The sequence below is a fragment of the Dysidea avara genome, chromosome 5 (assembly GCF_963678975.1).
Source record: "Dysidea avara chromosome 5, odDysAvar1.4, whole genome shotgun sequence".
NCBI classification, from domain to species: Eukaryota; Metazoa; Porifera; class Demospongiae; order Dictyoceratida; family Dysideidae; genus Dysidea; species Dysidea avara.
Window position 1 is genome coordinate 31,674,766 of NC_089276.1, and position 72,089 is coordinate 31,746,854.

The 72,089-nt window shown below is 37.1% G+C and overlaps 1 protein-coding gene and 3 long non-coding RNA genes across 5 annotated transcripts; all 4 read left to right on the forward strand.

The window, feature by feature from the left end:
• The first annotated feature begins 13,092 nt into the window (after window positions 1–13,092).
• LOC136255842 (uncharacterized) lies at window positions 13,093–15,304 on the forward strand. Its single transcript, XR_010701138.1, has 3 exons — window positions 13,093–13,895; window positions 14,609–14,876; window positions 14,947–15,304. It is a non-coding gene; the product is annotated as an uncharacterized lncRNA (long non-coding RNA).
• A 5,129-nt stretch (window positions 15,305–20,433) lies between these two features.
• LOC136255841 (uncharacterized) lies at window positions 20,434–21,296 on the forward strand. The gene is made up of 3 exons (XR_010701137.1): window positions 20,434–20,622; window positions 20,751–20,835; window positions 21,020–21,296. It is a non-coding gene; the product is annotated as an uncharacterized lncRNA (long non-coding RNA).
• A 445-nt stretch (window positions 21,297–21,741) lies between these two features.
• Window positions 21,742–26,153, forward strand: LOC136255843 (uncharacterized). 2 transcript variants are annotated; one of them, XM_066048729.1, is made up of 3 exons: window positions 21,742–21,836; window positions 24,229–24,750; window positions 24,804–26,153. In XM_066048729.1, exons 2-3 carry the CDS (start codon window positions 24,256–24,258, stop codon window positions 25,953–25,955), a joined length of 1,647 nt encoding a protein of 548 aa, XP_065904801.1. In that variant the 5' UTR covers window positions 21,742–21,836; window positions 24,229–24,255; the 3' UTR covers window positions 25,956–26,153. The 2 variants fall into 2 exon arrangements, with proteins under 2 accessions (XP_065904801.1, XP_065904802.1); XM_066048730.1 differs by lacking the exon at window positions 21,742–21,836 and adding an exon at window positions 22,272–22,347 and having other exon boundaries at window positions 22,403–24,750.
• A 2,479-nt stretch (window positions 26,154–28,632) lies between these two features.
• Window positions 28,633–35,499, forward strand: LOC136255844 (uncharacterized). Its single transcript, XR_010701139.1, has 4 exons — window positions 28,633–29,063; window positions 30,403–34,406; window positions 35,173–35,302; window positions 35,354–35,499. It is a non-coding gene; the product is annotated as an uncharacterized lncRNA (long non-coding RNA).
• Window positions 35,500–72,089: the final 36,590 nt, after the last annotated feature.

Below are 72,089 nucleotides of genomic sequence, written 5' to 3' on the forward strand. Positions count from 1 at the left end.
AATAAATAAAAATAATAATAAACATTGATGATTTTGGATAGTTGCATATGATGCATGTGTTAGGTATTGTACCAAATACTTTGAGGGGAAAATCAGTAGTTTTTGCGGTTTTGCATGGGGGTAGTTATCAGCGAGAAGTTTATTCTAGACCTCCATATAATCTAGCTAATACATTTTGGGAGTGTTTGCAAATCCGTGAAAAAAGTTTTTAGCAACAATGCTCAACCTCGAAAAATTTGCCCCTCGAAATAATTATTTTTGACTAGATCAGCTGGTGTCTGCCTACGACCTTGTTCAACTCCATACTGCAGCTGGTCACTGATGATTCCATGATTCACTGAAGCAGCCATGACTTAGCTAGCTAACATTATTATTAATAATAAAAGCTAATAGATCTATATACGCGCCCGAGGACATAATTTAAGCGCTGTCTTAATTATATCCTAGGAAAATAAGCGCTGTCTTATTATCGGCGATAATAAGTTAGAGTCCTTATCATCGGCGACAATAAGCTGTAGTCTTATCATCGGCGATAATAAAGCTGTGGTCTTATCATCGGCGATAATAAGGTGAGGTCTTATTATCGGCGATAATAAGGCGAGGTCTTATTATCGGCGATAATAAGGATGGTGTTTTATTATCGGCGATAATAAGGTAGCTGGAGTCAGGTATATTTTTGTTACAAACGGCGTTCCATACGGGCCAACCGGGTTCTGACCGGGACAAAATGTGATCATCCTGGATGGGATCACGTGCGAAGCAAATTGTTTAGTTGGATTGTACGGAATAGTCAGTCTGGCGCCGCCCGCCCCTTACTTTTTGAGAAGGGGCGGGCGGCGACAGACTAGGTACGGATATAAACGCGTCATAGTCAAGTTCTGATGTAGCTCAGCTTCTTTCGTGAGTCACGCCCACTTATCCGGACGACCATAGATATACTAACCCCAATTACCTGGGGTTTGTATATCTATGGGACGACTGCCTGCAACCATACGTGCAATCACGCCCATTTATCGGTGATATTAAAGTCTACAGGTATGCACTAAACCATGCTCATAGCTGCCTGCTGGCTTATGTGGAGTCATGCTCACTAATCGATTACTATTGCACGAGATAAGTCTGGATGGACTGCCCTTGCCTACCACCCCCAGCACAAAGAAAGCATGTGCTGGACAACTGAATAAAAAGGACCAGAAAGCGTATCTTGTTTTTGCAAACTTACATGGAATCGTGCCCACTGACTACCATCGTTAAGTATAGACACCCTCGTGCTTAACGCTAGTCGGCGCAAAACGTAGCAGTTGGCGCACGCCTCACTTTAAATTAATCCGGTCAGGGGTCATCCAGGTCAACAGTAGTGACCCGGTTTCAACGCTGATAGGTGAGAACTTGTCTAGACTAGTCTGGCGGTGCGAAACAGCTGGCTTTAGCTGGCTGGACCATGTGATCGAATCATCTATTTAAGGTGCAGAGCAGCTGTTCCAAAGTGGCATTAGCTATGAACAAATTGAAATAAAGCTCATCAGATTGATTAGACGAGAGAATGGATTACGTCTCAACTTGCGTTCCTGATGTGGCACAGTTTTCACGGATTCATAAGCCAAATAAACGCCAACAATCATTTCATGGCTATGATCCATCATCTACTGCGACCAACAACGAGAAGTTACAACACCAGTGTAGCCATAGGGTCTTCATCTTGCACTTTAATGGTATTGCGGATGTTCGAGGTAGAGCGATTATGAAACTGGCTGTGAAGCTGAGAGAAATGTGTGTTGATGTCACTATTGATCTGTTTGAATATGACACCCCTCCTAAGAATTGGACAGCTTGGTATGAGCAAAAGCTAAGGGAGTCAGATGTTGTCCTCTGTATGATTGATGAAATGTTCTACAACAACCTGACAAGTGGTAGTCGAGTGGTGGGGTACACTGTATACAACTTGATGAATGACCCAAACACGGATGTCACCTTCAGAGCAGTGTTCCTTGACATGCCAAAGAACATGGAGTATGTACCACCAGCAATGCAAGGAGGAACATCATATTGCTTATCATCAAGTTGTTTTGGTGTTGAGAGTGAGGAATTTGCTAGTCTCTATGCATATTTAACTGGTCAAAATCGAATACAGAAACCCAAGCTAGGCCAAATGGTTAAACTTGCTCCAAAAACAGGAAGGTTTGGTCAAAACAAAGTTAATCAACATGAGCAACAGATGCAGAGACGTCATGATCATCAATTTAGCTATACACAGTTGACAAATACCGCTTCTTTGCAAGATCCACGAAGTAGTCAAGCTAACCTCATATTTAATCTTCTAGGAGATGATACTACACAAGTCGGTGTACTTCCTTCCCATCAGAGAATGCTCATGTCACTGGCAGCAAACATGGTAGCAGAGTGGGAGGCTTTGGGCAGAATGCTATATGTCAGTGAAGCAGATTTGTATGCTATCAAAAGAGATTACATGTTTTCAGTGCAAGAACAAGCTGTACAGGTGCTTCGCAAGTGGCTGGACAAGAATGGCTTGAAGGCAACTCTAGGGGTTCTTATTACAGCAATTTATAGTTTAGGACCATCATATTGGAATTTACTGGACATTGTAAGTAAGTATGCACAAATAAGATAAACATTGCTCTTGTATATTGATTGTAATATTTGTACACATCGTACAGCATTGATGATGATGTAAATTAATTTTCTTGTTTCTCAATGCAAAATAAATTACAAATGCATATATGCATGGTTGCGTGGATTATGACTCGATAAGCTCCTGTAATAATAGTTCAGCAATAATTTATATCAAGATGCACTATCATGTGTCTTGATATAAATTATTGCTGAACCATTATATCAATCCACACAACCATGTATATGCATTTGGATAGTGTGTCATACAACCAAAAAAGTTGGTGTATCACACTAGTGTGTTATTAACTGCATGGGAGAATAAAAATGCGATTTTCATACATACGTAGATCTATGGTGTCTATGAAGCAAGACACTTTTGCTATGCGAGTGCCCTAGTCTACATACCCAAATATGAACATAATCAGGGCCGGAGGAGGGAAAATTGAGTTGGTCAGGCCATTGACTATAATGTTGAAATTGCTACTATATACATGCCAATGAGAGAGGAGCTGTTGCACAGTGTGCGAAGCACGAGCATTCTAGGGGGGTCTGGGGGCATGCCCCCAGAGGAAAATTTTGAAAATTAGACACTCAGATATGCAATTTTAGTGATATTTCACTGCTAGCTAGCTATATAAATATGCTCAAGCCTATATCTGTTGTTCTGCAGACTTTCTGTACTATCTATAATTGTAGACCTGACATACAGGGGACACAGCATGAAACTTGCTGTATGGTTCATTTACTTAAAGTTCAAGGGAGGTCTGGGGTGCAACCCCCAGGAGCTGCAGAATTTTTACAATTTAAAATGTCTTAAATTTTAAAATTGATGCTAAATTTTAAAGTAAACTAGCTAGCAACTTGCAACTTTCCCCCCACATTTCACAGGGAACCCATGCAGCATGGCCCCCTTTAGCTAGGATACAAGTACTATACAGTGAATTCACACAGCTACAATAAAAAGCTACACAGCTACAAAAATACAGTATACTACTATACTGGTTTGTATTAAGTGAACGGATCATCACGTAAATATACTGGTGGACAGTCACGAGACCAATCAGTATTCGAAAATGGCACTATGTGGGTGAGACAGAGTTTGCTCAGTATCTCGACAGGACGAGTGGGTAGTTGAAGAGGAGTGATTTCTACTCAACATCTCATCCAGATGGCCACCATGTAATGTATGGTACCGGTGTACAGCTTCTTGCCGCAGAATGAGTCATCTGGTTTGTCACTGCCAGCCCTTCCGCGCCCAGTAAAAGAAGCCAAGAGAGACAAGCCAAGGAATGCTAATGATTATTTTATGAAGATTGAATTGTGATATAAGTGTGCTGGTTTAGAATCAAAGAAGGCACCTGCCTTACACGTGATAAATGCCAACTGTCAGCACACGTGATACTGTACGTAGAACCCACAATCATTTCTGTACAAAACGATACGAATGCAATGCTGTACTGTAAGGTAATTGGAGTTACTATACGTGTAGTTCTGTGCTTTAGTTAGGCTGAGAAACTAGGTAACTACTATTATTATTATTATTATTATTATTATTAATTAGCAAAGCCCACCAGGGGCAACACGCTAATGTTCATTACAATTACACACAATACCAATCAGATTGTTCTTAAAAGTGTCAATGTCAGTCTTGTCAATATCAGAGATAGGTAGTTGGTTCCATTGAATAATTGTTCGTGGTAAGAAAGAGTATTTGTAAACATCGATTCTTGTTGGTAAGTGAAATAGCTTGAGGGAGTGGTTGGAACGAGTATATGATACTGGAACTGATAGTGGTATACAACGATCAGGTATGACTATTAACCTTCTCAAAATTTTAAATAGCAAAATAAGTCGAGTCATTGTCCTTCTGTCTTGGAGACTAGGCCATTCAAGGTATGTCAGCATATCTGTTATACTGTCGTGTTGTTGCTCACTAGATCTGAACCATGGTTTGTTTAGAACAAAACGAGCAGCCCGATGCTGGATCATTTCAAGTTTGTATATACTTGTATTGTGGTAGGGATCCCAGATGGCTGAACAATACTCAATGGATGGTAGTAATAGTTGTTTGTATAGGTGGTCTTTAATTTCTATTGGTGCAGTGTGCAAGGTCCTTTTTAGGAAGCCAAGAAGTACTCGTGTCATGCATTTTCAATAACATCTGTAAAACGTACGTAGCCACATGTAGATGTGATCGTCCAAAGATTGCATGAGAGTAATATAGCTCGAGCTGGTCAACTAGTTGGTTCAACTCCAGATTATTGGTCCGGCTCAGGCCTGACCAACCGGACCGTTTCCTCCGGCATTGATAATTGCTTACAAAAATGAAGGGGTCAGTTATAAAATGTTATGAGTTTCCTGCAGAGAGTTCTGCTACATACAATTCATGATGTAGAGAATTCAGCTACAAACAAATCACCTTGTACAAAATTTAGCTACAAACAAGTAACTGCAGTAAATTCAGCTACTAACATTGCAATTCCTACAGATAACATTTCACCCTATAGAAAATTTGGCTTTGTTCCAAGTTACCCTGTAAAGAGCTCAGCTACATACATAACAGGTCACCCTGTAGAGAGTCCAGCTACAAAACAAATCACCATGTGGAGAGTTCAGCTACATTACAAGTCTCCCTTGAGCTACACCCTGTAGAGAGGTCAACTACAAACAAGTCTCCCTAAAACATTACCCAGTAAATATTCAACTGCAAGCAATTCATCTTGTAGACAATTCAACTAGTCACCCTGTGGAGAAGAGAAGGGCCAGGGGTGCAAAACCTCACTTGGCCTCCCTTCAGATCTGCCTATGTTCACAGGGGCGGATCTAGGATTTATAAAGGGGGGGTGGGGGGGGGCTAACTCAAGGTACTAATCTTTTGGGTAGAGGTGTGCAAAGCACACTTCCCAGCATGCGAAGCATGCTGGAACTAGGGGGGTCTGGGGGCATGCCCCCCCAGGAAATTTTTGAAAAATAGATGCTAAAATACTGCAATTTGGAAACATTTCCACATAAAATTCATAATATTTTCTGCCTGTAGATATTTCATATACTGCCTTTAGATTATAGGTATGGCTTTCTAAAGCATTTTGCTAATCAAAATGTTTGGGTAGGTACAGACAACCAAGTACACGATGCACCCCTCTCACAATTGCACAACACCAAATATGTGCATGTTAGAATAATAATTATAATGTTGAACGTGGAAAATTTTGAAATTTGAACAATACAAGATTGAATCTGAGAGCATTTTCAATGAAAATTCTGTACCTGAATTAAGTATTGCCATATATATTAACTACACAAGTGGATGAATGAAACCCTTTAAACAAACCAATGCACTTCATTGTATATATGTATAGGTGCAGGCAGATTTGGAAAAATTCCATAACAGAACTAACTACATGTTTCCAGTGAATGTTCTATTAGAGTATCTCGATCTTGTACACCTCCAATGCTGATCCGGGTCCTTGTTACATAAACTTTAGCATAAATCCACTGATAATACCTTGGAAAGATGTTTATAAGGTGATTTTATGAGTATTTGTATTATTAGTGATCATATAATTATGCTAAGACAAAATTTCATTATAATACTCAGCATATTGATCAAGTAAAGCCTAAATATGAAGGGGGGGCTTCAGCCCCCAAAGCCCCCCCCTGGATCCGTCCCTGGTTCAGTAGCACACATGCAATGCCAATTAGAAAAAATATTTTTAAGGCCCATGTAGCAACACCAGTTTTATTCTTACATCTGACCTCCCTCCCTAGCCTAATGTTCATTAAAAACTTTAATTTGCTATACTCTGAAAAATATTATTTCTATACAAATATAATTATAGTCTGACAACTTATGTGCTAATTGGCCAGCAATTGTTTGGTGTCCAACCATTACTTGTGCCCAAGATGCTCTATATCAGCATTGGAAGATATCCAATGAAATGCCTGGAAGAATTTTGATGACTCCCTGTTTGGTTACAGAACAAAGCACTTTTAGCAGTTGGCATGAGATTTTCAAGGGCTTCCTAATGGTGCAAATGTGAAATTCATAGCTTATTGCATTAGCAAGTTACTATTAATTTATATGAATGCATAGCTACTGAATCAGCATGTCAATAATAATAATAATCTACTATATATGTGTAGTCTTCAGAAAATGCAATAATTGGCCACCTTGAATGGTATCAATCAGTTAAATTTGGATGGTCAGCTTACAGACTTATGGTCTGAGTGTAACAACATAATTATTAATTTTTATAAAATTAATAGTTAATTTATTGTTATCACAATTATACACATGCAATGAAGTAAAATCGGCATAGTACCTTTCTTTGTACATAATTATAGGTTTAAGTACAGCACATGAATGTGAAACTAGGTAGATATGCTTTACTAAATTGCACAACAATCACAAGATAGCTTTCTTTCAAAAACATACTATTTTAATAAATATCAGGTGCTGCAAAATTTCTGCATTATTGTTACAAAATTTAGAACTAGATACAATAGATCTAAAAACCATAAATGTACAAATAGTTGAATAATTGTGGTTGTTACCATGGTAACAAGTGTACAAAGATGTGATAATCCTTGAGAGTAATCATGTGCAAAAAAAACAGAATTAAAGTATGCTGGTGGTGTAGATCAAAAGTTACAATCAAAAATATGAAATTTAAAATTTCTTGGAATTGATATCTTGTTGCACCATAAACAGGGGCCGTACAGTGGGAAAGCTACTAATTCAGCATTGCTATCATGCTAATATACAATCTATAAACACGTATCTTTCAGGAAATGTATGATAGGATTGGCCACCTTGAATGGTACTGCTCGGTCAAATTTGGGTGGTTGGCTCACAGACTATTATTGTTAGCTATGTTGTAAGGAATCATTTAAAGTCTCCAATTCTTGTTAGGTTAGGCAATCCAAAGGCTGCAGCACATGTTGTCAGACCTTCAGTGTTGGTCACTGTAAAATGCTAATTATACAACCAAGTACTAAGAATAATACGAAACGCGGTTAAAATTACGTCATAAATAAATAAATAAATAAATAATTAAATAATTAATAATTAATGTTTGAGAAAACTACGAGGCCTAGAGACATGAACTAACCGGGGATAGATTCGCCTGTGAATGAAGGCACAAACGTATAATCATCGCTCCTGTTTGTACTGATGACTTGACCATACGTGTAATTCTATATAACGCCCAGTACCACACCCTTGCTTAATTACTTACATATTGCGCGAAGAAGATTAGTGATGCCCGTGCAGGAGAGCCAGAAGCCACTTGTGTAAACAAGAAGATTACAAGTAAGTTTTTATGTTAGTAACATCTCAAGTCTCCATGCCAGCTGCCAGTGGATTCATTCACGTAAATAAACAATACAAGAAAACATTAAACTGACATATGCCACGCTCTTTACAATAAGCTTACAGTTATGGGGTGCCATTTGTGCCAAAATAGTACAAAAACACCTTATTTATAAACTATAACCATACTTTATAAATCAATACACTACTTTATAAAGTATAGACATATACTTTATAAATCATACACATACTTTATAAATCATAGACATATACTTTATAAATCATACTTATACTTTACAAATCATGCATATACTTTACAAATCATGCATATACTTTATAAACCATACACGTAATTTGTAAACTATTAACATACTATATAAACATGATTTATTAGGCATTTAGTATTTCCACAAACACATGATATTATCGTTTGGTAATGATTGTCAATAATCGATACCTTTCTGCACGTGTAGAATAAATCCTCGCACGTGCAACCGAAAGCAGGATGGCGGATGTCGTACCGGGTTATCACAAGCTTTGGAACAAGCGTTTTTAACATTTGCTGGGGCAATAACACAGAACCAAGTACAAAACGTATGGATCTAGCATACAACAGTGTGGCTTCCTCCGTAAGCATCCATGTGATGCCACCAGTTGTCGCAAGACTTGGACATCTCAACAAGGTATCTATTGCCTGTGGTGTAGTATTGATGTTTAATTTCAATTCAAATAAACAAAGCATTGGCTGACTTTCAAGGTGGTTGGAACTCTGACACTCTGCGGTCAACTGAGGGTGACATGACTCCCATGCAATTGTACCTAGAAGTCTTCGTAGATGATTTACAGGCCACTGAGTGCAGTATCATGCCTCAAAAAGTAATCTGGATTAACAAGCAGACTACAAGATTTAATGCTAGAGGAGACGGACCTTGTAGAGATTGTTGGCATGGTTTTGTTGTATGTCCTTTTAGCCACCAATACAACTGTACTGTAAGAAAAATGCAAACAGGTTGTTAATGAGCTTATTACCCTGGAACAGGTTGTACAGATTTTGAAAACAATTTTATGAGCAATGTAAATACTAGGACAACACTAATTTTACAAATCAACAGTAACACATGTCACCTATAATTGATATTGTATTATATGTCATAACAATGTGTACAATTTTATATACTTAACACCTAATTTCTATTAAGAAATGTAACTTGTCTTAGAGCTTTTCTGTTAAACTTCTCCATACCCCTGTGAGTTGAAGATGTTGAAAGCATTTTTCCAACAGTATAGTAAGTGTCATTAGCAACAGCCATGACATCATGAAATAGGATTCCCAGATCAACTGCTTCTTGTCTTATGAAGCATGCTTTCAATAATTTCTCTACATCAAACGCCTTCTTTGAAAAATGTCACAGGGCATCAGAATACACTTGTGATCTTCTGATATTGATCCTTTGAACATCCTCATTGTTTGAAAATTTTATTGCACGTAACTGATGTTGCTGAATCACATGCTTTATAACAGCACTATCAATAGGCCCTTCTCTGGTTCCCTGATAAGCATATCATTGTATCGGTAGCTATAGAGGTGGCAGCAGTGGTACTGGTGAAAAAGGTGCAAATGGTAACATAGAGGTTGCATTGGTGTTGGAGATTGTGGTATTTGTGATGGGGATTGTGGTGTTGATGCAGAGTAAGTTTCCACAGGACTGTTCACTTCAATATCCCCTTGATCACCCTACATGAAGAATTAATTATGTAATTAGTCTGCAAATTAAATTATATGTGTACACCTCTACCCCTCTTCAGTGGAGTAGTGAAGGTCAGCTTGTGCCCGTATATAAATAATATTGTGCCCAACTGGCTAGAGAAGCGAGCCACCTGCTGTGGAGTCCATTAAAAGATGAGCTTTGCGATGGTATAGTCAATGATTTTGCACCAACACCTGTCACTTGCAGGTACAGAAATGAAAAATTGGAATCATTTTGCATTGTTCCTTGAAAAATTGACCAAATTTCACATTCAACATCATTGTCCATCATCTCTGATGTGAGGTGTAGCTTATACCAATTAGACCATTGTTTGCCAAAATAAAAGCATAAAGAGGTAAAAGCATATTAATAATGTATTCAAGTTTGGCTCTGGCTAGTTGTAGACAGTACGTGCATACTCCAAACTACTAATAATGTATGTTACTACTTAGGGCCATTGCAGAAAGACTTGAAAAGTAGTCAAATGTTTGTGTACAAGAACTCCACAATCAGCCATGCCAAAATGGTCCATATCTTCTATTGCGAACTGCGATGGCCCTTGCCCAAAGCTCATCGAAAATTATCTATTTCCTACTACATCTTTCATAAGAGAACAGCCATTGATTTTTAAAAATATTTTCAATTCCGAGTCAATATGTTAGCCACAAGGTCACATTCTTTGACTTTGAACCTAGTGCCATTAACTATTAACGCATTTAGGCCACACTCTCCTTTTTGGTGGTTGCACCAATGTTATGGAACTCTACACCATTGGCAGTTTTGTCTCAACTAACTGCAGGAAATTTTACGTATAGGCTTAAGTATTTAGTTTGTAATTGTGTGGTCTTTTGTGTGATTGTTAAATATAGCTAGTTAGCTTAAGTAGTTTAATTTTGTTTTGTATTTGTGTCTAATAATAATTATATAATTGTACCTAATACTGTAGTTTCCTTTTTTCTTGGGCACATCATCTGTGCTGATTGCCCAGTAACAGGGATGTACTGAGGGGGTTTCAGGAAACCCCTTTGGATTTTACACAGTACTTGAAAAATAAAAGAAATTGAAACTTCAGGTTTCCGGAATGTGGAAACTATCATGGAACAGGACTTTACATAGTTAAATAATAGTTTCTAACATGATGGCAACACCTGCAGCATTGTTCTGAATTATGATTTTGGTGAAAAGATTGAGATACTCTAATAAAGCAGTCAGATAATATAAACTACTCTAATGTAACAGTCACTTAGCTGTAGGGGAAACCCTTTTCAAAATTACTGCGTACGCCCCTGCAGTAATCATAAACAGATAAACTGTAGGTGCGTATGTATGTTCTGTGTTGGGGACCACCTTGTACAGGCTAGCCTTTTATGTTAGCTACCCTTCTTCAGAGAAATAGAGCACGCTTCTTTTACCCCTACTACTGGGGAATGGGAAAAGAAGCCATAGTTTTCTATAGATGTTTGGCTGACCTACTGTTTCATTGAGATTCAACTGCATACAGCTGTACTCTGGCCTGCACACTGTCCTTTTCTCTGTTGCCCTCAACAACAGTGTGTATCAGTGGTAGTAGGTCCACCTTGCTACGATCTGCTAACATCTCTCCAGAGATGGGCCACTGTGATGAAAACAGGGACTACTGAGTCCAACCTTCTGTCTCTTAGTTGTCCAGCACATGCCAACTAGTGCTGGGGATGGTGGCAAGGGCAGTCCATCTAGCCCGGAAATAACAATAAAAAACAATAATACTATAAGTAACACTTTATATTCCATTCACCCCAATTCGGGTTAGTTAATTAACTTGCCTCAAGCAGGCAACTCCGAAAGTAGCTAACACATGTAACAACTTGGTTAAATACCTTGTTGAAGAAGCAATAAGAGCCGGAGAGAAAGTGGTTGTGGAAGCGTCGGAAGCAACTCAGCATGGCCGAGTGAGGTGGCTGATCTCAGAGCCGAGATTGGCTGTTGGACCATGGGTCCAGTCAGTCTGTGGTACACATTGCTGTGACGTAGTTAGTTCTGCGCTATATAGCCCCAGCGAATGGTAAAAACACTTGTTCCAAAACTTGTGTGACCAGGTAAGACCCGAGGTAAGACCTGCTTTAAAAGCTGCACGTGCGAAGATTTATTCTACACGTGCGCGAAATTACTTTATCGATTACTGACAATCGTTACCAAACGATAATATCATGTGTTCGTGTTTGCTTATTGAAATGCTAAATGCATAATAAATCATGTTTATGAAGTATGTTAATAATTTACAAATTACGTGTATGGTTTATAAAGTATATGTATGATTTATAAAGTATAAGCATGATTTGTAAAGTATAAGTATGATTTATAAAGTATATGTCTATGATTTATAAAGTATGTGTATGATTTATAAAGTATATGTCTATACTTTATAAAGTAGTGTATTGATTTATAAAGTATGGTTATAGTTTATAAATAAGGTGTTTTTGTACTATTTTGGCACAAATGGCACCCCATATACAGTTACATATAAAATACAAGTAAACAATTTTGTCTTGTGCAGCTGGCATGGCGAACTTTCTTTGTGTTGGTGTCAGGCAATTCAATACGTGCTTAATCTTTTTTGCCTTCACCTGGCGTAGCTACTAGGCTCTAGTGGCTTGGCTATCTTCCTTTATCTGGTTCATCTGGCTTGCATACGCCTACAGCATTGTGTAGCTATCTCCTGCAAGTTGTGTATGCATAACTATAGTGTGTCACCCATCACTGTGCCATTGCTACATCACTGATGAACCTTACTTAGCTGTAGTTGATGTTGATATGCATTGCTGTATATATTGGCTAATAATTTTTATCTGCATGGTGATGTTGCCTATAATGTATTGCTGCATACAATACTGCAATAATGTATAGTTCTCTCCTGTATGTTTTGTATACATATACTTTGTACACATCACTGTGCCATTACCACACCAATGATGTACTGGCACTTAGCTACTGGTGGCCTTTAGTTACGATGCCACTATTGTGTTATATCTGTCACTACTGTGACATATTGACAGTGTTGGGAGTAACGCGTTACTTATGTAACGCGTTACGTAATATTATTACTTTTGTGGTAACAAAGTAATATGTGACTGGATTTTGGAAAAACGATCCAAATCGCACATTGGAAGTTCCGAGATAAACGGTTTTAAAGAATTGAAGCCAGCACAACTCTCCAAGGATAGCAAGCACGCGTATGAAATTTACACAAAAGATGCATCAATCTGTTACCTTTCAAGCCACTTCCAGTACTTGTAGCTGCTTGTACAGTTTCCCGCCAAATAAGATAGAAAATCTGAGCAGTTGTACGAGCGAAGTAGTATCACGAGTGCTCACAAAGGGGTGGAGGCTGGGGGGTGGTGGGGAGGGCAAAATTTAGACCTCAAAATGGAGGCAGACCACGATTGGAGTCCAGACACGAGATTACAGGGCTGTGCTGGCTCCTTAGTGGCTGATATGTAGCAAAATCAACAGAGAACACGTCTGGCCAACATTATAAGGCTGTCCACCAGTAAACCACTGACTCTTGCCAAGCCAGGTCCTTCACAAGGCCTGAAACCGCCATTTGAGCACTCCACACCACCCAGAAAAGACGTGTGTAAAAACCAGCCTCGTGTAGTTTGAGTAGTGCTGAGGGTCAGAACTTGTAGTACGATGGTGTAGCTATCCACTGGTGGTGTTAGTTTGATTTTGCCTGATGTGCGATTTGGATCGGTTCTGTAAAATCTGGTCACATATAAATTATTTCTGGAGCATCACGTGAGATCACGTGACCTGGCAAGAATCCTGGTGCAGTGGAAAGAAGTCTGGTCAGTGTGTGGTGGCTGGCACTGGTCATGGAGTGATTCCAAAGTATGTTTTTGTGTGTTTGGCTCCTTTACAGCCAGATGAGTATTATAATAATTATAAATTATTTCTGGAGCATCACGTGAGATCACGTGACCTGGCAAGAATCCTGGAGCAGTGGAAAGAAGTCTGGTCAGTGTGTGGTGGCTGGCACTGGTCATGGAGTGATTCCAAAGTATGTTTTTGTGTGTTTGGCTCCTTTACAGCCAGATGAGTATTATAATAATTATAAATTATTTCTGGAGCATCACGTGAGATCACGTGACCTGGCAAGAATCCTGGAGCAGTGGAAAGAAGTCTGGTCAGTGTGTGGTGGCTGGCACTGGTCATGGAGTGATTCCAAAGTATGTTTTTGTGTGTTTGGCTCCTTTACAGCCAGATGAGTATTATATGTGACTGGATTTTGGAAAAACGATCCAAATCGCACATTGGAAGTTCCGAGATAAACGGTTTTAAAGAATTGAAGCCAGCACAACTCTCCAAGGATAGCAAGCACGCGTATGAAATTTACACAAAAGATGCATCAATCTGTTACCTTTCAAGCCACTTCCAGTACTTGTAGCTGCTTGTACAGTTTCCCGCCAAATAAGATAGAAAATCTGAGCAGTTGTACGAGCGAAGTAGTATCACGAGTGCTCACAAAGGGGTGGAGGCTGGGGGGTGGTGGGGAGTGCAAAAGTTAGACCTCAAAATGGAGGCAGACCACGATTGGAGTCCAGACACGAGATTACAGGGCTGTGCTGGCTCCTTAGTGGCTGATATGTAGCAAAATCAACAGAGAACACGTCTGGCCAACATTATAAGGCTGTCCACCAGTAAACCACTGACTCTTGCCAAGCCAGGTCCTTCACAAGGCCTGAAACCGCCATTTGAGCACTCCACACCACCCAGAAAAGACGTGTGTAAAAACCAGCCTCGTGTAGTTTGAGTAGTGCTGAGGGTCAGAACTTGTAGTACGATGGTGTAGCTATCCACTGGTGGTGTTAGTTTGATTTTGCCTGATGTGCGATTTGGATCGGTTCTGTAAAATCTGGTCACATATAAATTATTTCTGGAGCATCACGTGAGATCACGTGACCTGGCAAGAATCCTGGTGCAGTGGAAAGAAGTCTGGTCAGTGTGTGGTGGCTGGCACTGGTCATGGAGTGATTCCAAAGTATGTTTTTGTGTGTTTGGCTCCTTTACAGCCAGATGAGTATTATAATAATTATAAATTATTTCTGGAGCATCACGTGAGATCACGTGACCTGGCAAGAATCCTGGAGCAGTGGAAAGAAGTCTGGTCAGTGTGTGGTGGCTGGCACTGGTCATGGAGTGATTCCAAAGTATGTTTTTGTGTGTTTGGCTCCTTTACAGCCAGATGAGTATTATAATAATTATAAATTATTTCTGGAGCATCACGTGAGATCACGTGACCTGGCAAGAATCCTGGAGCAGTGGAAAGAAGTCTGGTCAGTGTGTGGTGGCTGGCACTGGTCATGGAGTGATTCCAAAGTATGTTTTTGTGTGTTTGGCTCCTTTACAGCCAGATGAGTATTATATGTGACTGGATTTTGGAAAAACGATCCAAATCGCACATTGGAAGTTCCGAGATAAACGGTTTTAAAGAATTGAAGCCAGCACAACTCTCCAAGGATAGCAAGCACGCGTATGAAATTTACACAAAAGATGCATCAATCTGTTACCTTTCAAGCCACTTCCAGTACTTGTAGCTGCTTGTACAGTTTCCCGCCAAATAAGATAGAAAATCTGAGCAGTTGTACGAGCGAAGTAGTATCACGAGTGCTCACAAAGGGGTGGAGGCTGGGGGGTGGTGGGGAGTGCAAAAGTTAGACCTCAAAATGGAGGCAGACCACGATTGGAGTCCAGACACGAGATTACAGGGCTGTGCTGGCTCCTTAGTGGCTGATATGTAGCAAAATCAACAGAGAACACGTCTGGCCAACATTATAAGGCTGTCCACCAGTAAACCACTGACTCTTGCCAAGCCAGGTCCTTCACAAGGCCTGAAACCGCCATTTGAGCACTCCACACCACCCAGAAAAGACGTGTGTAAAAACCAGCCTCGTGTAGTTTGAGTAGTGCTGAGGGTCAGAACTTGTAGTACGATGGTGTAGCTATCCACTGGTGGTGTTAGTTTGATTTTGCCTGATGTGCGATTTGGATCGGTTCTGTAAAATCTGGTCACATATAACGAAATACGCTATGAAAACAGGTAATATAACGCAAGATACTTTACTTACAAACGTAACGCGTTACCTAAGTAATATAATTACTGTAACGAGTCTAACATGACGTAATATTATTACTAAAAGTAACGAAGTTACTGATCTCGTTAGCAATCCTCTGAGTAACGCCTAACCACAACGAAGTAACGAGGCCTACTGAATGAAGCTTATTCACTAGCTTCTTACTTATAACCAAGATTTGCACATTGTCTAACAATGCAATCATGTCACGTGATAAGGTGATAGTTTCACACGTGACAGCTTACGGCTGTGGACACAAAGTAATATAATATGTAATATTATTACAGTTACTTTATTTTATGGGTAATATGTAACTGTAACTAAATAGTTCTGTTGCAAGTAATATGTAATATGTAACTAGTTACTTTTACAAAGTAACTTGCCCAACACTGCATATTGAGTTGATTTGGAGATAATGCATTCACCACCTAATAGCCTCACCGGGGGGCTGTCACGTTGGTGTATGTACTTGGTTGTATGTGACGCGGTCCTAGTAATAATAATAATAATAATAATAATAATAATAACAGTACACTAACTATTGAGTACTTTTATGGCTTCTACAATACATTTTCTATTTGTTTTATTTGTCTATTGGTAATTCAATGGCACCATATCTAATTTGAAACACAAACAAATATTGTACCAAGTTTGGTGCTTTTGTCAAAAATTTCCACTTAGCCCCTCTTCCATTGATAGTGTTCCTCTGTTATCATGTATCCATCTGGGCCAGTGCCTCCACCTCCATCTAACTTATTTTGTAATAATATGATCTGTAATGGTGACAGGATATATAATCACTATAGTTTATTGCATCAATAAGTCTGGAACGTAAACTCCTGTGTACAATATAGCCACTTGGTGCACTTCCATAATTAAAGCATTTAGTTCAAAATCTAAAATTGACCTTAAGAGCTTCTTGGTCAAATCGGATGCCTCAATGATTAGACCAGGAAAGTACCCTAGGAGTTTCCAGGGATTTTAGGAAACCGTTTGGCTTATATTCATTACAAGAAATTGAGACTCTAGGTTTCCAAAATCAGGCATCCAACTTGGAAAAGGGCACATTATAGGTAGAGTAATGGATCCATACATGATAGCAACATCAATTTAGTAGTTACTTTGAACTGCAATTTGTGTGAAAAAATTGAGATACTCTAATAAAGTTGTCTGGTAATGTTATTTTACTACTACTACTCCCGGCTAATAAAACAGTCACTTAGCTGCAGTAGAGACTACTTTTCATAATTCCTCTATACACCTCTGAACTCATATTGGCTGGTCACAAAGTGTCCTTAAAATGCAGGCTCCATTGTATACTTGCTAACATGCATTATTCTATGCATTGAGTATCAAAACTTATGCAATAGCAATTTAGTTACTGAAGAGGAATCATCCATACAAAATTGCAAATCTTACACTATAATTGGCTAGGGTATCTGCTGAAGCATTGATGACCATGCATGGTCTGTAGCTATATAAGGCCACTCCAAATAAATTCTCTGTTTCCCGTCTACCGCCCGCATCTAGTTACTGTCAGTTCAAAATATTCCATTATTCCGTATTCTTCCATTATTTTCCGGTTATTCTTACATACTGACAGGCTCAGTAAAAGCCATCTCGAAACAGGGTCAGCTCACGTGTCAGCAGTGCTATCAAGTCGGCACAAACTTCACGTTTGTGTTATTTTTGCAACTTAAAAGGGAAGGAACAAGCTTAAGCATGCTTTTATCGGCAGCTTTTTATGGTTATGCCAGCCATTGCCAGGCAAATAATGGCTTGAAAAGCTGCCAATCTTATAATGAAATATTGGAAATGGACCGCCCGCCCGCCCGCATGCAAATATGCTTGAATCCAGGACGGGAAGCAGAGAATTTATTTGGAGTGGCCTAATGCAAGTGATGTACAGTGAGTTCAGTGTCATAAGGTCTTTGAGTGCAATACTTGGCACTGTGTCACCATCTTCACTCCACGTTTTTTATCTACGCTTTAAATTCCAGACTTTTTCAAATTACAAAGTATCTGATTGGCTGTTTTTCACGTGATATCACCAGCGAAAGAAACTGACAAAAAAGTGGTAAAGTGCATGTTTTGGTTGTACTTTTCATTGCCATATTAGTACTGTGCATTTTGCACGTATAGTTGTTCTATACCATATGCGTATTTTGTACCATACGCGTATGGTACATACCATATGCGTATACGCGTACGGTACAACCATACGCGTATGGTACGGAAAATCGTACCATCTGAGTATAGCTAACCTGGTATGCGTATAATATCAAGCAGAAGGTTTTTGCACTGCCGTACCTATTGACTACTCCTGATGGCACTCTGCTGTTCGGGGAAGAGGGAGGGGGGAGGAGCTAGTCTTTCTGTTCAGTGAAGATCGAGATACTCTAATAGAGCAATCATATATTTTATTATTATTATATGATTGCAAGACCTCACACAGCGAGTATAAATGCAATATTCAAATCAAAATATATAGCTACAGCTAACTAATTACAATTTTACAGTTCATTTATAAGAAGGTTGTTAAACACGGTGATAGATGAAGCTTCAAAAGTCTCTGGTTGCAAGTTGTTCCATATAGCAGTGGAAGGAAAGAAGCTGAATTTATATGTGTCAATTCTAGTGAATGGCAGGGTAAGTTGATCTGATTACTGCAATTAAGATACAATTTACTTTACCGCATAATGCAAACCTATTTAAAATAAAGCATTCCTTAAAATAAAAGAATAACATGATATCCCTGCATGACTATATATAAGTGATGAAACTGACATGACATCTTGATTTAGGACAATATATGATAAAACCAATCATGAATTCATCACAGTGTTGACAGATCCAGTCTTGAATTGTGTTAAGTCCTGCTGATCTGGTAGGATCTGATGAAATTCTACATTGTCAAAACTAATAAAGGTCAATCATCTGGGTTGGAAGCTTTACGAAAAACATGATAACACCTAGCTGCATACAGTATAAGTCTGAAAAGTATAATCAAAGGAAGGGGATTAAATATAATATGTCTTGATTTATACGTAGTCATTGGTGTATATCTATAGCTATAACAATGTATCTCGTTGTCTGTTTAACATTTCATTTCATCAAAGCATCTGACAGTTCCACAAAATACATGCAATAGAGCCATCACCCATATAATTATGATGGTTTATGTATAAGCACCTGTGGATTATTTTCTTGATGTCTTCTGACTTTTGTACATATTGATTTATTGCCTCGTCCTGCTGTCTACTGCCTTATTTGTCATGGATTTCCATCTTGCATTTTTATAATAAATGACTTCATTTATCCACAGTGTAATTGATTTGAAAGTACACAAGCTGGCATACTGTATATGTTGTTGAGTTAAAATGACCAGGTTTGTGAAAAGGTACCTTTTCCACACATTTTACATACCAGCAAACAAAATGGCGTAACACTTGACTCCTTACACTGATAAACTTGCTCTTAGTATCAAAATGCAGATAGATACTAGTAGCTACTGTACACTCATGGATAATTGCATACAGGCAATTATAAGGTATATGTTCAAAAACTTACGAAACCCCGAAGTTCAAAATATACATGGGTCAAATTTTGTCGGTGAAAAAGGTACTTTTTTGCAAATCCGGTCACAAATTATCTAGCTGTTGCATAGCAACTGCACACACTGTATGGTAAATTTTAATTTTTGTTTCTTCTTCCACACAGTACATTGTGGCTGCAATTGCTACACATATATTACTTCTTATTGGATTCATGATCCATTGTTGATACAATGAAAATTCAAAAACTAGGCCATTATTACAAATGCTACTCCTCCTTCATATCTATAATAGAGTTAATGATGTAATGTAATGATGTGACATGATGTAATATAATCTAATTTATGCATACCTGTAACATTAATATTGTGTACTGTAGTTGTAAGGGTTAGTTGTTATTGTGTACTTTCAGTTATTGATTAATAATATTATATACAGTAGTCTGTTTTGCCTATAAATGGTCTGCCTACAGTTCCCTACAATTAGAACAATACCCACACATAATATTTATGTGTTTACAAATACTCCTGAAGATAGTCAAAGATTAGTACAATAATTAAAAGCTATATAGAGCGACATTACCCAAAACTCTGCTAGGGGTTTCTCTATACTTGTATATATGAACTTTGTAAAAATGTGTTTGGGTTTAAAGGTGCCCAATTATCCCTTCAACATAAAACAAGAACAGTATGTTCCTTGTCTTACTCAGAAACTGAAATTTGAAGTTTGATCATCTAAAGCATTCTTTAGGACAAAAGACATTGATTTCTTTTAGGCTGTAGAATTGTGCCAGCATATTGATTTTCACAATTTTTCAATGAATATAACTGGAATGCATAGTGATATAAACGCTAAGCCAGTAGAGGTAGCATTGTAGCTAAATATAAACATAAAATTTTGATATAATTATCCATATATTACATTCTGATTGGTTACAACATAGCAACCATATTAAATAATTTGCATCCATTGGCAAATGGAGCCAATTTTTTCAGGCATATATATATTATTTCATTAAATATTTTATTCTATTGTTGCTACATATAATCTATTGTTTACCTTTAATTTGTTAGTATACTATAGCTTCCACTTAAAAATGGATATTTATGCCTGGTGGCACTAAAGGTGTGTCACAGTTGTGCAGACAATTTTAATCAGATGAGCTTGAGAAGTACAATGTATAATGATTGCTCAAACAGAGGAAGACCTGGAGAATACTGATACAATAACATTGAGGGAGGTAGCAAAGAGATATAACTATAGAGAAAGTAATGTTTTCAGTTTGCTAATTAATGTAAATCTGCATGGCTGTAGCTTATAGCAATATTAGACATGCTATACTCTAAGACTGATGCGCATAGTAATTAATTGTGCAATAAATTTTTAAAAACTGTAGTTCGCTGAATCTTTGCTATTGAATGAGGCATGTGCATTGCCTGCTGAGATGAAGTAGGAAAACATAACATGGCAGAGATTTTATGGTGAGTTTATGAGTTCTAATGTATAGTTCAGTAATGAATGTATATTAAGTAGCATTGTTTTATTATTGTTAAGTGCGTTGTATAGCTACTCGCTACTTACTGTATGGGAAGACAATGTGTTTAGCTACTCTTATCTGAATGTACTCTTTAAAGTTAACAACATCCACATTAATTTGTGCTGTAGGTCCAGTGTGATGAATATACTATTTACAGTATGTATAAACAAGAAAAGTACGTAAACAAGAAATTGGATCCTCAAAAGAAGAATGCACATAGTATATAAAAATGCAAATACAGTGAGGAGCCATGTTGCACAACTGATGACATTCACGAAGTTCATTTTCCAGTCAGTTATTAGCTTTGCACAAGCAGTATAATTATGTATAATTCAGTTAGAACTTACTAGCTACCATGCATGTTGTAATTGCTCTCCTTGCTTATTTACCCAATTCTGTTGTAAATTCTCAGTTATCCACACTTATAATTGAGTATATTATAAGACCATCTGCATGCTTCTGATAGCTACTGTATAAAGTAGCATACATGCACTGTACCATTTATGTAAAGTTCTGCAGACAAAGTGACATAAGATTTAGGTACATTAGTATAGGACTATAGTGGGTATTGCATGGGCACGGCAAGGATAAAATGCATATGTGCATGTGCTGATGAATAAATTTATAGTTACAGCTCAGTAGTAAGCAGATTATTGTGTTGAGTTCTAAGTTTGCTCAGCTAGAACTGAATGCTTGTAAAGACAGCCCATTGTAGCTAGGTGATGGCAAGGCTAGAGAAAAGGCATAATACGCATATGGTACGTACCATACGCGTATGTCTATACCGTACGCGTATGGTACGGAAAATCGTACCGTACGCGTATGGTACGTACCATACGCGTATGGTACATACCATACGCGTACGGTACAAAATACGCATATGGTATAGAACATAGTCACACTGATGTGTCCGAGCATAGATTAATAATCCGGCTATGATCCGAGGTACGCGTATTTGTAATTGTGTGTTTTGCGGAACATCTCAGGTACAGATCGTTTTTCTCTATGATTATTAAAGCAGACTAGATCATATCAAAACATGCTATTGGGATTTGTAAAGTCAGAATGGCAAAAATGGCAAAATCAAATTTACAGCCAGTAATCATTTTATCAGCAATATTGTACATTACCAGTGTCCTTTGTTTGTTTTCTACCCTTAGATCATGAAATAGACTGAGTAAACACTGATTTTTTTCAAAGGTTTCAGGATGGATGGATCACTTTTTCAGTTTCTCCAATACAAACTCCATACATTTTACATCATTTTGTATATTCAATAATTGCAAGCACTAGACACGATCAAATACCATAAAACTTAATATCATTCAACTCCTTATGAATTGCTCTATCCGATTCCGGCTGAACAAAATTCGTAATCGCTATGGTAACGGCGTGATTCCGCTAATTAATTAGAACGCGAAATTCGTGATTTGCTCTCCAATGGATTTTGTACTGCGTAAGTTGCTATTTACCATCGTTTGTTGTAAATTTGCAAGCTGTAAACACTTTAGCTTCGAATAAATTTTGTTACCATCGGATAGAGGAGTGTTATGCGTGTATAATGGCGGCCGAACAATTTTGATACCGCCTTCAGAACCAGAGTTATGGTGAATAATGTAACTTAAAACTAACTTACCTCCATAGGCTGCTGTACATTGATTTTACGCATAATAATATTTTACGGAAAATTGTAATGTATGGGTTAATTTTACATGAGTTTTGATATGTTCAATAATCATCCACTCTACTGTTTGATTTTGCTGTTGGAATTAAATTATTTGGGCCTTCTCGTAGCGAGTTTCATAGCCCGTAAAAGCCCCTGAATGCGATACGTGACGGCGTTCAATAGCCCCGGCGTTATTAAACCGACTTTTGGTTCAGTAACCACTGCAATAAAAGAAACATCACGTTGATCTCATGGTCGAACGTTCAGGCGTTGGTGGCTTAAAAGTTAAAACTAACCATATTACGTATGGGGGAAAACCTAATAAAATAACCTATACGTAATCATACATTTCCAAATTTAGATGTTCTTTGCTAGCACTGTGGTTTCAGAAGTAAACCTAAACCTTGGTATTGTATTATTGGCCAAATCCCTCTTCCTCCATTATGAGACTCTTATCATTCCATTTGGGAGTCTGCCATCCTCCGTGGCAACTGCTTTATCATAATATCAAAGATTAAATCTCTGTGTTGTCTCATAGGGGCATTTTTCACAAGAAAGGGTTAATCAAATAAGTAGAGGTGACTTATTTCTTTTTGGGACACAATAGCTCTTCTGGTCCATCTTGGAAAGATATAGTATATATTTATATGATTTTTCTGCCACTATTATGTGGAGCTGTAATGACATCGTCTGTATCACTGAACTGAGAAATGGAATGACCACTAATAATCCCTTAATTAAATTCTGTATGGGAGAGTGGCCATGGATTGTTAAGTGTCCTATTTAATAAGGGGTCTACATATCAGAGTGATGATTTTCTGTCAGTATATGGTGACTTTTATAGATTGCAGACAAGTGTCCTGGATGTTATATGGTTCAATATAGTAGCTATAAGCACAGAAAGATGAAATTTATCACCTAGCTGAAATGATGTAAAAAGTGAGCAATCAAATAAACTGATACCAAGTGATACGTACATTAAAAATGTTAGCTATGGCGAGAAACTGCATGCCGTGCATCCTATAAACAATTATGATTAAGCTATAGCTACATGTAGCCATAAAACCAATTTTGTTATAGCAACAGTAGCTACTTATGTACCTGATGCATATAAAATAAGCAATAAGTTTGTAATGATGTAATGAACTACAATCAAACCAACACTAGAGTGCATGTAACTAGATGACTACTACAACAATAATACATACATGATTGCAGAGGAATGCAACAAAATATAGCTTGTGTACAGTACGTATGTATGTATCAATCGCTTAAAAATTCCCTCTAAATAAAGCACATTCTATCTGCAGTCTGAACTGCAGGTAGAATGTGCTTTAGAATCAGTATTACAAACTGAACCTGTATACATAGCCACTTACAATCTGTTGTGGTCGACCCTGAAATATACTACAGCTATACTTACAAGCTATAGACAAAAGGTTTCAGTTGCAATGTTGAATGCACTATGTTTCATAATATATTTGTACACATATAGCATTAAGAAAAGAAAAAATAAACAACAGCATAGTGCAGGTGAAAGAAACTATAACTACCATAATATATACCACAACATCCTTTTGGTCAACAATCGTGTCATATGACACACCACAAATGTGCATTGTATGCATTTAATATCTAGATATAATACGTGCATATATAATTTGTGTGCAGCATAGTTTTCCTTTCTACTTAATCATTATGATGGTCTACAAGTGGTATCAGTGGATTTTGTTGGTATCAGCATTGCAGAATATTTTTACTGCTCAAGTTTTGGCTGAATCTGATGAAGCAGGTGCTCATGAATGCAGTGAAATGGAGGAGTGTATCATGCACTACACAGAGCTGGAGGCATACATTTTAAGTAACAAAACCATACTTAGTAATCTCTCAGAAGCATTTTTTAGGACTGATAAACCAGTTATAACTAAGTTTCTAAGAATTATGTACCACTTACAAATTTCTGATCAACACAATCATTCAGAGTATCTAGATGACATTGGCACTGGCAATAACTGTACTGATCATCAAATAGTTTACATTTGGAGTAAAGCACCACTTTATCTTCTTGGACCAAAACAACTCTTCCTTTTAACTTTACTTGCTGTAGACGTATCTGAAATCAGTGTTACTATTAAATTACCATGTCTCTGTAGAGATGCTTCTTACAGTTTGCTGTCTCGGCTAACATATATGGTAAGCAAAAATTTGTTGTTACATGTATACACTGTACATGCCTTATCTTTAAGATCAAGGAGTACTCTGTAACAGATGGAGTTAGAAATAAACAATTTGTGGATTTCATTAATTCAAATTTCTTCCGTGTTAAAGGTCATGATGATGAGAATTACAACATAATTCTGACCATATTTTTAATCTTAGTGCCTTATCCAATAACATCAGCAATGTTGTTAATTGCATTGACAGATCATTACATCCATCCAATAATATACCATATTATAGTCTGTTATGCAACTCAAGGAAAATCGAGAACCTTACCTTCACCATATTCTCTACTAAATTCTATAAAAATTACTGATGGTAATAGGGAAATGGCTGATGGTGGTACAATTGATGAAAGTGATGCAGAAAACCAGCAGATTAAACATCTGAATTTGCGATCATTGCTTTTTACCAATTGGACGATAACCATAGCATTGTTTATCATCCATGTTATATCTAATGTAAAATATATCCGATATGGCAATGAAGTTTTGCACGACCAGCCTGTTGGTAATTTAAACATTAGTCATCAAGCCATACCAATAATCCATACAGTTATTTCATTGCTCACAATGATTATTTCTCTGCTTTTTGTAATAGTGAGATATGCCTATTCGTATAGAAAAGAGTATAAAATGTATCATCAAAGAAAAGGGTATAGACAGATAAATAAAACAGAAGTACAATGTTCGCCACCATCCAAGCTCAATAAAACAGTGGCAGTGTCAGTAGCTTTTAACATTATCTATTTGGGAAGCTATTTTTCTCCTTTCATGGCATTGGCTTTTATCCATGATCCATTACGGACCTGTTTTCTTTACCTTCTTGTGATGGTTGGTGTCATTTGTGTCTATTTGGTATGGTTTGGCATTGTTTTAACTTGTTTAATAATGACCAGATGTAGAAACTCAAAGGTTTGTTGCTACATCAAATGTATCTATTGCACTGAAAGTTGCACAACTGTTATTTCAACTGGATATATAGCCGTCATCGTTGTATACCTTTTTGTAGTAGGTAGTTTTGACAACCTTAATCCATTAAAAAATTTAACACTTCCTTTGATAATATTTTTTTTGACATATCTTTTCCTCAAACCAATTGTGGACTACATTAAATCACTGTATATTAAAAAAGATGAAAGAAAAGTTGCCAATGATCCTGAAAAAGGACTTACATAACTACAAGCAAAGAGCCAGTCACAAAGGACGCTTAAGTCATTGCTGATACTTTGCATACTGTAACATACAGTACAGCATAGCTAACCATATACACATAATTTTTATATACATTTGTTTTTGAAGCTGTATGTCTTTAATAAAAAGAACCATACATGCTGTATACAGTACTGAAATAAACCATCATTGTTTTCAATCTAAGGCCAAAGTCAAACCATTGATAACTATGTAGGTATCCAGTAGACGGCATGTATAGGTGGGACGAACAATTTATACTCAATGTGATGATGTTGGTACTCCTCTACAATATTAGTCTATACCATTGTGTAAGAAACACCAACGTGATATGGCATAGCTACCAGCCTACCACAACAAGCTAGCTTGAGTGAAAGTGGTAACAAGCTTTTGGACTTAAAGCTAGAAGTGCTGGAACAGATAACTGTCGACACTAAGCATCATTCATTGTCTTTGAATGCTTTTACTGGTAATCCTTTTAGAAGAAAGAATGAAACAGGCTTAAAAATTAATGTTATTATTTACTTTCCCATGACATCAATAATAATAATATATTGCTTTACAGAATTGTGGTACAGCTACACGTACAGAGAAACTTTGGCTTGCAAGAGACATACAATTTTGAGGGTCTACCAGGCACCAGCTCTGGTAGCCTATGTAGTTAACTAATTATCTAATTACAATTGTCTATAATGAATTTACAAATAACAATAATTGCTTGGTGCAGGAGACTTGGAGCATCGAGAACAAGGGCACAGGTAATGAAATCTACATATAGTATAAATTGGCTAGAAAATGATTTCATAGAAATTTCTACAGCTTTACTCTAAAGATTGAGACAAATCAATGATTGGTAGAGAATTCCACAATCTGGGTAAGCGATAAAAATGTGAATTCATAATGGGGTTGGTGTGGGCTGCCTTGGGATAGAGCTTGGTGCCAGCAGATCTTGTAGAAGCTACCAGTAGTAAAATTAACATAGTTTAGTATGTCGAATTTATCATATGGATGTTTGATGGATTTGATAAAGAATAAGATATCGGCAATTTCATATGAGTACATTAACGGCAGTATGCCACACTGGATTAACCTAGATCTGTAGTCTGAATGATAATTAAATAAAATAAATTTGGTGGCTTTTCGCTGTATTTTTTCTTATTCTTTATAATGCCAGTATGTTGCCACCTGTCAGTACATAGTGTATTCTCTACATACAGCATACAAATGCTGGATGGATACTGTAAATAGCATTAGGCCTGCGCCAATTATGCCAGCATAATTTGGGGCATAGCTAATAGGTAACCAAAACAAGAACCAAAAGCATTGAGCATAATGCCAACACAACAGGCACATTGGTAAACTCTACATATTTTGCATGATGCAGAATGTAGTAGTATGCATGCAAACTCGGATTTACAGCTACGTTGTGAAGAAAAGATTAAGCAGCTGCAGTAATCATGATATACATGTGTCAGATTAGTATAAAGTATTGAATATGATTTGCACCATTGAAGATCAATATATATACTTGTAGAACAGTCGTCACCACATGTTGAAATATCCTAATAAGACAAATACTCTAATAGATCAGTCAAGACATGATTTTATATGAGATATTTAGAGCATAATGGGACACAACTGGGCATAATTGGAGCATAAAATAGGGGAAATTATAGAAAAGCATATTAAGCAATTGTAATAGCATAATAGGCTCAGGCCTAGTAAATGTATAGTCCACACTGTAAACTGGTAAAAATTGCAGAAATAATTTTATACATTGCTGCAAATAATGCATATACAGTTATCAATAAAACTTCAGAGATCATAATTCAAAGAGATGGCCCAAACTGAAGGTATGAATACATAAGAGATTATTAATTGTTCATTTTATCAGTTTCAATTTATTGGGGTGCTAAAACATTTGTTTTAATTTAATGCTTTAACCACCTCCCTCCCTTTGGTATCCAGTCTATTATTTTTGTTTTTAAGTGTATGCTTTATTAGAATGTCTAACCACTACTAACTGATAGTTCTATGGCAAAATAATGTCACTGTCTTTGAGCCCAAAATCAGGACCAGGCTTAGGTTTATCAAAGTATGCTATAACTTGCCTAAAATAAGAGTGCTATTGTTTTCATACAGAGCTGAAAGGAAAGTACAGCACTGGTAGTTTGCCTTTTAAAAATATGTATATATCATATATCATTCTGAAGGTTTTTCTTGAGTTGTACTATGGAGTGCACTGAGTTTTAGCTCATCAGGTATTTAAGAAAGTCATCTTTTAATCTTATTTTGGTGATGCAGAACAAATACTAAAGGTGACCTGATGGAAAGCTTTGATGGAAAAAAAGCAACCATACTATGTCAACTAAAATAATAGTATTATTCAGCATTAAAATGTTGGTCAAGATCAAGTCAAGGCTTATGATCATCAGTCAACCATTCATACTAAGGTAACAACCCCTGCTCAATTTGACTAAACTTGTAATGGCTATGCAACTATGCATACAGTATGTGTTATAATCTCTGAACTAAAAATACTTGCATGTATAGTGCCTGGATAACAATTACTGTAGGATAATACATAAATTATTATGTGTCTGGAAGCCTGATTCCTTGATTCCCAAAATTATAATTTTTGCATCATCACTGCACAACACAGTGTAATTTTTCCAAAATAATATTGGTCACTTATCACTAGGGTGTGATTTACTTCCCAAAAAACCCTTGAATTCATAGGGTGTATGATTGTAGATATCACAATGAAACTATTTGATATACATGTGTACTTTATATGTACTGTAGTTGAGACTGTCTGATGATCAGTTCTCCTTCTGCATAACCAAGCATACTTGTAAGATATGGTACGTATGTCCATAAAGTACACATGTATATATCACTAAACATGTTGGTTGATTACCACATGGCTGAAGCTGACTGTGTTGCTACCATTCTTTTCTAGCTTATTTCCAAGTGTATGCCGTCTGTTAGCTCAAGAGTACTTTGGTTGATTTGTCCACTAGTGGAATACTAGAGGTGGCCATTTATCCTTGCATATGTAGGCTAGCAACAAGGAGGAGGGGGGCAGCGACACAGGTAAGGAGTCTTAATGCTAAGGTTATTGCAATGGAATAGTTTGCTATTCTAACAGAACAGTAAATATGCAAAATTATCATCAGAATTGATCTCAGAACAGAAAAAAATTCATTCTCTTTTTGGAAAGTATTCCCCAAGACTCCTGTAAAGAGGTGTGCTTTTGCAACACCGCTCCATCTGGGCCATTATTTCTTCATCTAAAATATAAAATAGATATTTTGCTATGTTTTGCCGTACCAGTAGTGGTGACAGCACTAGATTATAGCATTAATAAGTCTAGAATGTTGGACCAAGCAATCTTCTGTGTGCAGTGTAACTTGTTAATAAGTCCACTTGGTACTCATCAATAACATTAAGTACATTTTACTTGAATACTTGAATTAAGATGTTAGACCAACTGGAATGTACTTGGGGGTTTCTCCTTGGCTTTTACAGAGCGTTAAGAAATTGAGATTTTAGGTTTCCAGAATAAGAAAACCACTATGGAATAGGGCACATTATAAAGCCCTTAAGAAATGGATTCTCCCATGATAGCAACATCAATTTACTATGAACCAGAATTTGAGTGAAAAGTTGAGATACTCTAATAAAACAGTCTGGAAATTATTAACTACTCTAATAGAATAGTCACTTAACTGTAGTGGAAATTCATTTTTTTAAATTAACGTGTATGCCATTGAATTATTTATTTGTTGGTCACAAAGTGTTCTTATAATACAGGTTCCACTAAAGTATATACATATATTTATTAATGTACACTATTGGAAAACTGTGAACATTACATCATGGAGGACTTACCAATGTAATTGATTTGTGAAAAAGGAAACATGTAAATCTTTCACAATTTTAGGCCACATTTAGCACTGAATTTATCATTTTTACAGTATGTCTATTGGCTAATGAACACTTGCATGACTTTTGCTATTCTGTTCACTTGTTTTCTGCTTCACAGTGCAACCATGAACAGAAAAGGTTACCACAATATGCTAGTTTCATGTACAATCTTTCTTGCTTTGGTGTAATATGCATACTAGTCCATTGAAGCATTGACATTCTTCTAGTGACCATATATAGGCTGCAGCTACTTGTGTAAAAATATCAAACTGATACCATAAGGTTTTTGAGTCCAGTGCACCATGTTACTCCCAGCTTTTATTTGTAATTCTAAAACCTGTAGAAAATAGCCTTACCCATTGGTAATTACCATTAATCCACCAAAAGTATTAATTAATTTATACTGACAAATATGCATAGAATATCATTAAGCAGGTAGAGGTATTAATTGGCATGTCTGGAAAGTCTGCAATACAAGTATATGTTATTAACTTCCATGCAATAGCTAATAATTATGAAGATGGATGATATATATGGACGATACAATCTTCACAGATGGACAAGATTGATAAACGAAGAGTTTTACAAAACTGTTTACAGGAAATGAAGGGGTCATCCTCTAAGTGTTGATAATGGCTTTATGATGTAATCAGGAGCAGACATGCAATAATAGTACAGGCGGTAAAGAAAATTATTTATTACATCAAAGGTCAGTTGGTATCCAGTGCCAACAGCCTATAACTACTTACTTACAATTACAGATTATACAACTACATAATACAGTAAATGCAATAAATCGATGTCAGATAGTAATGTGTAATATGACGGTTGAGAAGTGTTATATACTTTTAACTTTTGTCCATCAGAAGATAAGCAGATAACTGAGATAAGTCTACTCAGTTGTGGTAGTTATGGTGAAGTTCACAGAGTTAATAAGAATGGCTTGTATGTTGTATATATGACAAGACTGTAAGTACATGACCAACTATTAGCAGGATATCATTACTGATCAACAACTGGTAGCTATTGTGTCTTGATATGGCTCAAGGAGTTGATAACCATCCATCCTCATGCAGTAACTGGTACACAGAAATATTCATAGTGGTAATGTGTTGATGACCAGTGATAGTAATGCTAAGATAACTGTGGTGCTGATATCAGGTTATGTGCCAATTAAGGTACTATGAAACAGACGCTATTCTAACCAATCAAATGTGTTGATAATGTGCACGTGTTCACACTATAGGAGTGTTATTTCATCAGCTGCAGGTTAGATCTCAACTTTAACCCAGCACTGAGGTTAGTATACAGTAAGAAGCAAAATTCACTTCATGATAAAATCACCAAATTTTCTGTGGAAGTTGGTTGAGTAAGGTATCCTAAATCATTTGAGATATGGTGCCACATCAAAATCATTGCCTTAGCGTATACATTTGGAAACTTTTAAACTAGGTTGTAGGCCTACTTCAAGCTGATCAGGAAACCATACAAGTGCATCCAAATCTTAATTTTGCTTAATTAACATGAATGTATTTCAAATTTACCGGTGTAATCACAAAATCTTTCAAAATGTGATAAAATAAACTGTTTCTAAATACTTCTAATGGAGCCAATATCCAATAGAAATAATAACGTTGCATATCAATGGCTTTGTATACCTTGACCCTCTGTGCTTCTTAGCATTGCAAGCTAATGACCCAATAATGAAACATTATGCAGTAAGATAAGTAAACTTTTTTTTATAATGATATCATTGAATTTAGCAACATTGCTTTGACACCAAACAATATGCATATTCTTGGATATGTAATAGCTAAGTACAACAAAACACACTGGAGGCAGTTGAGTTTACATCATACTTGCATTGGTGATACTGAACTTCGATTCAGTGTTTGTACAATGCTGTAAAGTTAGCAGATAGTAATCATGTGATATATATTGATTCAATTAATCTCAGTTACAATCATTTGACATCATCATGTGTTGACTCACTGATAAGCTTAGTACAACACTTAAATGCTACCAAACTTCTTTTTTTCCAATAATTTACTAGCAGCTGCTGCTGATACTCTGATAAAAAAAACCATATTAAAGGAGCTTGATGTGTCACACAACAATTTAGGGGAAAATCTTCTGGTTTCTGAACCTTTTCTAGGAAATAAAGGCCTTCAGCTAGCAGAAGCTATTCAGGGTAATGTGCATTTGGAAATCTTAAATTTGAGTGATAACTATATTTCTGCTGAAAGTGTGGTAAAGTCTTTAGTACTTTATTCTAACATTAAGAACTTAAACATTGCCAATAAGGTACCACAGTGCAGTTGCTCTGATTTGCAAGTGCTAGTTTGTTGTGCCTAGATCTATCCAATAATGACAAGGATTCAACAAAAGCTGTTAATCTGTTCAAGTCAATTAAGCATACTACCAGCTTGTTATCAGAAGATATTAGCTTCATTAATGAAGGAGAGTTTGGTGAAATTGCAGATTCTTTAACAAAGGTTAAGACTCTAAATAGACTTGACCTAAATGGATGCAAAGTGCGTCAATGTGATGCTTGCAGATTTGCAGTTATAATATCTGCATTTAATCCTTCAGTAAAAACATTAGTGTATAACTCCTGCAATTTATTAGATTATCATTCTATACTTTACCCTCCTTTATTGGAAGACAGGGCAGTTTATCTCAACTACCAGCTCTTTTTGCCTTCTGACATTGTTGAATTAGGTAAAATGTTAACACAAAAATTCACTACTGAAAAATGTCCAGTACTTGAATTATGTGGATGTTTTAAACAGATGCTGGATGTGTTCTTCTCTGCAATACATTTAATGAGGAAGTTAAACCATATGTAGAATGTATAGATCTAACTGATAACTGCATGTCTTACATCATCTTATATTGACTCAGTTATTAGAATAATAAAACTTTGTAGCACACAAACTCTGCATTAGCTGCAATTTCCTTGAGAGTGCAGCAGCTGCTGCTTTAATTAATAACACTACAGTTTTGGAAATGGACTTGTCATGTAACAACCTAGGCAGCACTTTTGCAGACCATTTAACGAATACCCATAACTTACAAATTCTAAATGTCTCTCATAACACTCTTAGAATTGGTGCAGCTTTACTGATTTGCAACACTTCTCTTGTGGAAATAAATTTGTCAAACAACAAGTTGGGTTTAGATGGCATTAGTCAGCTTGCTAATGTGTTAAAACAAAATAAAACCATCAAAAACTTAAATATTAGTAACAATTTTATTCCTAGTAGAGGAGCAATTGTATTGGCTGATGCACTTGCTACTCATGTGAGTTTGAGACAGCTCAATATATCACGCAATTTGTTACTAGATGGACCAGCAGCATTAACTAGGAACACCAAGATAGCTGAGTTGGATGGTTCACAAAAGCAACATGTGCTTTTGCTTCTTTTAGGTTGATCAAAAGTAACTCTTGTCTTAAGGTTTTCTTTACAGGGAAGTGCAATTAGCAGTGCAGCTGCAGATGAACTTGCAATGCTACTAGCTACTAACACAACATTGATGGAAGTTGACATATCAGAATGTAGTGTAAATCGAGAGAAAATGTGTAATATAGCAGCAATGGTCAGTGCTGTTGGTGGTATGTTAAATAACTTCAACTATAATGATAAGGATCTCCTAAAGGATGACAACGTGCTGGAAATTAAAACAAATAAACTTGAAAAGTTTTCCATAAATGGAACATGTATCAGTTTTAAGGACATTTTACTAGAAGATATTGCTGTTTTAAGTAAAATGTTGCTTGATGCTCAACTGGCAAAGCTTGACCTTGGATGCAGTGTAATTAAAGATGTTGCATGTGAAATAATGCTTAATATGCTGAATCGTTCTCATTTTATGTTTAATCAGGTCATTGACCTCCGAAATTGTTACTAAACATCAAATTGTGTTGACTTGATTGTTGGTTTAGTGAAAAATTGTGGCACATACAACTGTGTGTTTCTAAAAACTCTTTTCAGCGGAACTGCAGCTATTTTAATCAAGCAAAGTACATTAAAACAACTAGATGTGTCCAGTAACCATATAGATTATCTTGAAAGGTGGAATTTATCAATTAAAAATCTTACAAATTGCTTGTAATTCTCTTGGGATGGACGCTGCCTTGCTGGTTACCAACACATTGCTTACAGAACTGGATTTAACACACAATAGTTTATATTCAAAGGGTCTTGAAAAGCTATCAGAGGCACTTAAGCTTAACACATCCATAAAAGGTTTGAATATTAGTAACAATGATCATATTGATTTTGCAGGATGGTTCTTACTGTAAATTACACTTTGAAGAATCTGGACATTTCTCAAAATTTGTTAAAAGATGGTGTAGTATCATTTATCAGCAACACAAGATTAGTTGAGCTGGATGTGTCTCATAATAAGATAGATGCAACAGCTGCTATTAAATGTTTTAAAGCAGTTAAAGACAAGATTCACGTAAAGAAACTTTCTTTGCAAGATGTGAAAATTAAAAACAAGGTATTAAATAAACTTGCAGTTGCTTTAACTATAAACTTGTGTTGGAAGAAACTGACAGATCAGTTTTCTTACAGTCAACATTTATATAACATTACAAATATAGTAAATAATACCTTAAGTCTTTCAGCATGATAATCACAATTTACTAACAAAGTCTCAGGAGGACATAGTAAAAAATTCTAGACAGCAGCTGCTTTTAATATCAACTTTATGATCATTTGAGTGGATTTCCTGGGGATATAGCTCTTTTAACTAAGGCATTGACTATGTCAGCTAAACAACTTAAAGTACTGAATATGAAAAAATTGTTCAATTGCAAACACTGGGTGTAAACTAGTGTATAGAACCTTGAATACAGCAACTGGAGTGCACATCAATTCCATTAATCGTAGTAATAATAGTTTTACCTCAAAATGTGTTTATTTGGTCATCCACATGGTGAAACGCTGTAAAACCACTGTACAATCTGTTTCTCACAATTCATTTGGAAAGGCTATTGCTACTCTAATTAAAGAAACAAAACTAGTAGAACTGGATGCATCATACAATAGAGGGCCCCACTGTGACAGGGAAATGATTGATGAAATAGCTGATGTTGCTGATAAAAACATTTCATTAATGAAGCTTGACTTATGGTATAAAATACTTTGTAACAATTAATACCTCTGTAAGAACAAGAGTTCATAATATAAAAAGAGTCCTACTGCAGTATAGCCTGTACAAAGGTATATCTCTAAGTAATACAGTAAAACTTTGATTTCTTTAGGATATCATGTCAACACATACAGTGTTAAGGAGTGTTGACAATGACATCAGTGAACCACTTATTGAAGCAATGCCTACAGCAGTCATTGAAACTTAATGCTGAGTAGAGACACCTGACCAACTAACACATTGTAAGTGACTATAGGTATTGCATCATAACTTTGAGATTCGCGTTTGTACAGGGTATACTGCAGTAGGACACTCTCCTCTCTTTTCATGTTATGAACTTTTGGTAAGAGTGATACATAGCTAGAGAAATGTAATATACATCTTCATTAGTAGCTATTTTAACTATGAGTAATGCTTTTATTGTTACTTTTTTCAGCAACACGTGGTTATTATTTTCCAGTGCACTATCAGAATTAACATGGCCCAATATAAATACACTCATGAAGCATGACAGCAGTTTTGAGACTTCATCTTCCTTAAATTTTCTGCCGTATTCGATCATGTGAATGGGTATACACTTGGGTTATAGCTTACAGTTCTGTCCAGCGCATGTCATAATGTTAACTATGTTTATTAACAATGGTTAAACTTGCAATTAACCCACATAATAATAGTTATATCATGGGCACTCTGGTATATATGCACTTCTATCCCACTGAAGCCCTACATCAAAGTAAAAAGTAGGAGGATATATATGGTGACCCAGGGAATGGAAGTTGTACCCCTAGTAGATTAGAATCCTTAAATATGAAGAACAAGCTGGTTGAAATTAGGGCTGAGGTAATTATGCTCATCATTCTTTACATTATTCTATTCAGAATTTCCTGGAAAAAGCTTGCATTATACTCCAAAACTTCTGCATTATTCTTAAAATTATTCCAATAAATTGAAATTAAAAATATATGTAGAATTCTATGGTTAATTATTGCACATAACCAAGATAATTCATTGTTCTAATAGAGTAATATACAAAAATAAGATTGATTGCTTTATTAGAGTATATATAAGTGAATGTTCTATTAGAGTAACTAGATCTGTGAGCTTTCAAAATGCTAGCATACTGCTAGAATGATTTCTGGCATTATGCTGAAAATTATTTTCGGCAAAATTACCACACCCCTAGTTGAAATATGAAGCCCTATCATAATATATAACTGTAAGCACAGCAAAATTGAAACCATATACAACTTTACTACCCTCATTGTAGTTCTTTATGAAGTAAAATCCTTCAAAGTGTGGCCTGAAGGCATGTCATAACATGTCATCAACAACACCTCAGTTTGTCACATTGTTTATGAAGTCAAGCTTAAGTGCTTCTAATCATGGGTTAGAAGCCAGTTAAACCACACCTGCACTCATAGGATATCTGTTATCAACACCTTGGCTTCGCTTCGGCCTCAGGTTGATAACAACAATATCATACTTGTGGTGGGGTTAACTATAACTTGCCCATGGACCTGGCAAGTGCATATAGCAAAGTACTCATACCTGTGGTATAACTATATAGTAATGCATGCCGTATTCTGTTATGCTAAAAATGTACCACCCTTGCAGTATATATGTAAACAAAATTAAATTTGTTGGTAAACTTGTAAGGTGACAATTTGTCATAACTCTGTGAATATTCATTAGATCTGCACAAAAAGTGCTACTGGTACAGTTATATTCATGTTTAGAACCCCCTCAGGTTTGTCAAATTTCAGCTTGATTGGATTACAAGTTTGTGTGTTTACATATCCCAGAATTGACTGGGGTGATTTCTCAAATTTGGTATGTGGACTACCATAGTGATACTAGGTAGACAACTCCACTGTAAAATTTGGGTAAGTCATGATCATGAAGCTATAAATGAGTGAACATTGCATTCTTATAGATATTTTATAGTGTGGCACGCTGGCTTTCTTGGACTGCACCATATGCATGACTGTGTCTTGATCTTCCTTAAATATTAAAGTATCCTATGCATATATATATGTACCACTTTCACACCTCAGATCAAAGGAAAGCCAGTGAATATATATGGCACTAACTCAAAATTTTTAACGACATATACGCATTGCCACCAATGCGTATATCTCGTTAACTTGAGACATTGTACACCTAATAGGAGTGCACAATATATTATCCAGAAATCATCTGATTTCTTTGATGTTATACTGTTATCCTCTTCTCTTATATATAGGGAATCAAGCAAATTGTGATTGTGGCATTGAATTCTGCCAAACAACCTGTGATTGTGGGATTCAATTTTAATACATCAACAGTAGTTTTTTTTTACTTTTGTAAATGTACCAATTAAAGTAACACAATTAACACTAGTCTCTTAAAATTGCTATATTAGCAAAAATAAAATCAAACTACTGTTTGACGTATTAAAATTCAATCCCACAATCACAGCTTACTTGGTTCCCTATATAAGAGAAGAGTATAGCAACTAAAGATTTTGCCAATTAGGTGGGTCTACATGCTAAAGTAGAACATAGTAGTTATACCACAGGCACTCGTGTTTTGCCTGTATATATGCACTTGCACTCGGGCCTGCGGCCTTCGTGCTTGTGCATATATATCAGGCAAAACACTTGTGCCCGTGGTATAACTATTACATGTATGTGACCTCATGATATAATATTCAATTGGAGAGTGCAAGTATATTATAAGGAAAACAATACTAGGAAAAGAGAAAAACCATCATTGGATGTTTAAAGCACGCAATTACAAATACCTTGGACGCATGTAACAATGCATGCAAAATGCACAGTACACAAAGACAGTAAAAAAATTCTAAAACATGACATACAAAACCAACACAAACAAGGATAAAAACTAAAATATTCATTGTGCCAAACTAATAGCTTTCTGAGCAGCTTTGCTCTCTTGTAGCGAAACAAGAGAGCTTGCTTATACCTGCAGGTATGCTAATGGACATTTACGTAAGTCATGTAACACTGTACATTGTGAGTTAATTTGACACCTGGGTATATACCTGGAGTCTGTTAAAATGTATAGTAGCAGATGTGTACTGTAGAGAGATTGGCGACATTGAAGTTCTATTAACGTACATACTGTGTCAACATTATAGACACCAGGATATTCATACTGTATTCTTCAATTCATGGTGGTTAGCCATTAACTGAAAGATTTAATAAAAACATTATCACGATGATGGTCATTGCTTCTTACCAGAATAATAACCTTCTTTATATCAGTAACTATATGAGATACTTAGAAACTACTACCATAGTTCGCTTTTTTCATTGTGAAATAATTTTAGCATGCAAAAATCATTATATTGTACAAAGATTTCCTGCAAAAAATTTTGCAAAAGGTCAAGATACTCTAATACAGCAGTCATTCATTTAAATCATACAAGGCTATTAATTTTTACATGAAAATTTTATCATGATTTTTTTTGCACAAGAGTACAGCAAATTTTATGGTAAATCTAGAAAGGAAGAATATTCTGTGGCTGTATGAATGAAATTACACCCATGTCTTGAACAGAATTGATATACTATAATTATTACTAGGGGGCAAAAAATTGTAAGTAGAATAGGGATCAAAGTTGTGATTCTGAAAATAACTGCATAAACAAGAAGTAATAGGGATGGTGATTCACAACACTGCTTAATACATCAATACAAGCCAAGCAGCTTGATTTGTGTACATTGAATTTAAGATTCCTATTTCGACTGTTCAAATAAAAAGCCAAAATAGGAATCTTAAATTCAATTTACACAAATCAAGCTGCTTGGCTTGTATTGATGTATTAAGCAGTATTGTGAATCATCATCCCTATTACCTCTTGTTTATGCAGTTTTTCAGAATCACAACTTTGATCCCTATTCTACTTGTTTAAATTTACAGCTTTTTTGCCCCCCTACTTTCTGAAATTTTTTCATGTCCATGCACATGGACAACACAATTTTATGGCTGGTGTGCACTCCATGCAGTAATATAGTACTGCTGCATGGATTTCTACATACACACACACTGAAAAATACATTAATGTACTGTGTAGCTTTAGGGTAAGCAAGAAAGAATTCTGATGCCAAATTGGTGTAATTTTACATTTGTTACTGATGGAAACATGAGCTATTATTAAAGAGCAATTAAACGTGAATTTAGAAATAACAATGTAGTTTTAAAATTTAAAGTCTTGTACTGCACTTTTATATAAATATGTAACTTTTTGAACACTCTTACTGTATGTGTTCCCTAGCAATCAGTGTTTGCATGTAGCAGCTTTTAGCTATATCTTGAAAATGTACACAACTTTCAGTTTATATTGTCCTTAATAGTTGTTTGTATGTCATGGCTATTGTTCTGGATATATAAGTATCACTTTCTACAACATTGTTTGTAGTATCACAATTAATAACAGTACACAAACATTACTCATTACATGCAGTATCTGCTGCTATAGACTACAACTTTGGTGAATGATCTAATTATTTACACATTTTATCATGACAGAAATGAGTTTGAGGGTAAAGATGATGAAATGTTGATCTAAATAGTTATACCTGGTACTCTTTAATTTGTAACAATATACACTGTAAATTGATGATACGACTTCTGTGGTCACTTAGTATGATCATACTTCTATCTTCTTACTAAGTGACCACAGGATTCATACTATCAACTTACCTTGTATCCTTTCTATCCATTTTACTTGCAGTTAGATAATTTTATTAGTAATTAATATTTATGGCTGCCAGTGGTAAACCATCAGTTGCACTGTAATAATACTTGTAACTTGATTTATTTGTGGCTCAGTTCTGTAAAGCATTTGAAATAGCTAAATTTTGGCAGAGCTAACCAGCTATAATTTTAATAGCTAGCTACTGTGTAAACAAATGGAGATGATGGGCTTAACTGTCTTCAGAGAATTCAGCGATCTGCAACCAAATACACATATCCCGAATGACTTTACCAGTGGCTGTTGACAGCAACTCAAACGTTTCTCATTTATGTATCAATATGAGATCTCTGACATACTGTTCTTCATCAAATCCTTGAAAATCCAGCTATCAGTTTCAACAACATCATCCTTTTCTCTGGAACTTCTCAACTTACTAAATTTCAGAAATTGAAGCACACATGAACTGTGTATCTTTGAACAATACCACAAGCATTCCTCTTTCAACAGAATTCCTATGGAATGCCCTACCAATTATCAATCAATGGACACCATCAATAGACAGCTGAAATTGTTTAATCATTTTCTAACCAATTTTGATCAGTATACGTTTTAATCCCCACAACTTTGACAACATAAGTAGAAACTTTAGTATTACTTAACTTAAAGCTTATCTATGATGAATTTGTGATTGTATGCATAGCTAATCATACTAGTTGTCATTACTGTACGTGTACCCAGGCTGTGGGAAGCACAGACCGTTGCTGCATTTAAAAATATATACTTAGCTTAATAAAGGAGACTGAACATAAAATACTGTTAAATATAAAGCAAAGCCAGGAATTTGGCTACTGCTGGCATGGTCATGTCTACACAGTGACCAGTATTACATATTGGGATACAAATGATCAGGAGATAAAAGCAGGCTGTGCCTAATCCTGGACTGATTATGTCAACATGATAACAGCTAAAGCAAATCCTGTAAGAGGTTTCCTACAACATAACTTGTGTCCTAGTTATGTTGAATACTGGACTATGTCTACAGTGTATGGGCACCATACCATCAACAAAATACACCAAAAAGTCAGATGGTGCAGAGACTGGCATCACGTTTTGTGACTTAATTATAATAAGACTGCTAGTGCCTACAATTACAGTGGGAAACCTTACAAGAGAGACAAAATAGCTTCCATGCCATCACTATGTAATAGATAGTTAAAAATTTGTGAACAGGGACAGGACAAAACAATTCGGGAAAATGTTTACAGGATTTTGCAGGGGCGGGATCCAGGAGCTGGCAAGGGGAGGGGCACAAACAGGCTAAGTTGTAGGTGGTTGAAGAGAGCCAGATTCTCTTGTTAGCTGCTGCATTTTTGAAGCAGCAAAATAATCACCTCTTAATAGTGTCTCATTGCTGATTTTGCATTTTGGCCTTTGCAGATGGTTGCAACTGTTTAAAAGGCTCTGGATGTCTTTAACAACAGCAACATGATAATTATTTTAGAGGCACTTATTACGCATGAAAGTGCTGGGTGTCAATTTCACAGTTAGTTAGACTTTGGTTAGTATTGTGGCAGAAATTAGTAGCGAAATTCACTACTATTGTTTCAGTGTAGGAGCGCTGTTCCTCAGTCTCACCACTCCTATAAATTTAGCCTAGGAGTGTTGTTCCCATTAAATGCTAGGAGTACATGCTTTTCCTAATCCTCAGAGAGCTGTTCTTAATCCTAGGATAATCCTAGGGCACTGCTCCTAATCCTAGCTCAGAATGCACTGTTCCTAATCCTCAGTACAAGCATATTACAGGAATATAATTATTGTTGGCATGTAAAAGAATGATGATACTGTATGAATGGTAGTGTATTGTAGTCTTGTATAAACCAGATCCTTTATATGGAAATTTATATTTCTAGTTTTTGTTAAGTGGTTACTGATCCAATAAAAATGGGTGGTATAGACAAACCACTTTCTATCCAGCTAGCTATAAAAATGTTTCAAGTAAAAGGAATTATTGAGAAATAGCCTCTGTCTCCATAAAAAGAATGCTGACCTGTCCAAATTAAGACAATCAGTACATGAGGCTTAGCATTAATAATTACCCACCTTATGCTAGTGTAACAGAAAAAAACAAAAAACAAATGAAAATTGATATTTTGTATGTGCAAGATTGTTAATAATTTAGTAGAAATTGATACAGATGACATTCTCTTTTCCTGACCATGTATGCATTACACAAGAGGGAACCATTTGAAGTTTTTGCCACCTTCCACCAAAATTAGTTCCTACGTACCACTACTCCTTTTGCCATCAATAATTCAACAGTGGAACAATCTTCCCACTATTTTAAAGCAAAGACATTCGCTACTTTTGTTGTGACCTTCACTACCCTTTTATAGTGACCCTCACTACATGGTAGTGAGGGTCACTACAAAATTAGTAGTGAATTTCACTACACAAAAATTGTGAGTATTGTGGCAGAAATTAGTAGTGACCTTCATTACATTTAACAGTGACACTGGTTTATTTTTACTGTGTAGGTTTACAGGTTAGGAGGCTGACGCACAACTATAGGATTAGGTTGGTTAGGTTATACATATAATTAGAGTTGTACCAATAATCAGATCAGTAATAGAAGCCAATAAGTAGCTGTTTTTACCATAATCAGAAATCAGTTGTAATGGGTTGTGGCCAGCAGATTATTAGTCTATTCAGCTTCAGCAGCTGCAGTACCACTGGAGGGCTGGTATCAAAGACTTTGGTATGTACTTAGGTAATTTGTTTATGTTTTGTGGTAACCACAAAGATAAACAGTGATGATTCAGGCCCTAGCCCATTTGTCTGACTAGCAACTTTGAGTTGAGGTAAGTGTACAATTTCACAACATTGGCTTTACTTGCTCTACTTTTAGTGGGTATGCACAGTATAACCTGCAGAGACCTACAGTCGGGTATCGGTCAACTATCAGTAAAACAGGGTAAAAATATATCGGATATCGGTTTTCCCTAAAAGTGGGAATCAGTACAACTGTACATATAATATAGTATTTTAGATTCAAATATATAGTGCAAAAACAAGAAGATTTGCTGGCAGTATAGTGGTAGGGCATGATAATGTAGCTACTCCACACCTAGCAGTTGGTGGTTTAAGCTGCAGTTTTGTTTATGTATTTTTCTTAAATTGCAATGACAGACTAAATATTAAATATATTCAAGGTCTCACAGCTCAATCTTGACCTATGCATATAAACTGCTAGCAACCGGTATAAGGGGCATATGCATGCATGCAGCTGCATGACTATAACACTATAATGGGATACTCCTATAACATAACAATTAAGATACTGTAGATACACACAGTAGTAAATTAAGGTATTTCAGACAAACCCATGCTCTTGATTTACATATAGATATAATGTGTTAATGGAGAGAGATTGAATTAATTGCATAGCAGAACCGATGTTTCTGAATGTTCTATTAGAGTAGTTACATGACTGCTCTATTAAAGTATCTCGATCTCGTGCCCTCCCAGCACTGATTCATGCAGTATTCCATTCTTGCATAACCTTTAGCACAAATTCTAGTAAATCAAGGCAAAGTGAAATGGCTAATGACTACAACAGTTGGCAACTGCTGGGCATTGGAAAAATTGAGGGGGTATTGCTCCTCCACTTGTGGCATAGATTATCGAGAGAATCTATGCTTGTGGGGAGGGGCAGTTGCTCCCTTTACCCTCCTATTTCTCTGCCCCTGACTTAACCAAAGGTCAGTTCAAATAATAATGTACCAGCTATTGAACTGACAGTAACACTTAAGGCAAAAAGGTTACTAAAATGAAAAAATAAAGTTGCAGCATCCAGGCTTCGAACCTTAGACCATCAGTGTGATGGATCTGAGCTGTTCTTCCACTGCTAGCTCCAAAAGGCTCCCTTTACTTTTCTATCTTATAAATGTGACTCAAGAAGTAAGCTGTATATAGTAAGAAGGAGGGCGAAGAAGAAACCAAAGCTGAACTCGACCCTAACCCTAACACTGATACTAGCTACTTGTCGTATATCTAAAGTTGAATACTTGGGGAAAATGCTATAGATGCGTGCCCAAAGTCAAATACTAGGGCAACTACTAAATATGTGCCCTAATTAACTACTCGGGGCATACCAACCCTAACATACAACTATATTAGTAGTGACTTTCACTACTAATTTCTGCCACAATATATACTCACTATTTTGTGTAGTGTCGTTCACTACTTTTGTAGTGATGTTCACTACTCTTTTGTAGTGATCCTCACTACATAATTTATATAGTGAACATCCACAATTAATTGAACTAAACACTTTAGCTACATTCTTTCAGACTTGATTATACAATACTTATAACTTGTAGGTAATTACAGTTTGGGCTTAATCAGCTTTGCTGTCTGCCTTCACCCCCCCAAAATAAATAAACATCATTACATGGTAGCTAGTGACGATTACTACAAAATATAAATATTAACACTGAGTGAACGTCACTACAAAAAAACAGTGAGTATTGTGGTAGATGAGTAGCGACCTTCATTACAGTTAGCAGTGACCTTCACTAGTTTGTTTTTACTGTGTATGGCATGCTTGATGCTCGACTGATAATGAGTGTTATGCCTGAAAAAACTTTTGGGTTCAGTAACCACTTCCTATCTATGGTGGGGTCTATTTTACGGAACGAAACGAAACGATGGAACGGAATGCTTTCTCAAATTGAAGCTTGCAGCTTACCATTGCTGTAGAAGTTATCGGTGACACCTCCAGCAGGTAATTAAATGTACCTCAAGAAAGATAGAAAAAAATTAAGGATCGATTGTGGGTTTTTGTTGGTTGTCATTAGTAATGAAGTACTAAGCTGACTCAGCATATTCATTTTCAGATGTATCAAGTAGGGAACTTAATGCATGACTTGTTTTTACTAGTATGCATGTGAGTTGTTTTTTTGCTTACTTTAACTTATGAATGCACAATCTGGGAGCTACACTACACTACAGAAAATAAGTATAGTGACAAACTGAATCAACTCAGTCTAAGTAGAATCTAAAGGAATTCTGTGCAGTGTGTGACATTCATATACCACAAGGAGGCTATATTGTGTTAACATGATTTATTAACAGTGCAGTGAACTAATGCCAGCCATGAAATTGCATTTTATCACTGAGTGGAACCTCCAGGAAAATGGAATAGGATAGTAATAAAATATTAATAGCTGTCTCAGCAGTGATTATTCTCCTACCTGATAAATCAAGCAGGTCTCTTCAATTCATTTATTGCATGACCAAGGCAAGTTTTGTTACCACAATACAGTAGCTGATTAGTATTGTTTCTGCTGATCTTGACAAGATAGAAGACCACTCAATTTCCTCAGTTTCAGAGCATTATGTCCTCCACAAAGAAATTAACTAGAAAGTTGTGGTGACAAGAAAACGCATGACTTCCAATTCAGTCTAATAAACGGAATAATTATATGGTTGATTGAGGAGGTATCACTTTTGGAAAGTTCAGACGACCGGTGATGAAATGCATGGATTCATCGAATTTTGGTTGTAGTTAGAGACATTAAATATCCAAAAGCAAACTGACTATAGCTATTATATTAATTCACTTTCTTTATATTTTCTCAATTTTGAGCCTGTAGCTATACAAATAATTTAATTTTTCTCAGTCAATAGAAATCCTATGGGAGAGAAAATTTTATTTTTGTTTACTTATACTGTACCACTTCAAAGGAAAATGAAGAAAGCATACTGACAAATCAATAAAACTATATAGTACAATTACAATAAGGTGAATTATAGATTTAAATACTTGATATGAATTAGAACTTTTAGATAAATTGTTCCAAAGCAAAATCATAGATGGAAAAAACAAAGACTGGTGAGGTCTTGATTGATGACAGTGGTTGGAGCTTATAATTTCTCATTCTTGAATATGTTGCAAAGTAGAGGTACAAATCATTATCAAAATGGGATATCAATTTCATTTGTATAGTAAATAATCAAGCATTATACTGTATTCATTTGTCCTCCACTTAAATATGCCACAACAATAGCAGTCTACCTTGAAATCTCAACTATCCAACTCAGAGCAGCCTACTTTGTAATAAACACAATTATGTGATCCCACTTTAATTTCATGGACCAGCTGGACTGGGAATCACTTGAAAATAGACAAACTAATTTAACCTGTTCTGTTTGAAGTGAAGCATGTGAAATATTACACCTAGGATTGTTAGGTGGTATGTGATTAATGTGAGCGTTCTATTTCTGGTCTGACTAGATACACTAAAACACACACACACACACACACATCTTGGTCCAAATCATGTTTGCCTGGTGGATATGGGCATGATTTCACATGCATGTAAGGCTTAATTGAAATCTGGTTGATCTTTGAGTTTTGGCATTTAGCCTGATTCATGGCTATGGCAGTCAGACTCATCCTTGAATTTGTGCAACAGAAAAATTAGCTCAATACGGAATATTGTAATCTGGCATCAGTCCACTGCACCAGCTGTTACTAACTCCATACATGCATTTGCAGAATATAATTATGGCCTCCTTGTGGTGTCTGCCAAAATATTTGTTCCTCACACACTGCACAAAATTCGTCAAGTTTTGATTCAACTGGCTCTTTCCTGTCACCAGTGTCTTCCTGCTTGCTCATGTTGTAGTATAGCTAGCTGCAGGGTACTGATTTATGACTGGAAACGCTGGCCCAGACTGTTTCCTAAAGTCAAAAAAAGCAAAACAGCTCACATACTAGTAAGAACAAGTGCCCTCCTTGATATATCTATAGATATACCATCACTGAGACAACTTATCACACAATTTATACTTCGTTACTGACAATCAACAAGAACCCACAATTGATCCTTTTTCTTATATTTAATAACCCACTGGAGGTGACACTGATAACTTGTAAGCAGTGGTGTAGCTAGATTTTTTTGATAATAGAGCCTAGGTGGGGCACACCTCCGCAAAAGTCCGTCCATGCAAATATAAATACACAAGATACGAGTCCATCTCACTGTGGACTCTTCATACATTTATATACAGTAAAAAGCTTATTAAAGTGCATGGCTGTTCCTAGCTAGCTAAATATACTGCTACACTGCAGTTTCTACACATATCAATGTATTGCCCCACAACCCAAGATCACCCTGGTGTTCTTAGGGAGCAAAGCATTTCATCTGACCAATCTCGTCCTGGCGACATATACCACCCTGACTTTCATCTTGGTCGTCCTGCCTATTTTGATCTCTTCGTCAGGAGTACCACTCAGTCTGCTGTCATATCTTCTGCTTCTTCTCAGGCTGGGGTGGCCGCTGCTGTTGGTGAGATAGCTAAAGACACTCAATACCAGGACATTGTGAATGATAATGGAGGAGATTTTATCCCTCTTGTATGTGAGACCTTTGGTGTTTGGTCACCATCCCCCCCCCCCCTCGGGCATATATGGGGCTATAGTGGGGATTTGACACAGCTGAATGTCAAATGCTCCATAGTAGGGCAAACCTATCGTGTCAAATCCCTACCGTTGCCCCCAGTTGCAATGCGGGATTTGACATAGCGAAGGAAGTTACAAAAAAAATATATTCCACAGCCTGCTTTGGGTCTAGCTATTCCTCCTCACAATTTTACTATAGCTTTACGTTTGTGGCTTGGCATTCCTTTGTTCCCTTCTTTACCACTCTGTACTTGTCTATCTGTCATTGACCAGTTTGGTGATCATCTGCTGGGGTGCTCTCATGGTCCTTTGAGGATCCAGCGTCATAATGCTTCAGTGTCTATTGTACACCATGCCTTGCTCTATGCCCTATCAATTTTAGGATCCATAGCTGGCAGAACAACTGTTAGAAACGGTTTACCTCGAAAGTTTGCTAGGCGCCAACTTCTCCAGCAACTGTCTGTGACTTTGTGGAGGTACAATGCGAAAATGATACTTCGCCAGTATTTGCTTACTGCTGAGGATGAATTTCCTGACTTTGACATTGATTAAGTTAAGTACGTAGCTAGTAATAAGTATATAGTTAGGTAGTAAGTAGTAGTATGGTGTAGTTTTCAGTATGTATGTGTATTTCATTTGAAAATTTTGTATTGATAACCTATTACTAAAAAAAATATTTGGGTGCTTACTGAACAATCGTCAGATGCCCCACTTACGCCCGGGGGGGGGGGGGGGGTGATTTGGTGGGGCTATACATTGATAGGTGCATACTTGACACTACAAACTACGCTATTGCACGATCAGCATGCAATTTTACCCGATTTCCACTTCTTATGGATTAATTCTTGAACCAAATCTTTACTTGGTTAGCATCTTGTATTAACAGCTCTGCACTATTGATGATTCGCTAAACCATAGCAGGTATTAAAAGGAATGTGTAGTGTGCACGTGCCTCATCACTTCGACAATCCCCTTTACTCCTTACTATAATTGATCCAATCTCCGATCATCAGCAATTCTTTTATTCCTAACATTAGTATCACTATCAGCTCACTATTCACAATCTTATTCACAGTGGGCATTAAAAGGAATTCTTCACTTGACCACTTGCACAACTTCGATCAGGAACACCTAACTTAACACCTTATTATATAGTATGTTATCACTCTGACTTGTTATAATCATGATGCGTACAATCTCATTTACTGATAACTTCCCTCCAACTCGCTTACATTTAAACTCGTGATCACGTGATAGTGGAAATTAAATGGAATTCTAACTTTTCTTTGCTTATTGATGTTATTTATAGTGAAATGACAAGGAAATTGTATGTACAGCGTATAAAAAGCTACAGAGTAGCGCTATGAGAGATTGTCGTGTCGAATCACTAGAGAGGATATATTCTCAGTACCTTCATTTCATCTCGATCACACAGTACCAACACTTAATGATGTTGATATAACACCATCCATTGTACTTGACAGGCTAGATAAGATCAATGTAAACAAATCATCAGGACCTGACGGTTGGCCTCTACTCTCATTAAAGGAAACTGCTTTACAACTTAGTGTTCCATAGTGTATACTGTTTAAAAAGTCACTTAGTAGTAGCTGACTCCCTAGTAGTTGAAAACACGCTCATGTCACACCAATTCACAAGAAGGGAAATCGTTCTGTTGCTGATAACTACCATCCAATAAGTTCAATGTGACCTATAGTCCGAGTTTTGGAGTCAATCATTAAAGATCATAATCACACACCACATGCTCACTAACAATTTTCTCCACGCCAACATGGTTTTATTGCTGGCAGGTCATGCACAACACAGCTTCTTATAGCAATGGACTATTGGACTCAATCGGTAATGATGGCTATCCTGTTGACTATATTTAGATTTCCGAAAGGCTTTTGATTATGTCTCTCATAATCAACTACTGGTGAAATTGAAGCATATGGCATAGGCGGGTCTCTACTAAGGTGGGTACAGAATTTTCTTTCTGGTAGAAGGCGTGCTTAATGGTGACCACTCTAGTTGGTCCACAGTCTCTAACAGGGTTCCCCAAGGTTCAGTCCTTGGCCCCCTACTCAATGATATTCTGTTATCTGTGGACAGCCCAATCTTACTATTTACTGATGATGCCAAGATCTTTCGATCAACTAGATGTGAAGCCGATTACTTACAACTTCAACGGAATATTGATATATTGTTTGAATGGTCAAAAACCTGGTTGCTTAATTTTAATATTAGCAAGTGTTATGTTTTGCATTTAGGTCTCATCCACTCCTATGGAAATTACTGTATTGATGGTAATGTTATAACATCTACTGAGTCAGTCAAAGATTTGGGAATTGTCGTTGACTCTTCTCTAAAGTTTCATAATCATACTGCTATAGTAACTGCAAGAGCTAATCGTATACTAACTGTGATTAATAAATCCTTTGAGTATTTGAACACCAACATGTTACTCCAACTGTACAAATCTTTTTTTCGTCCCATATTAGAATATGGAAATATTATATGGGGTCCACAGTTCATACTTGATCAGCAGTCAGTTGAAAAAATTCAAAGAAGAGCTACTGAGTTAATGATCATGAGTGAAATTAAAGACTTGCAATATGTTGACAGATTAAACCACCTAAACTTACCATCTCTCAGATATCGACATCATAGAGGGGACTTAATTTACACATACCGACTATTTCATAACATGCTGGACATGGATAGCTCATCTTTATTTACCTTTCGATCATCTTCTATAACAAGAGGTCATGATTTAAAGATCTACAAACCACATGCTACCTGCTTGCCATGCCGTCACTTTTATTCAGTAAGAATTATAAATGATTGGAATGGACTCACACATGATTCATCAGTTAATGTTAATTCAACCAATTTGTTTAAGACACACCTAGATAGATTTTATTATGATTACCAGTATGATATTGTATAGTTATTTTTGTAGTAGTTTGATTGTTTGGATCAGGTTTTTACAGGCTTTCCTTCTTACCTGTACCCCCAACAATAATAATAATAATAATCACGTGACATTTACTGATGATGGGGTCTGGAAAGGTGACGGTGGGGCACAGACCCCAGTGTAGTTATGCCACTGCTTGTAAGGGTAGTTTCAGCAATAGTAAGTTGCAAGCTTCCATCTGAGAAAGCGTTCCATTCCATGGTTTAGTCCATCATTCCGTTCCGTAGAATAGACCCCACCCCTATCTATACACTATCATTAAAGTATTATTTGGTAAAAGCGTAATAAAAGCTAGTCATTTTGCATTCAAAATTCAAATATGTAGCTATAGCCAGCTACTGAGATTTGCAGAATTTATGCCAGGAAATGCCGAGTTGTGGCAACAATGGAGTCATGTTTCCGTTTGTCTCTAGTTACAGTTTTGTTGCAATTAGACAATGGTATACAGCGTAGATGTGTGGAGGTCTCTTATTTGTGAAGAAACTTGGTATCAGGTTAGGCCACTCCAAATAAATTCTCTTTTTCCCGTCCTGGACTCAAGCATATTTGCATGTGGGCGGGTGGTCTATTTCCATTAGTTCATTATAAGATTGGCAGCTTTTCAAACCATAAATTGCCTGGCAGAACCTTAAAAAGCTGCATAAAAGCATGCTTAAGCTTTTCAAGTTGCAAAAATAGTGTAAACGTGAAGTTTGTGCCAACTTGATACACTGTTTCAAGATGGCTTTCACCGAGCCTCTCAGTATGTAAGAATAACCGGAAAATAATGGAAGAATACGGAATAATGGAATATTTAAAGCTGATAGTAACTAGGTGCGGGCGGTGGACGGGAAACAGAGAATTTATTTGGAGTGGCCTTAGTCTGGTGCTGCCCGCCCCTTCGCAAAAAGTAAGGCCAGGTAAAGTTGATAGCTAGTTTCCCGTTTCAAGGTTTTGAAATATGATGTGGGAGGGAGGTCATTATTCATTATAAAACTTTAAGTAAAAAATGGTAGTTATAATATAAATAAAACTAATGAAAGCTCAGTACACATAACCATAAAAGTATAACAGATCATAGTTTAGCTAATGTATTTTATTTACTTCGCTTTTCTTTCTTTACTTCTCTTCTGGAGCTCTGATGATGGTACAATTAAAGCAGCTCTACCACTTTTTATCTCCTTCAATAGTTCTGACAAAGAAAGAGAATTATCTTCCTTCTGGAAAATTGTCCAGGATACCAAACACTTTTTTGAGCGCTTTGATCACGCACACATACATTCGCCATTATTGAATTTGTTAACAAGTCACGTGATGAATAATGAAATATTGAAGCGAGTGCATAAAAGCATGTGGGCGGAACAGAAAACTAGCAATCAACTTTGCCTGGCTTAAGGGTCTGGTGAAATACAAATACCAAGTCATTTCAAAAGGAATTCAATTAGACAGCACACGTAATGCTTGCTGCGTCAGATGATGGCACTTCAATTTGAACAAAAGTATTGTGTTGCCAAGGCGATTTCTGTGTGAACGTCATTAGCACGCATTAATTGGCTACTGCCAAATCTGGGCGGTAGAAATGATTTAGTATTTGTATTTCACCAGACCCTTACTTTTTTCGAAGGGGCGGGCGGCACCAGACTAGTATCAGGTGTCTTACTGGTAGGACACCGCGACAGTTATTTACACCACAATGTACGTGGCCCACAGTAATGCAATTAGCCTTTTGTAGACAATTAGTAGTATTTTGCACATCAGTAAACACCAAGCGATTGCGAGCAGATTATAAACTCAGGTACGCTGTTATTGTGGGTAGCTCAGCGGATTATAGGCCATCGTGGCGCAAGGGGTAGTCACCTCCATACCACCAATTAATGCGCTTGCGACCGGGATCAAGATTTTATCAAGTGATCAAGGAGTTTTGCAGTGAATCAAGCGATCATAGATAATATATACCTCTGGACGTGTCCGGAGGCATATATTATCTATGAAGCGATCAAAGCGTCCGCAAAAGTGGCGATCAAGCACCTTAACTTTGGTAACACGAGAATTTACTTAACTTTTACGGTTGATGATAAAGAATCAAGGAAAGATGAAATCAAGTGATCAAGGCAATATTTAGGCGATCAAACTTTTTGATCGTGGTCGCGAGCGCATCAATTTGTGGTATGGAAGTGACTAGCCCTTGTGGCGGTAACTGGTTAATCAGAAAAGCCATTAATTCAGTTTGTCAGCCTTCGCCGTATTAAAGCGCGCTCTGTAGACCAAGACAGCCGTGCTGGTACCGGCTATTCCCATTCGCTGCCATTCACACGTATCTATAACGCATCAAACAGACTTTTCGAGTCGAGTCGACTTTACAAACTTTCAGCCTCCCTCAGTTATTCCGGCGTTGCTCCATGGTTTGCCGGCGCGACCTCACATCGGCTTTTGCTTGCTGAAATACCCTCGGTGTTTACAATCAGAACCCTCTACACTAACTCACCGCTTCTACGCCATTGTCTAAAACACTTAGACACTCACAATACTCGTCTTCGAGGATTTAAAAACTTGAGTTGACGTTAATAATTACCGAGGCGCAGCCGAGGTAATTATTGACGTCACTGATGGTTTTTAAATCCTTGAAGATACCTATTGCGAGTGTCTAACTATTAGTTGTGGAATATTAACTTAATACTTTTGTAGCTGGCTATCAAGCATCTAGCTTTGGCTTATTCACGTGATGGGATTTAGGTCACGTGCCACTTCCTGATTATCCTAAATGCTAAAAACAATAAAAAAATGTTCGTTTCAGTTTTCAGGTCAGTCTGTGTCAAACGAAGTGAGAAACTATATGAAGCTAGCTATACGCCTTAAAAAGACTCGAGGCGCCTTCCTATTTGAGTGGAAACTACTGGCGTACGTAGCTGATCGCTCAACACTACACTTTGTTTGTGTATCGGCTATAATACACTGAGTGTTCGATGGTAGCTAGCTGAAAAAGTCACTGAGTCACACAAATCCGCTCCTCACCAGCCACATCAGTGCAGGCACGCCGCGATGACATCAAGACTCTCTTTGATCAGTTTGGACTCATTTCGACTGAAATGTAAGTATTTGTTCTAGCAGTTCAACCTGTATTAATTATATATAGCTATAGATCTACAAGGGCAGGAAATATTAAGAATTAAATTCCGTCGTAATTAGCTATTAATATATACTGTAGGGCTTCCACCGTGAAAAGTCAAAGTCACCATTTCTTAGTAATTACTGTGCACGATTGTTGATAAAAAGATAAGTATGAATTCACGAAAAAACCGGGAGTAAAACGGTTCATAGTTACGCAACGAAGCCTAATATTTTCAGTCGTAAAGTGATGACACATGGTCACGTGCGTTCTTAGTTTTAATGACATGAATGAGCTGTGGTAGTCAAAGATACGTCATGTAAACATACACACATTCTTATGAACTTTTATATGATGTACCGCTGGCTTGACAAGCTTGCTAAAGCTCATTCATTGCAGAGACCTCAACCTGTAAAGTGCACTAGGAGTGAGACCTGAGGATAAAATGAGTGAGATTTGCTTACTTATGCGTGAGGTCTCATCTTAGTAGAAAAATTCCTGTAAAAATTGCAAAATTCGCAACTTTCTTTGGCTATTTTCAGTTATACTTCTCCATTTTTGGCCATTAGAGTACTGTTTAGTGCTTTTCCAAGAGGTTTGAAGTGAAATTAACTTACGTAAGAGCTTAATTTTCCTGGAATTGCAATGTGTGAGATGGAAAACCATGCATGAGACAACAATCCAATGAGTGTGTCTCACGCGTAATGCGTGAGAGTTGAGGTGTCTGTCATTGTCATGTAAACAAAGAACGCACGTGACCATATTTCATCGCTTTACGACTAAAATATTAGGCCTCGTTGTGTAGCTATGAACCGTTTTATTCCCAGTTTTTTCGTGAATTCGTACTTGTCTTTTGTTTGTCAACAATCTATAGTGACTTCAACTTTTCATGGTGGAAACCCTATATATAGGGCCGATCATAGACTACGTGCTGAAAAACAGTCAAAAAGGACCCTAGGTCGCCTACACCTGAAGATATACTATATTTAATCAAAGGATTACATGTCCACTAGTAAATGGCCAGGAAAACTTGGTGACTTGTTTCTCATCCAGGATTTCCGGAAGTCACTTTTCATTATTCATTATTAAAGAAATAGCTACTCTAAATCAAGCTGTCTGTTACTATCTAATCCAAAACAGCTAAGCTGTTAAAAAGGATGCGGCCTCCAAAAAGGCCATGGTGAAAAAGATGTGAAATCCAAGGTGGCGGCCAAGAAATAGCTGTGATGGTAGGTTAACTGTTAAAACATTTATAATGACAATTCAGGTAAATTTGAAGCAGCACCAAATTCACCTGAATTGTCGTTGTTACCATTAACCTATCATCACAGCCATCTCTTGGCTGCCACCTTGGATTTCACACCTTTTTGCCATGGCCTTTTTGGGGCTGCACCATTTTCTACAGCTTGGCTGTTTTGGATTAGCTAGATATCACTTCTTTTTGTATTTGTATACCCCCAAAGCTGGCCTATACTGGCTTTGGGGCTTTTTAACCTGTTCCTTTTTTTTATTTTACCACAGAAAGAAGAAAAAGACTTAAAGCAGATTTCAAAAATACTTTAACAATTTCAGTTATTTTGCAAATTTATATCAAGACACTACCATGTGTCATGCGGCCAAGAAGCTGGCACTCAACACCGTGAGTAGCTGTATTGACAGGAGAAAGAAAATGCAATTTTCGCACCTCTGTTCTACCTTTACAAAACAAGACTATTTTTGCTGTAGACACACCTGCCAAAGTCAGTACTTCACATACCAAATTTGAGCGAAATCGCTTCAAGCATTTCTGAGATGTGCTACTTCAAAAATTGGCTTAGTTTTGTAATTTTTTTCTTCTTCCCCTTTTTGCACACTTATAAAAACTGCCATAAAATGCGAACGCCATATCCAATTGCCTTGAAATTTGACACACAGAAGGGGGGTATAAAGGCGCATCTTGGTACCAAGTTTGACTAAATAGTCAAGGAGTTATTATCAATTATTCACGAAAAATAACACTGACATGTTGTCACACCTACAGGGTATAAACCACATATGGGAAGAAACTGAAAATGGTACGTGAATATAACCTCAAACCTTTTTGAGGGGTAGTTGGAAAAGGTGGATACGGTCGGATGCGGACACGGACGCGGACACGGGCACAGACATTTTCAAAAAGGATTTTTACATTTATATAACAGTTATTTTTCATACCTAACGCTGTTTTTACAGTAGTCTTCGCCTCCAGACCCAGGCGTCGATCTTTTCATAGCACTTATCCATTTATAAGTGCACGTGCGAAGGATAGACTAGCACTCTAAAGACCATTATAGTGTTGTATACGTGCTCTAGAAATCTAATTCAGAGTCACAGAGATTAATCTAGCATGTCCCAACTTAATCTCGTAGGCCAGGTCCTTGAAACCCTCAACACTTGGTATAAGCGCCTGCACCTTATACTAAAAGGCGTAAGATTGTGGATTTGGCCTGCTAAGCTAAGTTGCATGGGGCATACAAGCTAATCTCTACAACTATATAACTCTGTATTAGACTTTAGAACATGTGTACAACACCATTATGGTCTTTGGAATGCTGTGGAGTGCTGGTCTAGTCCTTCGCACGTGCGCTTATAAATGGATAAGCGCTATGAAAAGATCGACACCTGGGTCTGGAGACGAAGACTACTGTAAAAACAGCGTTAGGTATGAAAAATAACTGTTATATAAATGTAAAAGTCCTTTTTGAAAATGTCTGTGTCCGTGTCCGCGTCCGTGTCCGCGTCCGACCGTATCCGCCTTTTCCAACTACCCCTTTTTGAGGTTTGAAAGTAATCAAGTTAAAGACCACAAAGATACAACAAAAAAACCCAACAATGTGTAACAACTATGCGAACTAACAAAAAAAAACCATCACTTGCCACGCCTACTAGAAAATTTTCAGGGGAACCATTTGAAAATTGGTGTACAGGTTGAATAATCATCTTAGAAGGGCCCTTCAATGGTGGAGAAGAATAAGACTTAAAGCAACAGTGTTATAACAAAATCCAACTTGGTGTACAAGTGAAATCACCCCTGCAGTTGTCTACGACAAATTAATGTATTTTGCAAAGCAACAAATCCCCTGGACCAGATGGTTGGACTATATCTGTAATTAAATCTGTAAGTGAATTTATTTCAGTGCCACTGTCCATTATATTCAACAAGTCATATAGTAGTGGTACTTTACCAACAGACTGGAAGTATGCCAATGTAGTACCAATTCATAAGAAAGGTCCATAGAATCTTGCTAGTAATTACAGACCAGTAAGTTCAACGTCCATTTTCGGTAAGTTGGTGGGTTCTATTGTTAAAGATCACATACTATGTCATCTATTTATAATTTCTCCTTATCAATTTGGCTTTATGCCGGGAAGATCATGTTCTACCGAGTTATTGCAGGTATTGGATTACCATACTCGGCATTTGGATAATGGTTGTTGTGTTGATATAATCTACTTAGATTTTCAAAAAGCATTTCATACTGTCCCATTTTTTATTGCAACAGTTAACTTCTTTTGGCATTCGTGGCAATCTCTTAGAATAGATTAAGAATTAATTAACAGAAAACAGCAAGTTGTATTGAGTGAATATAAGTCTTGTTCCTCTCCAGTTACCGGTGGTGTCCCTCAAGGATCTGTGTTAGACCCTTTATTTTTCACTATGTTTGTTAATGACATTCCATCAATTGTGTCTAGCCCTGTGGTGTTCATGTTTGCAGATGATACAAAGATTTTCCATGTGATAAGAATGAAGAAGACTACGTTACATTACAGAATGACTTAAGTTGCCTCTACAGATGGTCACAATTCTGGCAATTGAAATTTAACATCTCCAAATGTAAGGATCTCCATTTTGTCCCAACTCACCATCATGGCTTCTATTACCTTAATAGAATTCCAATTGACACAGTTACATCACACAATGACCTCAGAATTCTCTTTGATGACAATCTTAAGTTCCATGATTATACCACTAAAGTTACAACCAAAGCTAAGTGAATACTTGGCATGATCAAGAAATCCTTTGAATATCTTGGCTCGGATATGTTGTCTAAGTTGTTTACCACACTAGTTCGACCCATCTTGAAATATAGTAATGCCATTTAGGGACCACTATTTACCCTTGATCATAGAAAGGTTGAAAAGGTACAACGTAGAGCTACCTGTCTCCTCCCATCATTACATGACAAATCCTATACTGAGAGGCTGTCACTACTATCCTTACCATCACTGTTGTATAGATGCCACAGGGGTGATTTAATTTTTCTATACAAAATTTTTAGCGACTACTTCAGCTCTGACTTTACTAATCTATACACCTACTCCACTACTACTACTACCAGTGTTAAACTACTAAAACAAGTGTTAAACTACTAAAACATTGAGTCGCCCTGTAGACATACTATTCAGCTAGTGTCAGCCTGAAGAGAATTGGCTAGAAACAAGTCACCCTGTAGAGAGATCAGCTAGAAACACGTCACCCTGCAAAGTGCTAAACTACTAAAACATTGAGTCTCCCTGTAGAGATACTATTCAGCTAGAGTCAGCCTGAAGAGAATTGGTTAGAAACAAGTCACCATGTAAAGAGATCAACTAAAAACTAGTCACCCTAAAGAGAATTCAACTATATTTCAAGTCACCCTGTATAGAGTTCAGCAGGAAACAAATTACCTTGTAGAGAGATCAGCTGGACGCAAATCACCTTGTAGAGCTAGAAACAAGTCACCCTGTGGAAAGATCAGCTACATAGACACAAAGAGAGATTAGCTAGAAAAAATAACCTTTAGAAAGATCAGCTAGAAGCAAGTCACCCTGCAGAGAATTTGGTAGAAACAAGATGCCCTGTAGGGAAATTAGCTATAAGCAAGCCACACAATAGAGATATCAGCTAGAAGCAAATCTCTCAGTAGAGAGATCAGCTCACCCTGTAGAGAGATCAGCTAGAAACAAGTCACCCTGCAGAGAGTTCAGCTATGTCTCAAGTCACCCGTAGAGAGATCACTAGAAACAAGTTGGCCTGCAGAAAGATCAGCTAGAAACAAGCCACTGTCCATGCAGCTATAAGCAAGTTGCCATGAAGAGAGGTCAGCTAGAAACAAATCACCCTGTAGAGAGATCGGCCAGAAATAAATCACCCTGTAGAGAGATCAGCTTGATCAAGTCACCCAGTAGAGAGCTCAACTACATTTCAAGTCACCCTGTAGAGAGTTCAGCTAGAAAGAAGTCACACTGTTGAGAAAATGAGCTATAAAGAAACAAGCCATCCTGTGAATAGATCAGCTACAAACAAGTAACCCTGTAGAGAGATCAGCTACATTCCAAATCACCCTGTAGAAAAAGACACTACTGCATGGACAGTACTCTATGCTAATACCATGAAATTCCCATGATCCTGTGAAATACCCATGAATGTTTCAATTGATAATTTTTTCATGGGTATTTCATGGGTATTGAAATACCCATGAAATTCTCGGGTAAAATATTGTACCCATGAATAACCCATGAATAACCCATGATTGAGTAAGTATTCATGGGCTTTACATTCATAGACTTTCCACACATTTTTCATTGGTGTAATTTCACAGGTTTTTCATGAGTGTACATACATACAAACCCATGAAAACGTACTTATTCACAGGTTGTTCATTGGTACATTATTTTGCTCCATGCATTTCATAGGTATTTCATTACACGTGAAAAATGCCAACTTTCATGGGCATTTCAAGGGAATCATGGGAATTCCATGGTAATAGCATAGATATGTTGTCCAGTAGTGAGATCAACTTGAAATAAATCACCCCATAGAGATTAGAAATAAGTCACCATGTAGAGAGATCAGCTTGAACTAAGTCAATGTGTAGAGAGATCAGCTACATTTAATAGAAAGATCAACTGGAAACAAATCACCCTGGAGAGAGATCAGATAGAATCAAGTCACTCTGTAGAGGGTTCAGCTAAAAACATGTCACCCTGTAGAGAGTTCACCTAAAAGAAAGCTATCCTGTTGAAAGTTCAGCTATCTTGTAATTCTTTCTGTTAGGTTATGAGTCACTCTGTGGTGAGTTCAACTACAAACTGTTCACCATGTAGTTTAAGAGTATAGCTACATTGTGAGTTCCCTGTAGAAATTTCAGCTACATACACATTTCCATCTGGAGTATTCATCTGCGAACAATTCAGCCTGTATCAAGTTGATGATTAATTAACACAAATGTAATAATTACTGAATAACATTGTTAAATGTATACATGTATAATAAACAATTATAAAATGTTTCTCCGTCATATCCATAGTTAAATCGTCATTCCTACAGAAAGAAAAGAGAAGTTAAAAGTAATACTCAAGGCTAGCCATAGGCTGGTTTTAGGTATGAAATTACAAAAAGTAGTGATATCTAATCAAAAACAGCCAAGCTGTAAAAAAGGGTGTGGGCCCCAAAAAAAAGTCAGGGTGAAAAAAGATGTGAAATCCAAGATGGCAGCCAAGAAATGGTTGTGATGGTAGGTTAATGGTAAAAAATTTAACAACGACAATTCAGGTGAATTTCGTGCTGATTCCTAGTGAAACTTGGAGGAGGCAATGCAAATTCACCTCAATAGTTGCTATTAAATTTTTTTTGCTATTAACCAACCATCGCAGCCATTTCTTGGCAGCCACCCTGGATTTCACATCTTTTTTCACCCTGACTTTTTTGGAGGCCACACACTTTTTTACAGTTTAGCTGTTTTTGATTAGATCAAGACACACGGTAGTGTGTCGTGCGGCCCAAGAAGCCGGCGCGCCACACAGTGAGTATATTTACAGGAAGGAAGTAAACGTGATTTTCACACCTTTGTAGCTCCGTAATTCCTTATCCGATTGAAACCAAAGTTGTTACAGAAGTGTCGGCTTGGTAGGGGAGTCCATATTCCAAATTTGAAGAAAATCGCTCCAGCCATTTCCGAGATACGAGTGGCCAAAATTTGGGGGTTTTTTTCTTCTTTTTCTTCTTCTATTCGCACACTTTGCAAAATCCGCCATACAACACGAATGCGTTCTCCAATCGGACTGACATTTGGCACACGTAAAGGGCTCATTAAGGCGAATCTCAGTACCAAGATTGGTAGGAATCCGATGAACATTCACGAAATTATGACCGATTAGTTGCGTAAAGTAAGGTCGAAGGTCTGTCACGCCCACAGGGTAAACCGCTTGAAGGAATGAGCTGAAAATTGCTATGTAGATGGAGTAACTATCGTAGGAGTGCCTTTTTGTGGTTTAAAAGGAATCCAGTTAAAGGTCATCGAGATATAACACCAAACCCAACCTATGTCACAATTACGCGATCGATTTTTATGAACAAAAAACTATTAGTTTTTACGCCTACCAGGCAAACCGCTTAGAGCGGTGAGCTGAAAATGGGTGTGTAGCTGGAATAATTATCATAGAAAGTCCTTGCAGTAGTACAGAAGAACCGGATTACAAACCACTGAGTTATGATTCCAAAGCCAACTACGTGTAGCATATGCGAGATCGAGATACTCTAATAGAACAGTCACCCTAATAGTAGGCATTCCAGACTGATCTTAAGATTTTGGAAAAACGGGCTTTTTATATGCTCAATAGATAGAGTATTGATTGCTGATCTCAGAAATATATAGTTTGTTGGGTTGGAATTAGCTACTTTGGCATGCACAGTGCTTAAAAACTGAAAAAAGGTACATTTTTTCTCCAGGGGCTCCCCATACATTTTACAGGGGAAAATGGCACAATTGAATCAGGAAGCCATCTAGCAATCTGGACTATCTTGAAACTGCAGTTGCTTCTAGCTGCAAGTTTGTACATGTAATGAGAGTAACTTCAGGTCTTATGGGATCTCAGCGATCTTTGTATGCTTTGTGGTGAGCAAATATGTTTCACCTACTGCACACTTCTCAATACAATGGTGTATGCTCATAGGCAAGTGGCTATCTCAAGTTGGTAAAAACATCAAGTTAACAACTTATAAAGGTAAACAACTAAAGTGGAGGTGCCACAATGATGCAACAATACCTAAGGTGGAGTTGTGGTTTCAATTATGGCATTGTTATGCCGACTTTGAAGTGGTTTATACTTTTGAGCTGATGAAACAACCATCAGAAAATTGCTCTGGAGCTGAAAATCGCTAACCCGAGCGAAGTAACTACGCACTTTAAAGTAAGCACCAGTGACTACCTTCCACCCGACCGTAGGTTTTTTAAAGTTTTAAAGTATTCTACATACATTACAAGGCTTGAAAAGATTACAAAACAACACAAAACTTACTTATATGTAACGCGCACGATAAAACTAAGATTTTCATGATGATCAGCGTGTGGACAAACCCCACAGCGATTTTCACCCTCATTGGAGCTCGGACGACGGAGCAATCCCAAGTTGAACACGAGTTGTCATTTTGTGCCAGGGTTCTATTGGGGAATATACGGAGAATTTTTTAATTAAGAAATCTCGGATACTGGAATGCCTACTAATAGAGCATTCAGCTACGTTTATAACTTACTCCATTATAGAATTATATTGCATTGCAAGTTATTCTGTAGGGAGTTCAGCTACAAACAGTTAATCTTATAGACAATTCAGCTACAAGTAAGTCATCCTGTAGAGAGTTCAGCTACAAATATGTCAATGTAGAGATTCAGAACATTATAAGTGACACTGAAGAAAATTCAGTTATAAACAAGTCATCCTGTAGAGAATTCAGCTACAAACAAGTCACTGCGTAGAGGGTTCAGCTACAAAAAAGCTATCCAGTAGAGAGTTCATCTAGATCAGCTACTAACAAGTTACTTTATACAATGTTCAGCGACAAGTAAGTCACTCTGTAGAGAGTTCAGCTACAAACAAGTCACTGTGTAGTACAAACAAGTCACCGTGTAGCTGGAGAGTTCAGCAACCAATCAAAAAAACACTCTGTAAAGAGTTCAGCTATACAAACATTTTATATCTCTATAGAGAAAGTTATAACTCTATAGAGATCAGCTACAAGACATCACCTTATAGTAGGCATTCCATCCCGAATTTTAAATTTTGGAAAAATGGGCTTTTTATATGCTCAATAGATAGAGTATTGATTGCCAATCTCAGAAATATATAGTTTGTTGGGTTGGAATTAGCTACTTTGGCATGCACAGTGCTTAAAACCTGAAAAAAGGTACATTTTTTCTCCGGGGTTCCCCATACATTTATAAGGGGAAAATGGCACAATTGAATCAGGAAACCATCTAGCAATCTGGACTATCTTGAAACTACAGTTGCTTCTAGCTGCAAGTTTGTACATGTAATGATAGTAACTTCAGGTTGTATCAGATCTCAGCGATCTTTGTATACTTTGTGGTGAGCAAATATGTTTCCAGCACCTACTGCACACTTCTCAATACAATGGTGTAGCTATACCTATAGGCAAGTGGCTATGTCAAGTAAGTAAACATCAAGTTAACAACTTATAAAGGTAAACAACTAAAGTGGAGGTGCCACAATGATGCAACAAGACCTAAGGTGGAGTTGTGGTTTCAATTATGGTATTGTTATGCTGACTTTGAAGTGGTTTATACTTTTGAGCTGATGATACAGCCATCAGAAAATTGCTCTGGAGCTGAAAATTGCTAACCCGAGCAAAGTAATTATGCACTTTAAAGTAAGCACCAGTGACTACCTTCCACCCGACAGTACGTTTTTTTAAGTTTTAAGTATTCTACATACATTATAAGGCTTGAAAAGATTACAAAACAACACAAAATTTACTTATATGTAACGCGCACAATAAAACTAAGATTTTCATGATGATCAGCGTGTGGACAAACCCCACACTGATTTTCATCTTCATTGGAGCTCGGACGACGGAGCAATCCCAAGTTAAATACGAGTTGGTATTTTGTGCCAGGGTTCTATTGGGGAATATACGGAGAATTTTTTTATTAAAAAATCTCGGATACTGAAATGCCTACTTATAGAGAGTTCAGTTACAAAGAAACCACCATGTAGAGAGTTCAACTGCAAAAAAAATCACCCTGTAGAGAGTTCAGCTATAAACAGATCACCCTATAGAGAGTTCAGCTAGAAAAAGTCATCCTGTAGAGAGATCAGCTAGAAGGATCACCTTGTAGAGAGTTCAACTGCAAATAAATCACTCTGCAGATAGTTCAGCTACAAACAAGTCACCCTGTAGAAAGATCAGCTGGAAGAAGTTACCTTGTAGAGAGTTCAGCTACAAAAAAAAACCATCATATAAAGAGCTCAGCTGCAAACAAATCACCCTGTAGAGAGTCCAGCTACGAACAGATCACCCTGTAGAGAGAGATCAGCTAGAAGAAATCACCTTGTAGAGAGTTCGGCTACAAAGAAACCACCATGTAGAGAGTTCAGCTGCAAATAAATCATCTGTAAAGAGTTCAGCCAGAAACAAGTTCACCCTGTAGAGAGATCAGCTAGAAACAAGTCACCCTGTAGAGAGAGCAGCTACAAAGAAACCATCCTGTAGAGAGTTCAATTACAAACAGATAATACTATAGAGAGTTCAGCTAGAAACAAGTCACCGTGTAGAGAGATCAGCTAGAAATAAGTCATCCAGAGATCAGCTAGAAGCAAGTCACCCTGTAGAGAGAGCAGCTAGAAACAAGTCACCCTGTAGAGAGATCAGCTAGAAACAAGTCACCCTGTAGAGAGATCAGCTACAAAGAAACCATCCTGTAGAGAGTTCAGCTACAATCAAGTTACACTATAGAGAGATCAGCTAGAAACAACCATCTTGTAGAGAGTTCAGTTGCAAAAAAATCATCCTGTAGTGAGTTCAGCCACCCTGTACAGAGAGTTCAGCTAGAACAAGTCACCTTGTAGAGAGTTCAGCTACAAAGAAACCACCATGTAGAGAGTTTGGCTACAAACAAATCATCTGTAGAGAGTTCAGCCAGAAACGAGTTCACCCTGTAGAGAGATCAGCTAGAAATAAATCACCCTGTAGAGAGATCAGCTACAAAGAAACCATCCTGTAGAAAGTTCAACTACAAACAGATAACTCTATCAGCTAGAAACAAGTCACCGTGTAGAGAGATCAGCTAGAAACAAGTCACCCTGTAGAGAGATCAGCTAGAAACAAGTCACCCTGTAGAGTGATTAGCTACAAAGAAACCATCCTGCAGAGAGTTCAATTACAAACAGATAACCTTATAGAGAGTTCAGCTAGAAAAAAGTCACCGCATAGAGAGATCAGCTAGAAACAAGCCACCCTGTAGAGAGATCAGCTAGAAACAAGTCACTCTGTAGAGAGATCAGCTACAAAGAAACCATCCTGTAGAGGATTCAGCTACAATCAAGTTACACTATAGAGAGATCAGTTAGAAGCAAATCATCTTGTAGAGAGTTCAGTTGCAAACAAATCACCCTGTAGAGAGTTCAGCCACCCTGTAGAGAGTTCAGCTAGAACAAGTCACCTTATAGAGAGTTCAGCTACAAAGAAACCACCAAGTAGAGTATTCAGCTACAAACAAGTCACCCTGTAGAGAGTTCAGCTAGAAACAAATCATCCTGTAGAGAGTTCAGCAAGAAATAAATCAACCTGAAAAGAGTTCAGCTACAAACAATGAGAGTTTCAGCTACAGTTCAGTTATGTAAGAAGTCACCTTATTAACTACAGTATGTGATAATCATCATTCGATGTTAAATATACAAATATTTCATCAGACAAAAGCTATACACACTCCTTTGTTTCACAATTCCTGCTGTAAAGAAAGAAAAACAAGTTAAAAGGAAGCGTCAAAGCCATATGGCCAGTTTTGTGGCTTGCAATACAAAAAGAAGTGATATCTAAACCAAAACAGCCAAGCTGTAAAAAAAGAGTGCAGCCCCCAAAAAGGCCAAGGTGAAAAAAGATGTGAAATCCAAGATGGCGGCCAAGAAATGGCTGTGATGGTAGGTTAATGGCAAAAATTTCAATTACAACAATTAAGGTGAATTTGGTACCAAATCCTAGTGGAGGAGGCAACGCAAATTCACCTGAATTGTCGTAATTAAAAATTTTGCCATTAACCTACCATCACAGCCATTTCTTGGCCGCCATCTTGGATTTCACATCTTTTTTCACCTTGGCCTTTTTGGGGGCCACACTCTTTTTTTACAGCTTGGCTGTTTTGGTTTAGATAATAATATTACATGCTAATTCTTCTGTACAGGATAACTTGATCTCTCTCTGCTGGGTGACTTATTTCTAGCTGAACTTTCTATAGTGTAACTTCCTTGTGAATTGAACTCTCTACAAGGTGACTTCTTCTAGCTGAATTCTCTCTACAGGGTGGTTTCTTGGTAGCTGAACTCTCTGCATGGTGACTTCTTCTAGATGATCTCTCTACTGGGTGACTTGTTTCTAGCTGATCTCTCTACAGGAATATCTGTACATAGCTGAATTCTCTACAGAGTGATTTGTTTGTAGCTGAACTCTCTGCAGGATAATTTGTTTACAGCTTAGTTCTCTACAGGGTGACTTATTTCTAGCTGATCCCTCTATAGGGTAACTTGTTTGTAGCTAAACTTTCTACACAGTAGTTTCTTTGTAGCTGAACTCTCTTTATGATGACTTCTAGCTGATCTCTCTACAGGGTGTTTTATTTGTATAGCTGAACTCTCTGCAGGGTTATTTGTTTATAGCTGAGCTCTCTATGGGGTGACTTATTTCTAGCTGATCTCTCTATAGGGTAACTTGTTTGTAGTTAAACACTCTACAAGGTGACTTCTTCTAACTGAACTCTCTCTACAGGGTGGTTTCTTTGTAGCTGAACTCTCTACATGGTGACTTCTTCTAGCTGATTTCTCTACAAGGTGACTTGTTTCTAGCTGATCTCTATATAGGGTAGCTTGCTTGTAGCTGAACTCTCTACAGGGTAGTTTCTTCGTAGCTGAACTCTCTACACAGTAACCTTAATTTACTGCAGAGTGACTTGTTTTTAACCAAAACCAAGAAAAAACCTGAAACTTTGGCTGCTTGTATCTTGGAAAATAGCTGAGGAAATTTCCTTCAAATGTGGAATGTGGAGACTTTTTACTGGTGGGAAACTTTGCAGCAAATTTGGTTTCAATCGGATAAGAGATCACGGAGATACAAAGATGTGAAAATGATGTTTTCTTTCTTCCTGTCAATATACCCATGTCACTGGCTTCTTGGGCGGCACACCACACAATCGTGTGTCTTGATAAGGGTATAACTAAAATGTTTTAAGGATTAGCATACTTATATTTTACCACTGTTTCTGAGCTGCAAGTGACATTTGCTGTGCTGTGAAATGTTAGCCTTCTTAGCATCAAAATACATGTACACATGATTGACAACAGCAATAATGAAATTAGAGAGGTGGTGGAGTAAAAAGGGATGCGGGTGGGGATGAGAAACAATTGATCAAGTTTTCCTGGCCTTAAATATATAGCTTGTTTTGCTATTTAACTATTTAAAAATTCTGAATTTTTCCTATAGCTACTAGTTTGTTTTCATTATTGACTGATGAGCCCATGCATAGCTACATTAGAACGGATAGAACTTATTGTGATCGTCTGACCATGCACCCCAACTATAATTACTGAACTAGTGAAGTGGCAATTAATATGCTTCGTTTTCAACCATGTTCAGCACATCATACAGTGTTACAAACAAGGCACATGGAAGGACCTCTGTGATCAATCCAGTCACAGCTAGCTATACCGTCCTATGTCATTGACTTGCATCCCTTGTAAAATTTTTGAACATGTCATTTATAGCCACATATTTAGGCATGAGGCTATTATGCTCCAAAAATTGAGCATTATGCTTTTGAGCAGTGCTCAAAAAATCACCTATTGTGCTATTGAGAATTGCCCATTATTCCCAAAATTATGCCACCATAATTGGCTAATAATGCCAGTTTATTGCTGTATCAGACCATTTTCATTGATGTTTAAGCTTTAAATAGTCTTGAATTATTTAGTTGGTTGCTGCAGGGTATTCCGATTCAATGTGACTGCTTTATTAGAGTGAAGAGTATTCAGTGACTGTTCTATTAGAGTTTCTGATTGCTCTATTAGAGTATCTCGATCTTTTTTAACGGAATTGTGAAATCTGTACATTTTCCTACTGTTACGGCTTTATAATCACCTCAAAATGCTAGCATAATTCACACATACCTATTATTCCCGAAATTATGCCAGCATAATCGCCGCATCCCTACACATATTCAAGCATCTTTCAACCCATAACATACTTTGCAGTGACCACCACCTCTATGAAAACATTACTCATGTGATAGTCAACGACCACTACCTCCATGAAAACATTACTCATGTGATAGTCAACTTTTCACCACAATCAAAAATTTCTCATGGTACGTCGACACTGGGGCACAAATCAATGTTATATTATTGGATTTCTCCAAAGCTTTTGATATAATACCACATTAGCACCTGTTTTTGAAGCTTGCACATTATGGAATCCAAGGCCCAGTACTTGAATGGATTAAAGTATTCCTCGCTAGCTGATCTCTCTACAGAGTGATTGTTTCTAGCTGATCTTTCTACAGGGTGATTGGTTTCTTACTAATCCTTCTACAGGATGATTTGTTTCAAGCTGATCTTTCTACAGGGTGAGCCAGACAAACTAGATTACTTGTTTCTTGGTGTGCCCCCGAGTTCTGTCCTGGGACCTCTTTTGTTCTTGCTGTATATCAACGATCTGCCTGCTACTGTCTCATCTCATGTTAAGCTATATGCAGATGACACTTTAATACACAGAATCATCCACACACCTGAAGATATAGCAATATTACAAAGAGACTGTCACACTGAAACAGAGGTGTAAAGTAAATTGATAATTTTTTTTTCACGGAATTGTCCACCACTAGGAACCAGCTTTACAAATACCAAATTATTTCTTGCCACAGGCCACCAACACCAGAAAATACTACCCACTTAGATTTGTACTGCCAGCAGCTAATGCCTCCAATTACCAAAAGAGCTATTTTACAGAACTGCTTAAGAATGGAAAGAAATACTCCCTCATGTTCTGATACAGACTTTATATCTAATGCACACACTTTACCGAGTTACATGTAATTACTTCTCCTAATCCTCATTTTTTTTTCATTGGATGTAATCAGCATTGTGCTGCCTTTCCAATTATCATACTTGTAATCATAATCATAATCCATTATTTAGGCAGTGGTTACTGAACTGAAAAGTCAGTGCAATATTAAACACCGGGGCTACTGAAGCAACAGTCATGTGACACTTAAAAGCACAATTTTATAGGCTATGAGAAAGGCCAGCTTATTCCAAACAGCAAAATTAAACATTAGGAATGGTCGATTATATGAATCTAGTCTGCTTTTATAATCACGTGAGTTATGTACCATATAACTCCATGAATCCATATTTGTGGGATATGTGACTTGTGAGGTAAGGTTCCTCCACCCATGCTGTAGTACTCTTCAGGAAATCCATCTACAATTGTATGTTGGAACCACTGGTTGTAATGAAGTACAAAGTTAGCAACTAGTAGGACTTTACTAGTCAAGAAGGCTGTAAAAGATTTGCAGAGAAACGGTGTAGATATTCAGTTACTCCAGGACTTTATGCTAAGCAGACAACACTAAGACTATTGGAAAAGGCTAAGAATAGCTAAAACATATGTTAGTAAAGTATTCCTGTGTTCATGGTAAACTGAATTGTTCAAGAGTCGACCAACAGCTGGTACTTGCCCAAGTGTGTTGTGTACTGTGATATACAGTGAATAAAATTTGTGCAACTTTACATTTTATTCACCGATTAGCTATTTTACGTATATTGTTTAATACTTAGCTCAATGATAAATTCATCAAATCTTCCACCCACCAAACTACTGTAACATTAGAAGCTGATTTGCCACACTTTAGTGACACCAAGCTTTCATTACTTATAGTGCATAACTTTTGCAGTCAGTAGGAAAAAGAATGAAGCACCCTACTCTTCAGTTGTCATGTGCACATTCATAATTATCTGGCTGTCATTTAGAGTGCATATCTCAACTACTGAGTAAAAGTGGACTTTAGCAATTAAACAAATATTTGACCCGGTCCAACAAAACCGGTCTTACATCCTTTCCAATTAATAAGACTTGAAAACTTATAACTTGTCTTGTGAATGAACTTAAACTTTGGTCAGTGTATAGCTATTGCAAGTACTATGTAATCCCAAGCTGTAAAAAAGGGGTGTGGCTCCAAAACTCCATGGTGAAAAATGATAGTTGGCAGCCAAGAAATGGCCGTGATCAAGAGTTCATAATATATAATATATATATTATGAACTCTTGCCGTGATGGTAGGTAAATGGCAAAATTTTAATAACAACAATTCAGGTGAATTTGTACCGCCTCCTCCAAGTTTCACTGGGACAAATTCATCTGAATTGTTGTTATTAAAATTTTTGCTATTTACCTACCATCATAGCCTTTTCTTGGCTACCAACTTGGATTTGATATCTTTTTCATCATGGATTTTTGGGGGCTGCATCCACTTTTTTACAGTTTGGCTGTTTTGGATTAGATATCACTTCTTTCTATATTTGTATACTCCAAAGCAGGCCATAGGGGCTTCTTTTTACCTGCCTTTTTTTACTACAGGAAAATGAAATGTGATGTGAGGATTAAAACATAATTTTTATATAATTATACAAATCTTTATGTAAATGAACTTTTGTCAGTAGGCTAACGGTATATGTAGCTATCCATCTTGTTACAATTTTGGACAGTTAATCCTTGTAACAAATTACTATGTAACTAGTTATAACATTACTGTAGTTACTTTAATCTACTACCAGGTGAGTTGTTTGCAGCTGAACTATCCACAGCGTATTTTGTTGGTAGCTGAACCCTCTACAGGTAGTTTATCTCTAAAGATGTGCTGAACACTCTACAGGGTGACTAATTTGTAGCTGAACTCTCTACGGTGTGACTTTTTGTACCTGAACTCTGTACTGAATGGCTTGTTTATAGCTGAACTCTGGACAGGTAACTTGTTTGTAGCTGAATTCTCTAACTGGGAGACTTTCTTATAGTTGCACTTTCCATGCAATGATTGGTTTGTAGCTGAACTCTCTACAGAGTGACTTTTTGTAGATGAATTCTCTACAGTATGAGTTTTGTTACAGTGTGAGTTTTGTGGCCAAACTCTCTACTGGGTGACTTGTTTGTAGCTGAACTTTCTACAGGGTGATTTGTTTGTAGCTGAATTCCTTACAGGGTGATTTTTTATTAGCTGAACTCTCTACAGGATGATTTGTTTGGCTGAAATCTACAGGTGACTTGTTTCTAGCTGATCTACAGGATGGCTTGCTTGTAGCTGAACTCTCCACAGGGTGATTTGTTTGTAGTTGAGCTGTCTACAGTGACATTTTGTACCTGCACTTTTTACTGGATGACTTATTCATGGCTGAACTTGGTGACCTGCTTGTAGCTGAACTTTGCACAGGGTGATTGGTTTATAGTTGAACTCTCTACAGAGTGACATTTTTGCAGATGAATTCTCTACTGTGTGACTTTTTGTAACTGAAATCTCTACTGGGTGACTTGTTTGTAGCTGAACTTTCTAGAGGATTTGCTTGTAGCTGAATTCTCCACATGGTGATGTGCTTGTAGCTGAACTCCCTACCGTGTGATTTGTGTGTAGCTGAACTCTCTACAGGTGACTAGTTAATCTCTCTACAGAGTGAACTGTTTGTAGCTGAATTCTCTACAAGGTGACTTGTTTGTAGCCAAACTTTCTACTGGGTTACTTATATGTAGTTGAATTCCTGACATTGTGACTTGTTTGTAGCTGAACTCTCCATGCAGGCAGCATCCATGCAGTTTATCTATACAGTGTTATTTTGCTGGTAGCTATGGATATCACTTCTTTTCCTGTGCTTTTTTCTTGAACAACAGAAACATCTTCAAATGAATGAAAACCATTGTTATTGCAATAATAAAATACGTATGTAAATTATTTAAGTCATTTGAATTGTACACAAAACTGAATGCTCTAATAGGGTGACTGTACTATTAGAGTACCTTGATCCTGCACTTGTTACATATAGTTGGATTTTGCATTATAACCCAGTGGCTTTTACTCCGATTCTTCTATACTACTACAAGAATGATTATTCCATCCACATACTGGTTTTCTAAGCAGTTTCCTGGTAGGTGTGAAAACTGATAGTATTTTTATTCACAATACTCGATTGTATAATTGTGACACAGGTTGGGGTTGGTGTCATATCTTCATAGCCTTTATCTTGATTTCTTTCAAACCACAATGGTTACTCCATCTACATAGCAATTTTAAATAGTTTCCTCCGTGAGGTTTACCCTGTGGGCGTGACAGAAGTTCAATCTTATTTTACTCAAATAATCAATCATAACTCGGTGAATATTCATTGGATTTGCACCAAACTTGGTATGGAGATTTGCTTTATTGAGCCTTTAAGTATGATAAATTCCAGCCTGATTGGAATATGCATTTGTGCTTTATTGTGGATTTGGAAAAGTATGCAAAATGATGGAAAAGAAAAAAATAAAGAAATTGAAACAAAACTGTGGCCGCTTGTATCTCGGAAATGTCACAAGTGATTTTCTTCAAATTTAGTATGTACACTCCCCTATGTAGTGAGCACTTCTGTAGAAAGTTTGGTTCCAATCAGATAAAGAATCACGGTGCTACTTATGTGTGAAACCAAGTTTCTTTCTTCCTGTCAGTATACTCACAGTGTGGCATGCCATCTTCATGGGCCGCACAACACACTACCAT

Bases quoted from the DNA above. Each gene is read 5' to 3' on its own strand.
- LOC136255843 (XM_066048729.1), top strand. From the start codon at position 24,256: ATGATGGTCTACAAGTGGTATCAGTGGATTTTGTTGGTATCAGCATTG. The intron at 24,751-24,803 runs GTAAGCAAAAAT...CTTATCTTTAAG, and splicing joins TGTCTCGGCTAACATATATG to ATCAAGGAGTACTCTGTAAC.